The 72,089-nt window shown below is 38.0% G+C and overlaps 5 protein-coding genes and 1 long non-coding RNA gene across 6 annotated transcripts; 3 read left to right on the top strand and 3 right to left on the bottom strand.

Moving 5' to 3' along the window:
* Positions 1–28,991: 28,991 nt before the first annotated feature.
* On the bottom strand, positions 28,992–32,979 carry LOC122534307 (trypsin-1-like). Its single transcript, XM_043664815.1, has 7 exons — positions 32,862–32,979; positions 31,962–32,068; positions 31,781–31,890; positions 31,033–31,171; positions 30,012–30,125; positions 29,763–29,946; positions 28,992–29,286 (listed from the first exon to the last, which is right to left on the bottom strand). The coding sequence occupies exons 1-7, from the start codon at positions 32,953–32,955 to the stop codon at positions 29,183–29,185; spliced, it is 852 nt and encodes a 283-aa protein (XP_043520750.1). The 5' UTR covers positions 32,956–32,979; the 3' UTR covers positions 28,992–29,182.
* Positions 32,980–41,356: 8,377 nt separating this feature from the next.
* Positions 41,357–45,681, top strand: LOC122534304 (trypsin-7-like). Its single transcript, XM_043664813.1, has 6 exons — positions 41,357–41,865; positions 42,014–42,102; positions 42,395–42,536; positions 43,223–43,336; positions 43,677–43,820; positions 45,168–45,681. Exons 1-6 carry the CDS (start codon positions 41,761–41,763, stop codon positions 45,318–45,320), a joined length of 747 nt encoding a protein of 248 aa, XP_043520748.1. The 5' UTR covers positions 41,357–41,760; the 3' UTR covers positions 45,321–45,681.
* Positions 45,682–49,042: 3,361 nt separating this feature from the next.
* LOC122534305 (trypsin 3A1-like) lies at positions 49,043–57,262 on the top strand (the record flags this gene model as incomplete). The annotated part of the gene is made up of 6 exons (XM_043664814.1): positions 49,043–49,100; positions 52,729–52,787; positions 53,691–53,779; positions 53,930–54,071; positions 54,765–55,028; positions 56,823–57,262. Coding segments are annotated over 6 exons (759 nt in total), but the record flags the coding sequence as incomplete, so codon positions are not given.
* Positions 57,263–57,979: 717 nt separating this feature from the next.
* On the bottom strand, positions 57,980–66,044 carry LOC122534303 (trypsin-4-like). Its single transcript, XM_043664812.1, has 7 exons — positions 65,927–66,044; positions 65,179–65,231; positions 64,425–64,513; positions 64,192–64,330; positions 63,351–63,467; positions 61,617–61,763; positions 57,980–58,306 (listed from the first exon to the last, which is right to left on the bottom strand). Exons 1-7 carry the CDS (start codon positions 65,970–65,972, stop codon positions 58,145–58,147), a joined length of 753 nt encoding a protein of 250 aa, XP_043520747.1. The 5' UTR covers positions 65,973–66,044; the 3' UTR covers positions 57,980–58,144.
* On the top strand, positions 63,988–64,331 carry LOC122534306. The gene is made up of 2 exons (XR_006307860.1): positions 63,988–64,075; positions 64,112–64,331. It is a non-coding gene; the product is annotated as an uncharacterized LOC122534306 (long non-coding RNA).
* A 1,962-nt stretch (positions 66,045–68,006) lies between the features above and the next one.
* On the bottom strand, positions 68,007–71,635 carry LOC122534302 (trypsin-1-like). The gene is made up of 5 exons (XM_043664811.1): positions 71,496–71,635; positions 70,610–70,778; positions 69,317–69,452; positions 68,637–68,744; positions 68,007–68,402 (listed from the first exon to the last, which is right to left on the bottom strand). Exons 1-5 carry the CDS (start codon positions 71,539–71,541, stop codon positions 68,106–68,108), a joined length of 756 nt encoding a protein of 251 aa, XP_043520746.1. The 5' UTR covers positions 71,542–71,635; the 3' UTR covers positions 68,007–68,105.
* Positions 71,636–72,089: the final 454 nt, after the last annotated feature.

Raw genomic sequence — 72,089 nt, 5'->3', positions numbered from 1 at the left:
TGCGTCGAACTTGCTACGCCATGCGTGAAATTGCGACCGCTGGCTATCGGACAACAGGGCGCAACCCTCAAAATTTTAATTTGGCATTTCCAGTCTGCGTGCCACCGGTGGAATTTAGTTGCGCGTAAAGATCCGATGTTCGTTTGATCGTCTGACATCCGCCGCCTCTAGCCGAGGCAACAGAGGAATTTAATTTGGGGATCTGTTTTCGCGTGAACGCATCGCGACCCCCGACTTTGTTCCGTCCTCCTTTCGTTAATATTTTCCAACAGACTCGCGTGAGCCGCGCACGCTTCGTTACCGACATTAACAACTACTGTAATATTAGTTTCTGTGTTAACTGAGGAACATCTCAGCGTCTTTGTTTTCTTCATTAAGGGCCAATTTGAAGTCCATTTCGGCCGATTTATGTCATAAAATTTGATCCCTTAGCATTAAGGTCAGGAACATTTCAAGAATTTGCTTGACATTCTCTATCCTAGATTCTATAATTTAAAGAAATTAAAGTATACGTGACATTATGATAAATTATAGATCAAGTCAAAAATATTTAACCCTTATTTCAAGCAACACATGTATACTTTTTCGAAATCTAAATAGAAGAACGAATTTCAGATAGAATAGAATTTTAAATAGAAAAGAATTCCAGAGAGAATATATTTTAACTGAGGAAGTCTACTCAGAAATTTCTTTCGCTTTTCGCTCGCAAAAATCCCAACTAGAGGAAATGACTCGATCGAGTACTCGAGACGTGATCAAACACGCGGTAGCTTAATCCACGCGTTGAACACGGCGGCAGCCGTTCGATTTTTCTCGGTGAACAAACTCCATGTAAATGTATTTACACGGCCGGCCGGTGGCGACGAAAAAAAAAAAAAAAAGAAGAAGGAGGTTCGTTTTGCAACTCGAATGTTGCGGCGAACGATGACAAACGTTTTTATGGTGCATACGTACGAACGGTTAGAAAGATTTGATTGGAACACCGTGCGAAGGGTACGATCGAACGAATAAACGAACGAGCGAAATCATTGAATATTCAGGCGGACAGATGAACCGAACAGATCTATCGGTGAATATTCAAAACGTCCGCGACGGCGATAAAAGTTATTCCAGGCCGGAGGAAGGCGTTCTGTCTCGGGGATCACCGTCACCAAGATACTGATTCGACACAGTGCTGATTGCGCGATGAATTCCAGATGACTCGGTGGCGCGAAGCTTTTTCAAACCGGGACGATTGATAAATAGCACGGTTGACTGATGAGAGGGGAAAAGAAATGCATCGTTCGACGGTTTGCGCTCTTGTTCCATATTCCACTCCCAATGGAGAGGCAAGTATTTAATCCTCTTATACGGAGGAATAACGTGCCGATTAAACGGTTAATTGGACGTCGTGGGATTTCGCGTGATGGAATCGTGTATCGGGGAACAGATGTATCGCGCATTCACGTGGAAATATTGTTTTCGAATTATTAAAAATTATTTACATGCCGTTGGGGAAGAATTTTTGAGAAACGGATTTATTCCGCGATATGGTATTTTGTAATTTGTTGTGAATCACGTAAATTTATGCGTAACAGAGGCTTATTGTTCAATCGCGAATAATCAGAATGTTTGCGCGACTTTCTTCTTCGAACTTTTGGAAATAATTTCATAAAACTAGGAAAATTGATGTCGTTCTTTGTATTAAAGTTCTATTTTAATGTTCGCTCAGTTTGATTTTAAATTTGGAATAACGAATTATACACTTATCAACTGTACAATATATTAAAGACCAATTTATTCGCTAATAATTTAATTATCGAGGTAAACGAGATTTCCATCCACACGAAAATCCGCCAAACAAAAAGAGAAAGAAAACAATCGAAAATTTCTCGTACAAACGGAAACGACGAGAACAAGGGGGGGAATGGAGCGGGAACGTCAGGGGCAATCGCGGCGAGGATATTTTTTCTGTTAACAGAGCGTGATCGACGCCGAGGAAACTTAGTGGTTCAGAGTGTAGCGCGAGCCGCGTTCAACGTTCGTACAAACACCTTAAGGCCATTTCGCCATTGGCAACGGCGGGATTAGGGTGTTCGAGCCGTAAGGGAAGCCATACTCGTGGGTCGACGTAATCAACTGAATGAGCAAGTGACTCTAGAGAACCGCGTAAGCCCCGTAGCTAGCTACGAGGTCGGTCCTCTCCAGTGTGGTCATCTGAATAAACCATGAGTGCTGCCTTAATGACGGAATCGAAGCTACAAACGGTCGTGCCGTGCTTGAATCGCCTGTGCTGGACGACATAGGTGGCAGAGATAAATTGCGGTACGTTCTACGACGTGTTAGTCCCGAGAAAGCTGAGCTTACATCCAGCCTTGACTTGATGCAACGCTTAAGCGTGACTGCTCCGACTCGCGTGACACCGTGAGAATTATCGTACGTGGTGGCTCGTTTCGTACGCGGTGGCGTACGAGATCGCGATTTTCGTTGCGTATTCGGTGCGTGTTAAAGAACCGATCATTAGGGATCGTTAGAAATTTACCCTGCCGGTTGATTGGGGTTACGTGAACTTGATGCTTAAGCCGACGCCATTTTATGGTCGGCAGGGAAATAATAGCGTAATTGAGCAGCCAGTGTAACTACGGAAGATTGAAGATTGGGTTACTCCTTACCCAAGAATGAAACGAATAATGGCAGGAAATTGAAATTTAATTGCAATTAATATCGTTACAAATGCGTTATAGATGCTTATTACACGTGTCCGTTGTCAATTAGGAAAATTTTGTTGAATCGAATATTATTTAATATCTTCTATGATGAGAGGAACAATGTGATGCAAACGAAATAAGTAAAAAATGAAATTATCAGTAATCACAATTTCATAAAGTTGTGCTATTTAATTACGGAATTTTATTACAATAGAAAATTGTATTAAAACAATAAGAAACGTTAAAATACATAGCTCGAGTATCTTCGGACCTCAGCATGCTGCATATCTCATTTTTATTATCAAAATATCGAAATAATTGGCTTTCCGTTCGAAACAACGCGCGAAGAGATAAAATTTGAAGAACGAAAGAACTCGTACACCGAATTATTTAGATTCGATTTCTCACCGGGTCGTTTCTCTTTCGACGGGGAAACACGCGATTCTAAATTACATCGCGTCGAGGAAGCTGGCAAACAAAGCAACAACAACGGGACAAAAAACCCTCATTTAAATAGATTCTTTCGCGATGCACACACGCCAGTCCGTTCAGCCGGTTGTAATTAATTGCTGGCCGTGCGATCCTCATTAACTGCGAAAGTTCATATTGCTTAAATTACCGGCTTAATTGTCTTACACTGGTCCGCTTTGAAACATCAACGCCCGGAGTTCACTAAAGCGACGACTTGTTCGGAAACTTCCGCCCCCTCTTCACTATTCGCCCCTTATCCCCTCGCTACGAAATAATTAAAATACTTCAATTAGTCGGTTGCTTACTTTCCTGGCTGAAGTTCGTGTCCTTCGAACCTAAAGGGGCCGCGTTCCATGGCACCGAGAAAAACTTCGCGAATCGATTTCTACGTCCCTATTCCCGCCAGATCCGGTCATAATTCGTTTATACGAACGAGCTTCGTTGTGTTCGGCGATTGTTCAAATATAAGCAACGGTGATTCGATTCTCTGTCTCGCTAGGGAACACAAATCAGATCGAAATACGGTGTCTGAACAACTAGTACAGCGAACTTTTGTAAATTCGTATTATCGTAAACGAGCTGTTGTGTGTCACTGTTATTGCTTGTCGTTTCTTAAATATTATATTAATGGTATATTCATTGTGCACGCCACGTATATAAACATCAATTTGTCGGAGAACAAACGTTTTAATTTCTTATTTAACTTTCAACGATCCCGCAAGATTCTTCCATGGAGTGATGCAGGAATGAAAATTTGTAAAATTGAACGAAACGAATTTGTATCGAGCGAATTAAAAACACGTGAATAAACAGTTAACGAATTATTGATGCGAACCATTAACAAGTTGAATGGCAAATGAATTGCGCTCGTACCTTATTCAACGAACGTTACTATAATATGTTTATTCTGAATAATTCGATTAATTTTAATAAAGATTCGATATGTGCTTCAGTTACCTATATTATATCAGTTTAAATCTCGTTTATTTTCCAATATATGTATCTATGTGGTTCATAATTTTCAATGCTTGTTGTTTAAAATGTTATTCAAAAAATCACCTTCAAAAATTTATACCATTCCCCTTATCATAGTGAAAGAACGTTTAATCTTCACTACTACAACGAAATATTTTATTATACAAAAATTCAACTGAGAAAACGCAGCTACTGCAATAACTGTAATTACACATTTCCTCCTCCATTTTAGTGCACAGAATTTTCTAATTGTTCCAAACACTATATCAGCTCCATGGAAATTCGAATGCGAACCATCGTCATCTTCAAATTCATGCACCCTTATATAACACCGTTGCTACCTCGCGAGCAATACCTACCGACTGTAACCCCCGCGTCTTTTTGCTCTCCGCGGCACGATACAATTAACTATTGTCGGTGCTCGGATTTTGCGATGGGGTTACGTTTCCCGTGGCCGTACGTTAGACTTACGGGCGCGAGCGTATATTACGGGCCAAACTCAAACATAATATCCCGGGAAGCACTCGTAACTCCATTTCACCGTGGGCCACCGTGGAACTCGTACATCGGCCGCCCTGACTCGACTCGACTCGACTCGACCTACCATCGCCTCCTCCATCCCCGCCAGAACCTGCCACCCTTTCGTTCATCCCTCTTCGTCCCTCTTGGCTGCAGCAGTTTGACAGGTGTTTAATATTACCTGAAAGTTTTGAATTGCGCGGCCGTGCAACGGCCATACTCGTACTTGTCCGTGACGAATATGCCCCGCCGTGCGGTATGTAACGCATGGACCAGGACTCGGTGAAAACGGGAGGAAAAACGAAGCTGGGGAGACGGTGTGTTTGATCGCGCGACCAGCGAACCCCTCTGGAGGGTGAATATTTTCGAGACATGCGTCACCGGTGACCCGGGATTTTCGCGCGGCCGATTTAAGCCCGCCACCTTCTTCCCTCCCCTCTGGGAATTCTCGGTGTCGCGGTTTTTGTCGCTCGTTCGCCCGCCACCTGACTGGATCGCCGCTTAATCCGTGAATTATGTTGCGCAACGAACGAAATTTTTCATTAATGCCACTATTTCGGCTTTGCCGCGTGTGGATGGGTTAAGTAGTGAAATGCATCGATTTGAAGTGAATTACGAGGGAAATAAATTTAGAAATTCTTTGAGAGAAAGAGAGAGAGAGAGAGAGAAAAGTAGTTGTCGAAAGCAGAAAAGGTTAGCTAGAAAATTTGTAATTAAATCTACAAGTGAAGTTTTTGTGAGTATATTGGGAAGTAGTTGAGGTTGTATTGGTTGAAGAGCCGTGTAATTAGCGAAATGGATTAGACAGCCATTATGTTTACTGTACAATTGAGAAATGTTGATAAGATAGATAAATTATATTGCAATAGTTCAGTTAATTTCATAGTTTATTTACGAGCATCAGTCGATTTGAAATTCAAAGTTTGTATCAAATATCGAAATTATATTAAAAGTATAAGGATTGTTATATTATTATTGCCACTGCATAATCGTGACAGTCGTGTTTCATTATAATATGAAATACGAATAATATGTTCGTAAAATGAATAAATATTCAAACACGTTCGTGAGAGTGATTCGTATTCGCGTGATGACCTTCGTTTCGAAGAAGAAAAACCAATTTACGTTTTGATTTCCCAATGCTACAAAATTATCGATCCTTTCGATTGTCACATGCACAGTTTTCATCGTATTCTTTCGGCATACAAGCGTGCTAAACGCCTGCTGGCGTGAAAATTTCCGTCGGTCACCATGATGAGTTCGCAGTTGTATAACGTGTTTACAAATTTACATATTTCACCGATGTAACGGAACGAATGTAACGCAGTGGCAAATAATTTTAAAGCAAATAGAGTTGTTCTGAACCGTGTTTTCGCACAGAAAATCTACCACTGGAGAGCGAACTTTTCTCCTCACGATGAGACAGCATTCCGTGTTCCGTTTTAATTCAAAAAGTAATTGCCGTGTTTGCGATTCTCTGCATTTGCAAATCTCCTGTAATTCGAAAAATAGGAAAATAGTTGCGTTGGAACGAGTCATTTTTTACTGTATATTTTTAAAAAACTCAAAGAGATTGAAATTAATTAAAAAAAAAGACGTAGATAAATACGAGAACAAAATTTCAGTATAGACATATTTATCGAGAAAATATAAATATTTTTCGTAATATAAACATAAATATCATATTTAATATCGTTTAAGGATTCGAGCGATTCCAGTCGATAGGAGAATTTTCTACAGTCTCTTCAATTATTTTTTAAAAACCGCCGTTTATAGATAGTTGTAAACAAGTATTTTTGTACTTATTATATGTTTGTATTTATGATATGATTATAATATATTTCCATCGTTTGGTTTAAATATATCACTCTTAAAACTTGATCACTCTTATTGCTAATGAAAACAATGGTATTTTATTAATTTTATCATTATAATAATTGTAATATAACAGATGTGTGTTTTATTAAAATATCTACATATTATCTTATTATTTATGCGTGAAACGTAAAAAAACAGAAATCAAATTAATTTCATTGACAAAAGACGTAATTCTACAAAATCTTTTAATTCTACAATTTTTATAGACGTGATATTTACGAGCTTTTTTTTCTTTCCTTTGTATGTATTTTCTTTTTCGCGGCTAAAAAACGCCAGAATTTTTTCTATTGAGTCTAGTTATCTATTTAAACGAACGAACTGTATTAACACACGTGCAAGTTCAGAAACAAAGTTCAGAAAGAATTGTTTGTTACATCATATCGTGGAATAAACGTATAACATTCAGACAAGATCATGAAACTTGCATCCAAAATCTGCGAGAATGTACATCTTACGAGGTTATTTACGTTGCAATTGATAATAGAAGATAATTAAGCCTCTTAGTAATTGTTTAACAATTAAAATCTCGATTTTGCTTCGAGTCCGTGTGTATTCCGTGTCTTTGCAGAAGCTGATAACTTAAGAGAGTTTCCGTTGCCAGGTGCACGTGCATAGCTTGTTTTATTTATGAATGCAGAACACTTTGTGCTCAAGAGTTTACTTGCTAACATAATATTAAATATAAAATTAATTACGGCAAGCTTTCGAGGAAACACTCTAAACAAATATTTCAAGTTGAATTATTGCGAAAATTGTTTCTTGTCCGTACGAGATGAAATTCTAAGAGAACGTGTTCGTAAACGAAATATAATTTCATTAAATATACGCTCCTTGTTTAAGAAATTTGTTACACGGGAGATATCATAAGTAATATTAATTTGCTGTTGTATTACAAAAAAAAATTAGTTAAACAGGCGTTTGAAATTTCTTGTTAGATTGAGTATTTGTTGGTTAATATTTTTCTATCGTTGCTTGTTAATATCAGTTGATAATTTTTTAATAGAAAATGTTCTATAATCGTTTTACGTTTGGTAGGGAGAAAATCTAATAGAAAATAATGAAATTGATGCAGCGGAGTCGTAGAATTTTTAAGAAACCTTTTATGAAATTTTACATAAACCTGCTGGATCTCTTTTTAGATAACCTGGTTCTTCTCTCAACAAGAATACGAAAGTAGAAACATCATCTCCATCGTGGAATTAAAAATTTTCAGGCATTATTACATTACACATTCGAGTATAAATCTCTTTTTCTCTCTGACATCTGACATCTGACAATTCATAATTTACATAATGTCGAATTACATACGTTTATTCCACAAATAACGATTCAGTTCAACGTACTTAGAGTATCGCATAATTAGACATTTGAAAAATTATAAATGTATTTAACTGAATCAGTGCGAAAGCGATTGCACTTTGAAATATATTTCGAAAACTTGTTCAGCGAATATTGTCACATTCTCCTATGACTGGAAGATGATTATTTTGAGTTAGATAATTGGATGACAGTCTATTAGTTTTATTAATTTATTTGACACTTTCTCGATAGAAAAATCGTACGTCGCAGAGTGTACATCTTCAAAGTCGCAAACACACATCGTTTCTGGGCGATATTTCGAAAGCTCAGATTCATCACAGCCGTGGTAACACCTTAGCTTATCCAATACAATCGACTTAACCCGAGCTCGATAGAACTTTCACGAAGTAGATTACCTTAGCTGGTGCTTGACGAGCCTCGCGCACCCTGTTCTAGACAGCACGATCTTCAAAGCGAGGAATGGAAATTCGAAATTAACATGCTATGGTCCGTCTACGAAGTTTTGTGTTCCACAACGGCGCAACAGTTTTGATTCGATTCGGCTAACAATCCTCTCACTCACCGGTCCTTGTGTTCGAAATAATAGCAGAGAATAGAACAGCCCTTGGTTTGTTGCACTCCCTTCTCCTTTCGTTATCACCAGGTCTTTATTACTTGGGTTAAATAGCTATTAAAATTTTTAAATATCGATCGTTGAATTAAAGCAGGAAAAGAATTTTTCTTATATTACTTGCTTCTTGCATTGGCTAGACAAAGTATCTAAGTAAATTTCGTAGTAATAGAGTCATCTGTTATAGCAATGTAAGTTTTAATGCAAGTGAACTGAGTGAAATACTTTTCTTTGATGGATCCAAATTCTGTTACGAATGTTGCAAGTCAAATTTGTACTGAGCGAGTGGAAACAATTGTGCATGCATATTGAGTTCGAAGCGAGAAGTATTCCAAATTTTAGACAGTCGGAACTTCTTTGTACGATGATATCAAAAGACTGTGTAACGTTGAAGGCAGAATGAAAATTAAAAATTAAAATATCCCATCAATTTTGTTTCTTCTCTGGTGACTATCTATTATTTTATTATTATTTAACTTGATTGCCAGTGAAATATATTTTTACTACAATAAACAGAGGATTCCGCAATGTTACGTGGATGTTTTAGAGATTATCGATGGAAAACAATGTTTCTCTGATAAATTTTAGTAAACGCTGTCGTAGCGGAAATGGCCGCTCGACGTCGAAGCATTAAAACAACGACAATATTATTATTACGGGGATATCTGCAGTGTCGAAAATATTATGAATTCAAATAAAAATATATATGGACTTTGTAAACAGTATACTGAAAGAGACAACCTTTCTTGCCATTCGGTATAATACGTTATATTATTCATCTAAATAAAAACGACTCTTCTTTCATTTTAATTCCATTTACTTTAATTTCAAGTATGCTCGATGGATTAAAATTTAAATTAAAATTTAAGAATTCTCGGAAACTTTTCTCTTCATAGAAAGGCTCTTATATAAGCTCATTTGTGATTCAAATGGATGTAAAATACTTTCCAGTAAAAAAAAAAAAACAGAAATACAAAATTTAAATAAACTCTGTCACAACATATTAACCTTATTGATCAATTGAAATTTATTTATAAATCGAATTTACTTACGGAACAAGACAAAGAATACGGTGCAACGTATTAATAACATTATATCAAGCGCGTGCGACAACTAAACACACTTAAATACAACTCGCAATACATTTCACAGCTCGACAATTCACAAACTGCTAAATCAACGTACACAAGCAGAGCGTACTGTGTAAAGCGCGACTGATTAATTACAGGCAGCGACGTCGCGTTCTCTTAATCTTAGAGCAACTATAATTCCTAATCACCGTCTGAAACGGTTAAAACCGTCTCTGGCTACGTTTTGCTCGCACATCCGGGCGAGTCGAGTCGGAGGAAACAAATAATTCGAGAATTGCCGCACGAAAGCGTCGGGACGAGAAGGGGTTGAAGAAGGGAGGATGGGGTGGAGACAAGTGGCGACAAGGGGAGACGTGTGTGTGCTTTTGGCGTTGCACGTCAGGCAAGTTTCGTCTTTGCCTTTAACGGCGTTCCACGATGCATTATGCAGGGTGGCAAGACCCCCCCAAGAAAACGAGAGAGACGGAGATTCCTTCGGCAGTTCTCTGTCCTCGTTTCGACGATCGTCGGACCGATTCGCATCGCCTTCGACGTTGGAGAAAGTTGTTTCGGCCCTCCGTGCTCGGAATCGGCTCGGAGGTATGCATAATGATTCAAAGTGTCGGGGACTCGGGAGATCAAACAGGAATCCTTAATTTTCGAGTTGCCGAATCTTCGGATACGAGCCAAGAGACGCTCGAAAGACTCTTCGCTACTTTCGTGGAATTTTTTCCTGCCGTATTGATTATCTCTGCGCCTCTTGGACGTTGTTTCACGTTACGTCGAAGGAGTCGATATAAAGTTTATGTCGATCCTTGCTGGGTTCTACGATAAATTTCGTACGATTGTTCGAAGATCGAATCAAACTGCATAAAGAAAACTGAACATTTATTACATTCTGCTGCCGCGCGTGTCTTCGGCGTCGAGATAATTTATAAATGAGTGCCCTTTACTTTTAAAATGAAATAAACCTCGCCGTACGTTCTTCCATGGAACATTATAGTGATCTCTAAATATTAGCTAATTAATTGAAATGTCAGTACCGTGAAAAGATAAAATTGCGAAGTAAGTATCTATGTAGTTGAATGTCTGATTCAATTTCCTTCGAAATCTTAACGTGATCTGAGTTTTTGAGCGATAGCGTAGCCAGCAAGTGTAACGTAACAATCACCGGAATCGTCGGAATCGAGGTTATCGCCGCCTTGGCACGCGCTAAATTCTCCGGCGGAATAACTTCGATCCAACTACGTTCGCGTACATACAGATGTTTATACATAAATCGAGTTGCGTGGCCGATTGGGGGAGTGTGACACGTGTCGCGTGTCACGCGTGTCACGCGTACTGCACAGCTCGAAGGCATTCGATGCAGCGCTGGTGCATTGTGTGCAACGCGATCGGCGCGACAAGCTACGTGCTAGTATGCATTTTTGATCAGACGCCCGCCAAGCATGCCTGTCTTGCGGCTTGATTTGTCGCACGCGCGCGTTCAGTGACGATAGATTCTCACCTAATATCAGCCTTTTATAACTTCGATCCTACTAGCCACATTTGAATTTCGCCAAAAGTGTTTCGTAATTGAGTTGTAGCCCAAGTCGAAGTCTTGAGTGTGAAGATACGAGGAGTTTCTAAAAGATGGAATTCTTTTAAACTTCATTTAATTCGCCTTGCAACTGAAATTTTCCATCTTCTTTCATTTTTGGAGTCGACTATGGCACGAGAGGAAGAATTACAAAGTGATTATATTACCTTTATTATTGAGAAATTATCAATAAGTAAATTGTGGATGTTTTAGGTACTTTGGTCCACATAATTACAAAAATATATAAAATATTTGAAGTAGAATATTTGTTGCAATATTTACGATTCACTGTTAGTAAGAGTTACGACGCTGGTTACATACGCGCTATGCTTCCTTTCCATTAATTATAATTTTGTGCCTAAAAGTTGATGGTCAGAAACAAGTACATCTTTCCAAAAAATTAAAAAGAAGAAATAATTTGAATATTATTTGAATGAAATATAACATTCAAATGTAATTTGAACATTAACCGAATAAAATAATACACAAATATGTTTGCAAACAAAAGATCCAGTATAACCACCATAAATTATAATCCGAGCTACATGTTAAAATTGCTTAGGGAAATTTTCGCGTTCTGATGAATGATTAACAGAGCTAATATTAACGCGATGTGTATTATACTTCCGACAAACACGACTCTCGCTATCCGCTGAGCGTATTTCCAACAAATTGGATCGCTGCGTTTGTTTATGAAGAAGCAAATGTTTCGCTATAGCCTCGGTAAATTGTTTATTCGTCGAAATAACCGCAGTATGCGCTTTTAATTTACATAAGGCATCGCTTCCGGGGGATGTGCTCGCGCGGTTGTTGATGAACATTCAAAGAGCAGCTAATTAAATGAAATCTCGTAGACACGTATCATCTTTCGATTACCATGTAAATTAGACGTAAAACAAAAGCATAAAATATTCGTTTCATGAACGCTTCGTAGATTTGAGCATTTCATTGCAGGTGTTTTAAGCTGTACCGCCGTAATTAAATGAGGTTCGTCGATCGTTGATTAAATGGAATATTAATGCACTTTCGGGATGTCCATTATATAATTGATTATTCTTCTTAATAAATACGAGTGCAAATTCTCTTCAATTTTTTCCGAAAGCCATCGCTTTATTCTGTTTAACAGAAATAAATATTTATTAACCCCTTGATGCTCGATTAATTTGAAAGAAGCTTCCCATATGAATAGTATTTAATTCCAATTGATCGTATTTTGATATAAATTGAATGCCATTAAATATGGTATGTAAAGTGAGTTAATGAAATATACGGTTTTATAAAATGGAATGGAATTGTCGTGACATTTGTCATGACGTCTGATGTGTCATTTTATACACGTCATTGACGTGAGAAACACATGTCGCAGCGTGTCATTTTACTGTGTAAAAGTACAAGAGTTTAGTTGGTCGTAACTATATCATTCTTAGAAACGGAGCGATCGATCTTATTTAAGCAAACTGAATATTCCAATCTGTCAAAGTCTTCGACAAATACAAGCCGACTGTAGTATATATATATCTAAATTCTGAGTCTGAAATCCGAGGATCTGTTTCAGACACTCGTCAAAAGTTAACTACCCTTCAGACGCATTTCCAAGTGAACAATTGCCCCAAGTAAACATTCCCCATATCAAAATATATTTGCCGTGAAAACAACGGCTTCAACACGCATTTAACGACCATATAATTACGCAGCTAACAGGTTTCAGCTTTTCGGTAATAAAACACCGCCCCGGAACGTGTCTTATCGCGAGATCCGTCGGCGAAACGCTTCTGCAAACTTTGCAGCAGGGATAGTAGCATCGTAGAACGAAACGCGAGAATTCACGAAGCCAATAAAAACGCGGCGGTGAGTTTAAAAGCGCGCAAAATTGACGAGCAAACGATAAGCAGAAAGATTTTAAAAGCAGCGACTGGCGATGATTCCGATGAATCTAGAAACTATCAAATGCAGGCTGTTTCCGAAATCGTGCTGCAACCGGCTATAAAAATAAGTCAAAAAAAAAAAAAAAGAAAAAGAAAAAGAACAAAATAAATTTTCGAGAAAATCGTGTTTGAAAATTTACCAATTCCAGATTGAATAATTGAATTTAAATAATTCTACTGCGTGATGATAAAGAATAATCAAGAAAGGAATATCCTATATTCAAACATAAGTAAAGTATGTAGAATACATTTTTAAGAAAACAGGCTGAACTCGTTTTGTTAGAAGTTAACTTGGTACACATGTACTTGACAAAATTTTCAAACTCGATTTCCTCGAAAACGAAAAATTTTATTCTTTTCGAACTGTGACTTATTTTTAAACGTAAAATCATACCCCGATCGATTGTACCATGATTTCGAAAACACCCTATATGTGTATACGTTATGTACATAGATTCTTTGAAAATGTTTTACATCCGTATTTTTCTCGAAATATTTGAAACATGCAGATGTACATACATTAACGTGCACATTCCTGATAATTATTCGTAACAAAACGATCGCCACGTGGAAAAAAGAAACAGAGATAGGAAACACGATGTCCGTCACTTAAGTCATGCAAGTTTCACACAATGGACAAACGCGTAGCTTTCAACGTGTTCTAGCCACACGTTGAAAAACATATGCTGACCGCGAACGCGCCACAAAGATATAAAACCACACGAAATTGTTGCTCCCCCGGCGGAAATAGTGTACGCCCCGTTTCCGGAATTTGGGACGTTTTGCGACGTTCATTATTCAGTAGCGGTCGCACTTAAACGAGACCACGTAGCCGCTGTGATGTATACGTCGCAAAGGAAATACTCGTTTTTTCACCGCCCCTATCTCGTTCCCTCTGTTCCTCTCGCTTTCGCGTGGTTGTAATCACCTGTAACGGCTCTAATAACCCGTGTTCACGTAATGTATTATTCACAGTTGATTGCGGCAAATGTGGAAACGTTGACACGAATATTTGTAGACGTGTTTTCTTCTGTTGGAGCTTTAACGCGTGAGATCTGTGGGGTTAGTGAAAAGCTTTCTTTTTTTCAGCGAATTCAGTACAGTAAATTCGAGTACAGTAAATTTGCCGCAACGGAAACTAGGGACAATTTGTTTTGCTATTTAAATGGAGAGGTATTACGGAAAACATACCTTTCTTTCGCAAAATGTAGGGGATTGTTTTACGTGTCACTTCAATCTTTATATTCTTCTCAATCTCAATCTTCTTGTGTGTGTGAACACATTTTGAGATCATTATCTTCGAGTTGAAATCATTACTTTATACGAATAATGTCAACGTGTCAGATTTCATTCGATTGTTGCAGTAAAGTCATTCTTTAGACAAAACTACACTAAGTAGAAAAATATGTATAAAAAATGTTCAACTCAAACTTCACATGTTCGTGAAGTCGTGCGACGTTGTGAGATTGTTTCAATAATAAATTTTTTAAATGTGTCTAAAGTATTCAAAAGTTAGAGTCAGATACATGGACGAGTACGACTTGATTAAAGAAGAAATTATTATATGGATTGAGAAAGAAATGATTCACGATTGAAATTTCTTGTTCGATAGTTTCGATTAAAAAATTTCAATTCGCGTAGTGAAATTTGTACGAGGCGATGGTTGCAAAGATGAAAATACCCTGCAGTCGCGGTGAATAGCCTGTGAAGTATCGCGAGATCGATAAAATTAATTCCCGAAAGTTTCGACCGCAAATAAATTAAGTACCCATCAAACAGCCTGTTTCGTTAAAAGCCTTTTAAATATTTTCATAAAATCACTGACCCGTTTCAATTGCCGCCAATCATCCTTGATACGCGTTTTAGAGCAGAGCGCGCGTATTGTTTCGTCGAATCTGTTAATTAAATAGCGGCACGAGAGACAACTTCCGAACGAAACGTGCCGCTGAAATATTACAGAGGCGATATTCTATTGTGTCACAGAGCATCCTTTGTTCGATTTGGTCGGGCAAATCGAAATAAATTACCGCTCGAACACGCCCCGGCTCGTCCCGCGGCGCGGAATCTTCGCCGATTCCAATTAACCTTGACCTACCGCGCCGGACCGAACGAAATGTCACGAACGAAGAGCTTCATTCGGTATTCTCTCCCCTTCGATGCACTGTTTTGAAAATCGTCGATTGACGAATTGTATTTGCGAATGAAGGGAAAATGATGGAAGTTGTTCATTAATATAATTCATATTTTTATTAATGTAATTTAGAAAAAGAGATGCAGCCGGATAGTGTTTTTACTTCTTAAATATCTTGCCAGAGAGTTTTAATATTTCATGAACGTGTGAAAATTCAATGTAGGAACAAAGCCGTTTGCTTTGATCAACGGTCTTGGTTCTTCTAAATTTTGAATAAATTCCTTCTCAAGAATCGCATGCTCTTCACTTTGGAATTTATAGCAGATTATTCCCGGAATTGTTGAGACGTTCTTTTTGTAAAATGAAATTAAAAGTTCATGCCCCGAGTAAATGTAATTCAAGTTGTACGCTGTAGGAAAAGGTGAAAAATTTAAAACGAAGTCGTAGCAGCTCACCTCGGTTGTCACTGAAGAGCGGAGAATTCTCAAAAGTCCTCGTCTAACTATTTCATCCATACAAATACATCCTCTGACTTCTGCTGGCCCTGCGTCTGCTGATGAGTCCGCTAGCTGACCCCAGGGGAAACGTAGTTTTCCCTTTTTTTTCAAGAATTCATACCTTTCGTTCCTTCGTTTCTCTTATTACAACGCCGCAAGTTCAGTCGAAAATTTCTTGCCCGTTTAAATAAAAATTTATAATTCAAGAACAAATCCATTGGGAAAAATGAAATTTGTTGGAAAAACAGAGAAATTAAAATTTCTCTCTTCTAAATTTTAATATACTGAACGATTCATTTTCGGTTCTATAAACTATAGATAGAGTTAGTTACTTCATAGTTGATTTCAAAAATATATCAATCCTTTAATATCTCAATATTTGAATTATAATTAGAAAAACATATCCACGGTAAATTTATTTACTTATTTATTTTCTTTCGTCAGTGACATTTATTATAAATGAAATGAGAAACGGAATGCATTACTGTTTTAGAAAAAAATTCATTATCTAGTACAACTTGACGAAAATCTTAGATTTATATGAAATAATGCTCGGAATCATTGTCAAAAAATGGACAAGAGTTTGCAAAAAATAGTAGGTATATGACTTTTAAAGTGGCTTACACATTCCGCGGATTTCAATACTATTCAGAATTTATAGAAAATTTTGGCACATTTTTTTCGGAAAATCGTCAATTTCAAAACATAGAGGAATTAAAAGTTGCAATAATCCAAGCATGGAACAATATGATACCTAGAATAATAGAAAAAACTTCATAAAGTATGGAATATAGAAATTTTTACATCAATCGAAATAGTAGAAATCCCGAAAGTATTAAACTTTATTTAACAAATATAATAATCCAAATACTTTGAAATACTTCATTTGAAATTGGTACACAATAGCTTGTAAAAGTAACTAAACGGAAAGCTTTTACGTCTCGTATACGTGTATTGTATATGTTGCATAGAACCATCCGAAATTTTATTCAGCACTCGATTATATCGTCAAAATTCGAAGTCAGTTTGATAATAAAAATTTAATTTGGAAAAAATTTATTAATCGAATTGGAGCTTTTATATACATTTCAAATTTTACCAATATAATCACAATAGTCGGGGTAGTGAATATCATTACAATATTAATAATATTTCAGATTTATTTTGTACAACACACATCAACAATTTCATTATATTCGAGTACTTTGAGCTACCGTATTTATTAGCCACGCTGTGTCAATTAAAAAGAAAAATACTCTCCTGGCATCCAAATTATGTCAACAGGCAGAACCTACCAAACTGCCAACCTTCACACCTGTTGGCGAAGTGGAGTGAAATTAGATTGTTAGCAAACGGGCAGGTAGCCGATATTTCCCACAGTCGGACTCATGTTTTCAATCTACACTTTACAAGTTACACGCTAACGGCAGCACGAATGTCTGTGGCAGCGGTCGAGAACCGATTGAGAACCGACGTACGAAGCGTGAACCTTGATTATTCCGCTGGTTACTTCGTGAAGTTATTCAATCACTTACGAAGCGAGATTATTCGTTCCAGTTCCATGTCTGAACAAATCTCACTCTCTCTCTCTCTCTCTCCTTCGTATTGTAACACTTCATACGACGTTTCATGTGCCTTTTACAGAGAGGTAGGATTACGGTTGAATGAAGATTACGGTCGAATCGATCGGTTTTTCGCGAAAATTGACGGAGGGAAAATGAACGGGATTGTAACTTTCGATGGTACTTGAAATATTCATCACATTTCGTATCCCATTTCATTTATTATGGATATTAACATTAGAACGATGAAGAGGATTAAGAGAGTGTTGAACTCGTTAAACAGATAATAGGAATTTAGTATTTCGTAATATATTATAACTCGGTACGGACAATTTTACGAATTTAATATTTTGTAATAGATGTGAAATATCTCTAAAATATCTGTATGAAAATTTCGATTAAAAATAGCCCACGTTTTACAAAAAAGGGTATCGTCTATGAAATTAGCTGTGCGATATTTTCTAATCGAAAACCTTCCTTCGCCATTACACGATCTGGAAGATGTGTAGAGGTATAATATAAATAATGTTTATTTAATAGTAATGATAATAGAACAACTAATAATTAATCAAGACAAATAACATTTAATCAACACGAATTAACTCTTTTAACAAACACAATTGTCACTTTTAACAGCTCTTTCTGAATGCTCTTTCACAACTCGCTCGACTCTGCTCTTTTCAAAAAGAAAAGTGCTCCATGCCTACGTTGTGCTTCTCGCACCGCATTCATATTTTATCGTATTTCTATGATCAACAAACAGGCCCATCTGTTATATTTAAACGTAACTCAAATTATAACTATAGATTAATTATAATAACCGATACTACGGATGTAATTCTGTAACAAGCTGCAACAGTACAGCAATTTTTTTCACGATACGTCACTACCTCGCAGCCACTTTCATTTGTCACGAAGCGAAATCGACGTGTGAAGAAGATATCGAATCGACATGTGCCTACAATATCCGGTCGTGTATCCTTTTTAATTCCATTCGTCGACATTTGCGGAACCTGACAGTTTTAATGAATTAATTTAACCGGACAATGACAGCCATGGGAAATAACGGTCCGCGATGCGACGCCGATATACGCGCGCACGAACGATTTGAATACAAGGGGAAGCAAATCGATTCGAACAGCGGCTAGTTGATCGCGTGTCTCCTGGCTGGGAATTGAAGTTAGAGTCGGGAGGAGGGGGCGAAAGTTTTATAAAAATATAGGCAGACAGGGCCGGTGGATTTAACGTGAGAGACGCGAGAGCTAATCGTCAATGGTGCCGGTGTGACAATTCGTGGATAGCAAAGGGTGTAAGTCTGACTTTCACTAAACAACTAACAATCAACTTATTGAATAATCTAAATATGCCACCACTATATCGCACTTCCTAAGAGGCCGTGATTGTAGTAATTCGAATTCAACGCAATTATATCCATTTTTATTAACTAGCCACGCACAGCTTGACTATACTGTGAAGAAGAAAAAATAGTTTACAGATTAATTCGTACGAGGTTTCGTAGCCGGAAATTGGATACAGACTTGATGAAGCGAAATGCACTGATTGACGACCGACAGTTTGAGAAGTCTTTATTTAATTCATTAGAGTTTCTTTTATATCATTTCAACGTTCCAGTTGAAGACGGAATGTTGTTAACAATTGTTTACTGATTAAAGGCGGCATTCGTTGGTTTTGAACGGTTTAAAGGTCCCGGTCACACCAGCATACTCAATTCTGCGACACTACTGGTAGGCAGAAGTGCGCGTCGCATGGTGGTACATCAAATATAATTTACCGTCGTATATTATCGTAGAGGGGCCGTGACGTTAATGGTTGTCGCAGTGGTGGAGTTAATTAAATTTTATTACGAATAATATTGCGCAATATCGCGTTGATGTATATGCCGGATGTTTTAGGGATGACGCGTGGCAAAGGGTGGCAAGAATTTGGTTGCGGACAGGTGAAATATAAAATCAGTCGCGGGGAATTATCTTGCGGTTCCATCTAGCAGGCCGAACGACTGTCCGCCCCTGTAATTAATCCGCTTCGCGTTTTACATCGTCGTTTTACCTCTTTGGACGCGCGTCAGTATAAATAGAGCGAACTTTAAATAGAGCGTTCGTTCACGGGCCGAAATGAACGGTCACAACGAAATCACGAATTTCGCGAATGAATACACCATCGTTGGATTCCGTTAGCACCGCGTGAATGGGCTAGACTGTCCGTGGATGAAATGGGGCGGTATTATCTGTAGTTCAGAATCTACGAAATGCTTTACGCACGTGTACGAAACGTAAATCGAAATTTGTGTCAGAGGTGGTGATTAATGATCAGATTATTAGATACTATTTTGCATCTCGAAGCTGTGGTATTTAAACTCTGAGACTTTGGAATCCATGTACTAGAATGTGGGGATCATTGGAATTTATGTACAGTATTTCGATATCCTGAGAATCTACGTAGAGTTGCCAAAATCTAATGAAACACGGCCGCGAGATTATAGAAGTCTGTAGGGTAGAATCATGAAATCATTAAAGTTTAATTCACGCAATAGAGTCAGGGCTTTGAGATCGTTCTAGTAACAGAATCCCAAAAGCTAATTAACAATGCAGAATTTCTATATTGAATAAAAGAACTGAAATACCTGAAAAATTTTGTGCAAAAGCCAAGCTTTGTATAAAATACGAGCTTCTGCCGAAATTTATTATTTTGCTGATATAATTTCCGAGATTTTTGTCAAGACTACGCGTACACGTCTCTCGCATACATCTCTCTATATTTATTTTAGGCATTCTGAATTTTTCTTTTTTTCTTTTGCCCGCCGCAGTGGTATAACTCAAGCTTTGAACCGGTCACTAAACCCTTGCTACAACCATTGCCTTGAGTGCTTGGTTTTTACGCCGCAGCGTTGAAGCTCTTTCGGGCAATGGACGAACTGTGTTAGTCGATAGTTCATATTCCCACTGTCGAGTCCAAAATGTTGTATCCCCGTCAGATAAGCGGAGGAGTAAGCGGCAGGGAACAGCCCTGCGAAATGGAATCTCGTCTGTGGGCGCGTCACGCACGACAGGAGCCGCCAAACTGCTTGGTTTTGCGAGGGTCGTCCAAGCGGAACAGAAGAAAGCAAACGACCAAAGACGAAACGTCGAGGGGTAGAAGGAAAGAGGCTGCTGAAATTATTTGCACATCATGTCGCTGGAAAGCTTTGCCAAAATCTTCCCGATCGTATACACCAATCGTTGAATCGTAAATCTTCGAGTGAACCTTCGTGAAGTTTTGCTGTTTAACCGCATATTCTCTATACTGCTTCAAGGGCGAGTATCTCGAAACGACGAAGAGCGGTTGAATTGAGTTTCGGTGTATCATTTTTGTACGTAGATACCGACAACAATGGGAAAACGTGGCCAATACATTGAGAGAAACCATGTACTTTGGCTGATGTTTGCTTTAAACGAAAATCGAATAACCTTGTCTTTGTTAAGTATGAGAGTATGACAAACGCGAGCTTTTTTAAATAGATAAAGATGAAATGGGAACTTGATCGTACATGTTCTGTCATACTTTATCTGTACGTCACGATTGAAATGCACTTGCATCGATTATATACATTATGAGAGTGTTTCTATATGAAAATTTTATTTTAATTGAGAAAAAGAAGAGTTGTCCCTTGAAGGAGAATCTCCAATATTTAAATTCACAGAGAGAAATAGTACTATTTGAATGAGGAAATTCTCGCACGCTTATTTCTCTTTGCAGAATTTATTCTTCAGGAAAAGTAGGAAGAAATAAGATACAATGTAAATTCTCTCGAATCTTAAATTGTATCGGAAATAACTTAAAAGTCCTTTTCCTCGGCGCAGACATATTGATTTCAGGCACGTTTTCTCTTTCATGCCGTTACACACAAACGTGCTGACCGACGCGATGTCGATTTTACATCGAAACAACGAACTGTTTAAGTAATAGAGCAAATGATAGAATGTTCGATCGTTAGAACATTTGAACAGCGAGAATTCCAATAACGGAGATTCCCCTGTAACTTGATATCTGCATACGTGCGGTGGAACGATAAATTTTATATATAAATATTTTCACGGACCTTTGAGTCTCTGTTTAAACAAACTATCCAGCAAGAGAACCACGTTTTTATATCGGACCGAGAGTTCTCTTAACTCGCCCCCGTTGAAACGCTGCCTTCGATCTAAATACGCCGGATTTGTCAAACTGTCGTCCCAAACTAAAAAACTGCATCCTACATTGAAAATTGCGCGTATTACGTTTCCCCGGTTCGTTCTACTTTTTCACGTGCCTGTGTGTATCGATACAGAGCGTGCGGCGCAGTATTTCAACTAATTATCCATCGTTCGTGCGTGCATACAGAAGGGAATATTTGGACGTTCGACGTCGGCGAATTCTTTCAGAAACGGACTCGCGATTTCACGAAATTTCCATCCACGGAGCCCGATATTGTGTTTCCTCGCTTCTCCGGATAAAAAGCCAACAAGGCACGCGGATATTAAGAATCGATGGACGGAACGTTCTGCGTCGAAGGTCACCGGATTGAAAATAACGTTTGGTCGGCTAGCTGCATTTTATACTACATTAGGATTCAACCTTCCCTCGATGGACCTGAAACGTGCGCCGATATTGGAGTAAATTCGTCCGCGTACGCGTCCCCCTTGTTCCAGTTTTAATATCTTGCTTATGACTTATGCATTAAAATACGCATTGCACATGTATTGCTGCATGTGTCGCATTAATATCGACATCTGGGTCTCGATTAGGGGGACCTTTCTCATTTTTTTCTGACGACGGAAAATTAATTGGGAATATCGTCGAATTGTGAGAGACAAATGTAAACGATAGATGGGTATTCCGATGCTTCGAGAATTCTTTGAAAGTCGAACGTTTTCATTCGTTATCGGTTGGATAGAGATTCTCAGGAGATTTCACTGTTTTTATGTGCAATATTCGGAGTTAATCGAGCAGTGTAATATTACCAGTGACAAGTTTAATTGGAAGGAATACAATTGAAAATATAATTTATAATTTATAATTTTCAATCTTCGTATGAATCGAGATTTTCTTAAGTGATAAAAAGTATCTTGAAATAAATCACACAACTGTTTATCAAAAGTCAATTGATGTAATTATAATATACGTAATGTAATTAATATGATTGTAACAAATCTAATTAATATAGTTATTTTTGTGCAACAAGTTACAGTATCCACAGATAGATATACGCATATAAAGCCATATAAAATATATTAATTAACACAATTAAATGTCATCGTTAAATTAAACACGGCACGTTATCGTCGACTTCCACGAGCATAAATACGACCAGCTTTAATTCTTCATCGTTCAAATGCATCTATTTATTATTTTGAAGAACGGTCCAACAGCGTGCGGCGACCATAACCGCCGGGGGAACGACAGCGGGGGACGGGCAAAGAAGCGTGAAAGTGCTTAGGAAGAAGCGGACGAGACGTAATCTTAAGTAATGCGTTGCCATTCGTCAGTTGTTGAATTTTACAGTGGCGTGGCCGACAAACGACCGACGGGATAGAGTTGCAAATCAGGAATTTGTCAGCGTAGAACCGCTTTTAAACGAGTGTCCTCCGTTTTCAGTAGTCGCGGGCATTTCGTTTGATAACGCTTTTAAATTTTCGTTAGCGCGCGCCACGCCGCCACACCTACTCCTCCCTCACCCCCGTAGACGACGTAAAGTAAGAAAAACGATCACACAGCGGAGAAACATACATACACTAGACAATCTCCGTTCTATTCAGCAACTCCGTATATTTATATTGCTCGCAGCGACCAAGGTATTCTCGGATCTCGAACAGAGCCGGGTATCCGCATCTATGAGCCATCGTACGAGTGGATTTTCACGAACGGTACGAATGTCTTTTGAATTATCCAGCGGAACTCTATTGTAGCCGTGTGATGCTTGAAATGAAAGTTATAAGCGAAACCTCTCGCTGCGAGGACAGTAATCGCAAACGATGGGGATAAAAGGAATGAAAATTGAGAACTGCTTTGCTCGAGTCGAAAGTCCGAGTCCTTTTGCTTGTCGAATCATCCGAAACAATTGATACAAAATGATTTCTGTTCGCGTGAATGATACTTGCGTCTAGTGTCTCTTTGTACAAATTAACACTCACACGTTAGGATTGAAATCCCTTCTATTAGGATTTGTTTAGATGTAATTTTGAATGTAATTGCACGTATGTCTAAATCATTAACATCGGACGTCGTTCCTGAAGGATTAATATCTATAATTGTAAATTTTATCGAAGTTTGACGAATGAGTTCGAAGCTGTTTGTTAAAATAAATATTCAGAAAAGTCGAGACATCTCCAAACGTACGCAATATTTTTACACGCACAAATATTACCCACATGTTCTGGCGCAGGAGCCATGCTTAAAAATAAATGCCATTATCAATCCAGTTTCTCGTTATCAGTTTCACGCAACGTTCATACGACCAATCGTTTCTTTCATCCCGTAATGCAGTTTGTATTTGAGCAGTAGCAAATATGCAAATACGCCAGCAAACTGTCCCACGCCGTGTGTAACCGTGGCCAATATTAACAGATACGTATCACGATCGTTGGGTGGAACCGAAAACGATAAAGCACGACACAAGCGGAACGTATCCATCCGGTACGCTCTCACCAGGGGGCAAACAATAATTACGAAGCTCGCCCGTAGTCTTGGACAACTCCAAGGAAATTCCGATACAATCTCCAGACCTAGAGCACACCTAGAGCTGTTCGCTCTTTTATTTCTTCAGCGGGAGACCAGCACCCCAAACGCGAGATAACCGGGTTTCTTCGTTGCGCGCTCGTTGCTTCGTTTTCTATTATTAAGTTCCAAACGTAGCGAAAAGAGCCGGGTGAATGTGTTTCGGCGGCGTGGGATAACTCGAGGCAACGCTAATATTGCCGAGGTTCTTGCCAAATTGTCGCAATAAGTGTTGCCAACGTGCCTGTGTGCCACTTCCTTGCTACACCGCGTTCTGATACATTCTGCGCGGTGGGGCGAATGGTGTCGCGCAACCTGCTTCCCCCTACCGAGTGATTATCAACCCTTGCTCGACTCTGGAGGTTAATCGAGCCACCGCGGGAAGAAATTTCGGCTTCATTGCCCTAGGAGGAACCTCCTTTTCTTCTATCGCGCGCTCGCGATAAACCCGGCGCTCCGCCGGACTATTTTCTCTCCTCCACTTCCTCCTTTTGCTTTTCTCGGGTATACAGTGTCTCTGGTAGCGAAACGGCGAAAGGAAAGAAAAAAAACAACTTTCTTTGGTAGAAAAAAATTTTAACTGTAGACATGCATATATATATGTATATGAAAAATCTGAAGGTTTGAATGGACTTTGTTCGTCGCTCGATTAAAGTACAATTTCTTTGCACACTGCCTCGAAGTTTCTTTCTGCAAGTAAAATAAAGATTTGTTTAATAGTTTGCCAGTGTGACGTAACGAGAGTGAGGAAAAGTTTCTATGAATATTATAATACCATGAATTGTTAAATTCCTTGCGCCCTTAGTGTTTGATAATAACTTTTAGAATTTGATAATAACTTTTAGAGTTTGATAAAAAGAGTTTGATAACTTTTAGTGTTTGATAATAACAAACTGTAAAGTTTATCACGACCCCAGTAAATTATTACGCATTTGTTTATCTTCGGAACGCTCGCGGATATTCACTTATCAGCCTTCGAATTATAAAATTGCAAAGTTAAATATTAGTCGTAAATTATTCGGCAAAGCCACTTGTATTAGCACAGTTGATCAAACAGAATATTGGACTACAAAAATATTTATAATTCAGAAACTTCGACCTGTTGTAAATACTAAATACGTTAATACACTGGCTTTCGGAAATAATCAAGCGCACTGCAAAGTGTTTAATAATTATTCACGCATACATAAAATAATAAATATATTTGCATATTTAACAAACGTTAAAGACATATTGAAATACATTTAAATAAATTATTCTCTTCGGTATTGATATTAATACGTAAATAATTCTCCCACAAAATTATACACTTTCCTATACATACTTACGTATATATTATACTTTCTTTTCCGATTAAAAGTGCGTTAATCAATATATTTGTTAATATACACCTTATAAAATGTGGTATCGCAAAAATTTGCGCAAAAGGAACTGAAATGGAACATTACTCTAGCCAAACCGCCTTGGCAGCCACTACTTGCTTGTTTGGCCATTATCTCACTCGTCTTTCGTTCCAAGAAAAGTTTGATCATTTATCAGGGAACCAGAAGAAGATAAACAAAAAAATTATATGCAATTGAATCAAAGGAGATGACAAACTCTGCGCAAATCACGACCAATTTATTATTCTTTAAACACACATTGTATATGTATTATGTATATAATTCCACTATATGACAAATGTCTCGCATAAAGCAATTCTCAAAGCACTTCGCAAACTGAATAATTGCATCTGAAGCGTCAACAGCGACCATTATCGTGAGTTTCCCTCATTCTTGTCAGCGGCAGTCAACTTTCAGATAGACAGAGCAACATTTTCCAGCTTAATGTGCCCCTTGGCTAGAATTCTTACCAAAACGAACCAAAGGGAACCGAGGGAACGCTCGCACGCCATTCTGCAACGTGCACGTAATACACGTTGCGTCATTAGGACATAATAACTTCGTAGTCGCAGTAGTCGCGACGAAATTACCGGTGCATTAAGGTTAATTCAATATCAGCCGTTTCTCATCTTTAGCATCTTCAGTGTAGCCGCCTCTGCTCGTTTCGCTAGCACTAGGTATCGAGCCTCGTGGTACAGTAGTAGCCGTCTCTCCCCTTTGTCCTCCGACGCTGCGAGAAATAATCGAACGAGTGGAACGAGCATTCGCGAGCGTAGCAAATGGATAGGGTGTCGGAAAGTTTATTGAATCGGAGCCATGGTTTCCAGATTAATCCTGCGGTTTGCTGAGACGCGCCGTGCCGCGTCGCGGCAACCTGGCGTCGACGAGAATTAAAACGATTTTCAACGATTTAATCCGACGCAACCATCGAAAAGGTTTTAAATTCTTTATGGAATGATTTACTTTGTACTTTCCGACGCAACGCAGAAAATATCGATATACAGTGGAGTGCAAAATTGAGTCATATAACAAAAATATTTTTCATTGTTAAATAAAGTATAAAAACACGAAGATAAACTTGACTATCTGATTCTTTATAGTTTTAGGAAACTGCAGCTATTGTTTAACTTTTAAGATTAAGATTCTTCCTGGCTGAAAAAATTAAAAAACGTAGAATCAATTTTGCACCAGAGTTTTTCATAGTCAGATTTACAAGCTTTATCATACCTTAATATTTTGTCCATAAGCTTAGATAATAGCTCTAATAAGTCTTGGCACACTTTCAAACAGTCTTGAGCAGAATTCAGATTGCATTTGATTCCACTGTTCTATAACACGAGCATGTAGTTCAACTACTGAGCTGGGAGGAGATTTGTATGCGTCTAGAATTTTTTTTTTCGATATACCCCATAGATTTTCGATGGGGTTTAGATCGGAGCTTCGTGCAGGCCAATTTAAGATCGAAAATGCCTGAGTAGGCAGCTAATTAGTTACGCTTTTCGCTGTATGTTTCGGGTCCGGATCATGTTGAAAAACGATTTCTTCTACAGCGAAGGACATATTTTGCATACAATTTGGCAAATGTTTTTTTTAAAATGTGTTTGAAAGTGTGCCAAGACTTATTAAAGGTATTATCTAAGCAAATGGCTTATGGACAAAATATTAAGGTGTGATAAAGCTTGTAAATCTAACTATGAAAAAACTCTGGTGCAAAATTGATTGTACGTTTTTTTAATTCTTTCAGCCAGGAAGAAACCTAATCTTAAAAATTAAAAAATAGTTTCAGTTTCCTAAGACTATAAAGAATCAGATAGTCAAGTTTATTTTCATGTTTTTATACTTTATTTGACAATGAAAAATTTTTATTATTGACTCACTTTCTTCACCCCACTGTAGATGCCGCGTTGTTGGCAATTTGCGCCCGTGAATTTGTTTCACGACAGAAAGCTGATTATTCCGTTTAATTTTGTATCCTTTGCACTGCATTCCTGATTCGTTAGAGAAATTACAACGTTTGAAATTTGGATTGAAGATTTATAGAATCGCTAAAATTCTTGGTGTTGCGAGTGAATGTTTGATAGACAAGATTGGAAGCGCGAGTCCGTTTCATTCTTACAGCGACGTAACTGTAACGATGAAACGTGCCGTGAAAAATGTATCCTCGAACGAAGAGTGATATCGCGTTGTCGTTGTTTAAAAAAATAATACAAAAAAAAACGTCACTGTCAGGCGTGAACAATGTTTGAACATCCGATATTTTCAAGTTGAATTTAATTATTCACTTTATAAATCCCAAGTTTACTGCCATTTCTCGATAACAGGATCAACTAACAATGACGTTGGCGATATCTCTCTTGTGTATCTCTCTCATAGTTTCTTATACTCTTGCATTTCTCCCGATGTTTCTCCTTTTACCGAAAACTCGATTACTCACTGTTCATCATTTTTTTTTTTTTTTTTTTTTTTTTCTCACTAATCATTGCGTCACTTGAGCCGTCGAGGCAATTGATAATCACGCGTTGATCAATTTTAGCTGTTCGCTGGCGAGTATGACCACTGACGCGAGTCGCGGGATAAAAATAACAAGCGAACGGAGGACGGTGCGAGCAGCGTCAGTGACAGAAAAGTTATTGGATCGTGTCTGCGGTTTAATAGGATTGTTGCAATGGCCAGTCGAAAGCTATCAGCTCACGGCGCGACGTCTCGAGGAGGCACAAAATTAAACATCCCTCTCGTTTCCTCCCTTTCTCCGTGTCTTTCCAATGTCGCGCTGGCGAACGTTTCTCCCCTCGGCCCCTATACGGATTTCTATCAGTTTTCCACCGCAGAGGAGCATCGATATTTTGTCTCGTACGTTCTACTTTATCGTGTCTTCTCCGATGAATCCCTCGAAACACAGAATGTTTAAAACATTCTACTTCTCGGCTGGTCTTTTCTCTTTTACGTCTTTATGACTCTTGTCGACGCCTCGTTCGCTTTCTACTGAAGGGAAATGTTCATTCGACAGAGATTGGAAAAGCACGCTGTTACTCTCGAGTTTCGGAGACACGATCTTATTATAGAATCGACGAAACTATCAGTGACCAAAGTGTAAAATCTGTGTCAGAGAGGAGTTCGTAGTCAAATCTGTGGTTCACTTTACATTGAATTCATTTCATCTGCATTCACATAAAGTTCCGTGTCTTCGGTATAGTTAACAATGATTTCCTAAGATGCTTAATTTCTTATAAGAACGACATATTTGCTAAACACAGATGTAACACTAAATTTGCCATGCTACGAGTTTCTTGACAAATTCCATCGATATCACCAATTATTTGAATTGTTAATCAATCTCATAAGTAAATACTACCTGTCGTGTTCTATAATGGAGAATCTTACTGTTGCTACGATGTAATAGCTATTTCATACAGCGTTCGATATTTGCTTATAGCTGCGTAATAAAGCGTTTATATCCAAGCTTCTCTCGCTTTTACGTGAAAGGAATGGAAAACAAAGAAAACAGCCGCGTGTGTCACACGATCGTATTATATACGATATGTATTGTTTACATATAGATACATACATACATACATATTTTATCTTACAATTCCTATTTTATACAGTGATATCGAGTATCAGAGACAGAGTACATTTGTTTCTGCTGAAAAATTCACGTTTCCCTCGTTATTTTTCCCTCTCAATTTCAAAATTCACGGCTACAAGATCTGCAGTTTACTTGAAGTTATTCGAAAACATTATGAAGAAAGTTGCGCTATAATGCAGGGAATGTTCGAGGTGGATTGTGATACATCATGGATCTCCTTGCAATCTCGTAGGCGAGGAATCAAGATATACAGGTTACGTTGCTGATCCAATCTTTTAGTTCAGCTATGGCTGTGAAGGTAGTTGGATACCGGCCGTCGCATGATCGGCTCCACGATGCTACTCCTATAAATGTCGATAACATTGTTCACAAGTGACGAACGTGTACAAGCATCGACATAAAGCACGACTTACATAACATCAATACATTTACATACTTGAAATCTTTCTGCTATTAAAGTGGAAGTGAATATAAGAAATTAGGTGATGTAACATCGCGTTCCTAAATTTCAAATTTGATAACAAGATTAAACGCAAGTTGAGAAAATTGAAATGAAATTATTGAACGTTTCTTTTTAATTTCTCAATTGGAAGTGATTATTTTTTTTTTGTTTTTTGAAAAATTACTGGCATTAGTGGAGCTGCTTAAGCGCATAATAATTCTACGTACCGTCCAACAATAACTTGAAAACGCAAAATTCCATTAGCTGCAATTATACGTTAACAGCCAGAAACGTGTTAAAATAAATTGAAATGTATTTGCTCGGTATTTCATTCGATTTTGTTATCGATGAGAATTCTTAACGAACGTTGAAACTCACCGAATAACCTGTTCTGAAAAATGAGAGGCGAGCCAGAATCCCCGACGCAGAGTCTAGCGGTGTCCGATAAGGCGCAAAACATCCTGTTGGTTAATAAGTCACCGCCATTCGCTTCTTCGCAGTTCTGGTTATTAATTTTCCGCATCGTGCCGAATAGAAGTTCGTTCGAGACGGGGCCGAATAACTGTAATAAACGACCGCGTTACTATATTCCGCTTCGAGGCACGTTGATCCGAAAGTTTTTCATACCTGGTACGCACCCCAACCGAGAACACTAACTAACGAGTCGTCGTCGATCATCGAATGTATTTTGGGCAGTTGAATTGGTTGCTTCGTGTCATCGTATTTTATTTTGTCCGAAAGCTGTGTCAAAAGATATATGTTATTGGGAATAATAAATGATGAATCCGATATATATGTGAACGTGAAATATCTGCTATAATTTATATATATATATATATATAACCTGGAGTAATACCTTTTTACTTGGAATTTAATAATCCTCCAATTTACGATGAAACAAATAATATAGTCCAATTAAAAGAAATAAAGATAAACTTGGAAATTTCAGAAAATTGATATTTTTCCTTAAAACCATACAACATTTGTATTAAACATTATACATTTCATTAGACGTATAATTTAAAAGTTATTCCAAGTGTGCAAGCTACGCGAATCACCCCGTATATTAGACAACGTTCGAAATTAGAATTTGCTCAACAGAGATTTAACTTGAAGCTCATTATCACAATTATATATGCTGAAAAATAGATGAATTATACATTTCATGAGACGTATAATTTAAAAGTTATTCCAAGTGTGCAAGCTACGCGAATCACCCCGTATATTAGACAACGTTCGAAATTAGAATTTGCTCAACAGAGATTTAACTTGAAGCTCATTATCACAATTATATATGGTGAAAAATAGATGGATGAAATGTCTTTTGGTAGCCACGATTAATCAACAGCCCAACTTTTTACAGATTTTAACGTTTAAACTGTCTGCGCTCGTTCGATACCGTCACCATTACGTAATGTTAAATACGAGTTAAATACGAACGTATTCGAACGTTCAGCCGGAGGAGATGAATTGCGTATTTAAAGCACGTGAAAAATGAATTCTCTCGGCAACGAACCAATTATTAATTGCACCTTTTCATACCCGTTGCCCGCTTTCAGCATTCGTTTCGATACGATCTTGACAATTGCAACAGCCACTAAATAGCGGCGACACGCACAGCAACAAGCGACAAGCGAGAACGTATTACCTCAACGAGACCAACGTCGTAGTCGTAATTAATTGCGTTAAAGGCAGGATGTATCACGACACTTTGGACACTATAAATGTCACCACCCTCGTAATAACGCGACGTGCCTGCTCTCACGTGAAATGCTTTCACTCGTATCCTGCGAAACAACAAAACCGAGTAAGAAGAGAAAGAAAAAAAAGAATGAAATGAATACTTGCACGAATCGTATGCATGTGGAAATCGTTCGTAAAGAACGCGATAATTGATAGTAATTGTCGCTCGAAAATCTTAGGACACTTTATTTATCGTATATAATGGAATTTTTCCACTGCAAACGTGTTTTATAACGCAATTGTTGATATATTAACATTTTGCAAATTCTTTATGGTGTAAAATAGATTCGTGCAAATGAAGTGACCGAATTCTTTACAAAGCTTTTGATTCTCAGTCAGTTTGTGAAATTACAGTTCAAAGCAATCGAAATAATCAAAATATTCTGTCAGTAATACGTTTAAGACAAAGTTGTAATTATTATTAAATCTTATTGAATTATTAGAAATGAAAGATTGTTTCTTCTCTTAAAGTATTTCTTTCAAAGATAAAACCAATTACGTTATATATTGATTAGTTTCAAACTGACAAAGATCGTGAAATCGGGCATTCCACATGCAACAACCCGATGTCGTTTCATTTTTTTTCAATTTTGCAACAAACACGGTACTCGTTCTAAGGCTCCCGAGCAACGATATATGGATATTAATCTTGCCTGAGGGCGCACTGCGCCGACGTTAGTATCCACTTCTCGCCGATGATACCGCCGCCGCAGAAATGCTCGACTTGGTGACCGAAAAATGTACCATTGTTCTGCAATGAGACCTGCGACGAGAAAGACAACGATTCCCTAAATGCCAAATCGACCGTGAAGATCGATCGCACGTTATACTAACCGCAAATGGATATTCCTCTATGCCGATCCTCTTCCCTCCAATAATCCTGGATTCAGCCGGCCCCGGGAATCCCGCTGACTCCGAGACGATTCTTTCTCGATAATCGGCTGTACAACATTCAAATCAGATGAATCGTTTAATGCGTTTCGCGCGATATAAATGCGCTGCGCTGCGCTGCTACGTCCGCTCGGTTAATTCCTTTGGGAGACACTCGCGCTATTTTCTCCTACGTCTTTCGGTTAATTATCAGGTTAATTATGTGGAAAATAGTGTTGAAGCAGCGTTTGTAACGGAGAGTTGAAGAAACTACGATTTTACTACGCCTTATATTGGAATTGATAAAATGGAGTTAATGTAAAATTTTTTGTTAATATAAGATTTCTTTATTTTTGTCTTAGTATTAGTAGAAAAACAGTGTTGGAATATTCATAGTTGACAGATTAATTTTTGCCTCGAATTAATAAAATACGGAAGACGCAAGCTTTTCAGACACACACAAAGTAGTATTGAAATTAACAAACTGAATGTTGGTAATATATATAATAATTAAATGATTAAATATATTAATATATAATAATATAATTAAATATATTAAATATATAATAATATATAATAATTAAATAATTAAATATATTATAATAAGTATAATAATTAAATATATTAATTATCTGCGCGTCATTATTATTACTCTATATGAAAGCAATTTTTCAAGTTAAGAGAGCTAAGATCATCACAAACATGTCCATGATAATTTATTAATTTACCAACCAATAATTTGACCAACACTTTACACAATCGACAAACGAATTTAATTCGAAACTCTAATTGCACAACACCAAGTGTACACCAACAATAAGAATTCTAAAATACGAATGTGTTTAATCAGAAAATAAATTTTACACAAGACATATCCAGAAATCGCGGAGAATATCGTCGAATCGAAGATAACCAGGAACAGCAGTGCGTGCATCGTGGCCACGTTTGAGATCATCATGGGGACCGGGTGTTCCTTATAAAGCCGCAAATAATTTCTGCATAAACAATGCATTCCAGGAATTACTGTCTCGTTTTCTCATTTATCTAGAAGGTGTTAATGCTTCGACATTAAAGCTAAGGCTACGACATTAAGGGCTAAATTGTCACCCGTAATAAACGTGTTTTCCGCACACGGTTAGAAAATGGCTCAAGTTATTAAGATAACTCTCAACGCTGAAAAACGCGTTGATCGCCTCTGTCGCAACATGTCATAAATTGGACGCTTTGGCAAAGTTCACTCTTGCAAAATTCCAGCGCTTGTTTAATCTAATTGAATAAATATTGATACTGCGTCAATGTTGCAATTGCAGCGTTCTTTCTCTTCTTCCTTTTTTTTTTTTTTTTTTTTTATAAATTGTAGATTTAATTGCAAAAAAGTAAACAGATAACAAACAGAAAGAAGACAAAGTTTCGCTTAACCAACATTTTTAAATCGATAGACGTGTCTTCAAAATGTAATGTTTACCTAACTTTTGTATTCAACTGTCTTTGAACTCTGTCATTAGATTATTAAATCTTCGTATATTCAGTATAAAAGTATAAGCAGCAATTATTCCAAAGACGTACGTAACACGTAAAAGTTTAAAAACTCTGCTCGACGGCAAATTCTCTCGCGTTTTCGACAGAGATCACAACGAGTCACGAGAGAAACGTACTAACACGATCGTGCTAATAACATCGCTACAGATACGAATCGCTGTTTATTTTAAATCTTCATTTATTCCGATGTCTGTGAGGATTCATCGGGGACATTCGTTTAAGCGAAGCTACGAAGAATCGCTTTTCGATATCAACATCGTGTTGAGAGGATCGTTTTACGTACACCCTTGACGATTATTCATCGCGGGGGCTAATTGACCTGTGCAAATGTCGGGTTAATATACGGCCCGCCGTCCTGTCTCCATAAATACGTAACGCCCTTGCAATTTTATCGTTCTCACTTGTAACCCTGTTTTCCTTTTTTTCTTTCTTTTTTTTCTCTCTCTCTCTCTTTCGTCACGAAGCATCGAGTTAATTAACACCGGTGATACGAGCGCCGGAAGCTATTATGTCCCCCAAAAATAATTTTCAATTACACGTGACGGTGCGCGCGTTGTCGTAAAACGAATCGTTAACACGGGATAAACATTCAGTCTGCCAACGACAGACGGAACAGGTACTCGCGTATCTCTTGCTTGTGTGCCCCTCGCGTCAACGGGCACCGAGTAACGCGATATTTATTATTAAATTAACATACGCACTTCAGGCTCGGCTGGAAATTTTGTCGCGCTTAATCCTCGAACATGCTCCGATATAACACGATACACAACGATCAACTCGGATACATTCGTTACTTCTGCTCGTCTGATGTTTTTATTACCCATTTTCGGGAGTTTATTCCGATTAATGAGTCATATATAACGAGAATTTGCCACTGAATTTTATTTAACTGTTTTGAAAACACCGTTTCGATTATCTTGTCCGTGCTCCTCTCGGATCATTCGATTTCAACTTCCAGTTCGTTCGGGAAGGCATTAATGCGAATTTCCAACAGAGTTTCCATTATCATTTACGAGAAAGCTTCCATATTGTTTTATTAAAATTTGTATTAAAATTTCGATCATCGCTGCGTGCAATACCGGAAGATTACGTTTCAAGAAAACGTTCGCACTCGGTTGGTTGTTTCAAGCTGATTCACCGCCGTGTGTATCCTATTTATTGTTTACCATTAGTTTGTTAAAGTTTCGTTTGTTCCGGGGTGACTGATCTCTCGTACACGGGTGTAAATTTGCCGCGAGTACATTTCGCGGTTAGAACGCGGGATGTTTCTAATTAATTGCTATTGAAATATTAATTCCAGACTTTAACACAGCCAAAATGGCCAGAGCGACCAGTCTATATAATTTCTCTTGGAAATTTTATAGCTGTAAAACATTTTTAGACATTTTTAGAAATTTCTCGTAGAAATGAAAGCTCGTGTACTTTATTATATTAGTTATAAAGTTATTAGTATATTAGTTATAAAGAATTTATTATTTGTTTTGCCCGGGTTGTACTTAAATATACTTAGAATTGAGAAAATATTGCAATTTTTGGGACAAAAATTTCTCAACGTGCGTGACACGCCATTCCAGCGCAAGAGGTTAACTACTTGCGCTGGCAACTGATTGCGGACCATAACGAGTGACCAAACCGCATACAATAATCCGTCGCTTTCTTTCTGAACTCGTCGGTGTAATATCACTGGAAATTATTGAGAAGTGATAAATTTAATATTTGTTTTGCCCGGAAATTATTGAGAAGTGATAAATTTATTATTTGTTTTGCCCGGGTTGTACTTAAATATACTTAGAACTGAGAAAATATTGCAATTTTTGGGACAAAAATTTCTCAACGTGCGTGACACGCCATTCCAGCGCAAGAGGCTAACTACTTGCGCTGGCAACTGATTGCGGACCATAACGAGTGACCAAACCGCATACAATAATTCGTCGCTTTCTTTCTGAACTCGTCGGTGTAATATCACTGGAAATTATTGAGAAGTGATAAATTTATTATTTGTTTTGCCCGGGTTGTACTTAAATATACTTAGAACTGAAAAAATATTGCAATTTTTGGGGCAAACAATTCTCCACGTGCGTGGCACATCATTTCAGCGCAAGAGGTTATTATCCCTGATGGAAATTCTAAATACACTCCTGCCTGTTAAATAACATTCCTTAGAAACTTTCTATCAGTGCGATAGAAAAATAGTCCAGTAGTCGATGCTTCGATGTTCGATACCAGTTGAATCTTGGATACTCTTCGAGACTCTCATAGCAAATTCCATCTTAACGAGTCAATGAAGAGCGGAGAATCGAACGCAGACATGATGTGAAATGACGTCGTTTCCGGTCATCAGGGAAAAATGGCGAATGAAACGCGACGTAATCGGCCTTTGTGCGCCGTTCCACCGATATCGTTGGCCCGCTTGCTGGCGATTGCACGATCGTACACGCGGCAGCAATTTAACCCCGCTTTATCGCTCCTCGCTCTCTCGATGAGCAAAAATTATCGCCAACGATTTTCGTAACAACGTGTTGGCGTATTTCATTCGGTTGTTTCCAACTGGGACCCTCTATTCATCCGGCCTTCGCCAACTGGATCGGCGGAAAATATTTCAGCGGGACGGGCGCGCGGCGTTCGAATTCCGCAGCGAAATGTGCATTCGTAATCCGAGGTAGACGCGAGTCCGCCATAAATTTGGATAAACGTCACCCTACCTCGTCCCCCGCCCTCCCCACGATCGTTGTCTGTCGTTCACCGTAATTTCAATAATCGTATCGCGACCGATACGATGTACACGTTCGACCAGCTCTTTTTACCTCTTCTTTCTCCTCTCTCTCCCTCTCTCTCTCTCTCTCTCTGCTTCTTTTGCCCTTTTATCAGCGATCGGACTGTCGCAGCTGAGTCACGAGTTGATTAAACGCTCGAACGATAAAGAGAGGTGCATCACTTCTCTTGCGCAATGGCATCATTGCGGCACGCATTAATTCGTTCGCATGCGTGAACGACGGCCGCTTCTCGTTTCAGTACGTGTCTGCGTATTTTGTCGGAAAGGGGGATTTATGTATCGAATGTGCCTTATTAAGAGGAATGGAAATTATTTATTAGCAAATGATGGAACAATTAAGTAAAAGTAGATAACGAAATAATTGGATAATTTATGTAATATAATAATATAGTAACGTTGTAATATAAGTAAAAATTAGTACTTTCAACGTAAAACATAATTTAACCGCGCTCGACAAGTAATGACAACACCGAGTGGAAAATGTACGTATTTGGAATATGGCACAAGGTAATTGGAAAATATACGCGTTAATCGTTCCGTAATTCGTATACATATATGAAAATGTTAAGTATAAAAACCAACAACAGGTTCTTGTGCGTTATGTGAAATTCTGCTCGGTATTTCTCGGTCGTATTGCCCACGCACAAAAATATATGTACACACATACGCATAGTTATCAGTGAATCCCGCGAATTATAACAAACCAGAATTTCGGAAACTCCGGAGTGTTTAAGGAACTCGCACGTGTTTCGCGTGCGTTCGTATATATGTTCGTGTTAAGCTTCCCGTGCAATGCATCGTGGTAGATTCCAAGTATCAGAAGTTGGAAATTTCAAAGAGATTACAACGAATTAACCTGGAAGAAAGTTCACGTACAAGAGAGATGCCGCGTTTGCTCGCAGCTCACATCGAACGAGTATCTTTCTGCAAACGCTGTTATTTCGGTTGGCAACAGCCAGTGAAATGACGTGAAATAAAGTTCGATTGGATTGCCAGCTCCCGCTTCGTCTAGAATATTTTGATATTTGAAAAGTTTGCAAAGTATTGAGCAATAATGGCTGTTCACTTGCAAAGAGGGACTTTGTTAAATTTACTTTTCACACGCGATGAAATTTTGCAGTATAACGTCGAATTTATAGTATATCTATTTTTATGATAAAAATTAAAATTGCAATTCCTTGTAGATTCTGTATTTTATATAGATGTTGAGTTTTAGTAAATTTTTGCTACTTTTATCATAATTCTTGACAGAGTCTGTATTAATACACATTACAGTTTTGTTTAATATGTACCTAATAAAATGTTATAGAATAATATATAAGTAATTTTATGACTAAAATTGTACCATAATTTTTGATTATTTTACGGTATAATATAGAATGTATTAAACTTCATTTCTAATTTATATTTTTTTGGGGGGCAATTTGGAATATTTATTTCTTTCATTTACGACGCAGAAATTTCTAAATTATGTAACGACTATCTCCAGTGCTTTCCCTTTGTACTAAAATTTTTCATTGAAACAAAGTTGCAAAACGTAGTTCACGGTGTATATTTACTTTTACATTTTTCATCCGTATTAAGTATCAACTATCGAATGCATTACTGGCTGTATAATATTCTGTATAATATACCTGGCTTAATAATACATCGACTTCACAATGCCGCGCTTGCGTACGTGTACAGAATAATGTAATTTAATGTGGAAGCTTCGATGAAAGCTCGAAGGTAAACAGAGATCTGGGGAGGGGAGAGGGGGGGGGTGATATTTTCGATCGAAACGTAAATATTTAAACGTAAACATCGTATTATCCAATAAAATATAAAAACACGAATGAATCGACGACTGCAACGAACGAAAAACACGTTATGAAAATATATCTTTGACTCGGCGAACGTTAAACGCAGACGAGATATGCAAGGTAGATAATTCCGGACGAGTTCCACTCGGTGGCGAATCCCGATCCACCGATCTGCGTAGATCGCAATTGGCACGTCGAATTTCGACATTACAACATTCGATAGATTCAGCTCGGTCGAAATTTCCTCTCTCGAGTCCTGTTTTCGCGTGACGTGTCAGAAGGATAATGGTAACTAAATTCCGGCTGAAACAAAACTGAAACAATACGAGGTGTCGTACGCGAAGCGGAGAGGGTTTTAGCGTAGTTAATCAAGAGCTCTCGTCCCATCAGTCGCGGGGAAACGCGCTGCGTGACCGCGGCCAGAGAGGGAGGAGGAGGAGGGGGCTGAAATTTAAATGGTAATTTTCAGCCGGATTACACGTTATGGAATTATTCGTGGCCCCTCACTCACTCTTTCGTATCGCCGTAGCCAGGATAATGCCGCCTTATTTTCATTGCGCTCAGTCGGCCGTACCATATATAATACGCGTTGCTTCCTTTGCGCGAGTGCCGCGTGCATCACATTTATAATACACTTGAGATACGTATGCATGTACACGCCGGCCGGCCGTATATTCGTCGCTCCGCGGCCATCATATAATTTTAACGCCACCGCCCTGGCCTTTTACGTTTACGAGAGTCGTTTGGCGTTGCATTAATTCCTGCCTCCGTTCCGCCAACCCTTCGAAACACGTGTCCGCGTTTCTGTAAACCAGCCGCGTTTCACCATTCGCGCCACTTAGGAATGTATTTAGAGACGAGCTCGAGCACCTCGGTTCGAGATTCGTAATTTTTTAATGATCCTAGGGCGCGTGCGTCTAACGCGTCTGACGCTAACGTGAGATCACGTATCGTGAGATCACTTTAAAAAGAAGATGATAATGGAAAACAATTGATAATCCTGAAAACTGAATATAACTGTTCTTTTTTTTTTTTTTTTTTTTTATTTATTTAATATCGCATCGACATCTCGGTCATTAGCGACGTACAATTCGGTTGTTTTGTAGAAGAGATTGGTGTTCTTCAGAAATAATAGATTGTGTTTTCCATATGGTCCTTACAAGTGAGGACTTCGAATGTAATATAACTGTTACATTCGATGACCTCCCGAGAATTGAATTAACGAAACGTGTTCTTTTTCTGTCGCTTGGATGAAACAAAGTATGTATTTTAACCACGTTGCGCTGGCAACTGATTGCGGACCATAACGAGTGACCGAACCGTACGCAATAATTGATCGCTTTCTTTTTCTTTTGAGCTCGTCGGTATGATATCACTGGATGGAAATTATTAAAAAGTAATAATATTATCATTTGTTTTACCTGTATTTTTCTGTATATGTGAATTTTGAATATATTGCGAGAGAAACTTCACGAAAAGTCTAGAAGCGAAATACGTATCTTACATCTTACAAAAAGAATTTGATACTTCTTAGAAGAACTTATAACTTTATTAACTTCTTTGTTACATAATGAGTGAAGTGTATTTTAATTCAACAGCTCTCTGAGATTTTTCTTGCGTAAAATTGTAATAGTGTACAACAGTACTATTTGTTAACATTATTCATTTAATATTTACATAATATTTGAAGCAAATACATAGTATTAAAACCAATATCATAAAACGACCAAAAATACTTGCTGAAAATCTTATTTCCCTGGTTTGTTGTAATAAATTTATTCGTAATCATAATAGTAAGCTAACTTAATAAAATAAAGTAAGAAAACAATTAAATATTTTACATACGTAAATCGAGTTACTTATCTTGAACATACCTTTATATAAGAGTAACAGTCGGTTGGTCAGCAATGACTTACAATTAGAAAACTTGTTGACGCGTTTGCGAGTGCAACATTCGAAAAATAAAAAATCTTCTCCATTGTATCGTATCGGTGTAAAGTGCGTTCAGCTTGAATAGATCGTTTCCGCGTATATCTTTTCTCTTTGGTTCCTCTCATTTTTTTTTTGTTTCTTTTTCATTCGCGCAAGCTTTATCACGCGTGACAAGATTTGCAAGTGTTCGCGTGTATGTGCGAGCAAGCTACGTTACAACGTGGAAAATAGAAAAAAAAAAAGAAGAGAAGGAAAAATGATACGCTTTGCCAGCCGCAAATGGAACGCCATTTGTCGTCGTTTTAATTGTTTTATTTCCGGGCCGAGTTTTATTTACTGCGGAGTAATCGAAATTGCGGTCGAGTCGTAGTAAAAATTATATAGAGACACCCCCTCCGCGTGTGGCGAGAGAGCGGACGCTGTCGCGTCTACGTTCCAGGGTGAAATGTTGCGTGGATAAATCGTAACCGGTACGTGGCTAGTGCAAATATTATTTTTGCGTTGCTCGTTCCACGATGGAATTCACACTAGAGATCCACCTGCCCGCGGACGAATTAAACGCAAGTGGAAATATTGGTGAAAACGAAGCAACGAGGCAATATTCATTGACCGATCGAAATAATCGGAACCGCGATGGAATGTGGAATGTGATAAACGCTTGCCCGATTATCGCGTGAATCTTTTGTCAATTTAAGAAGCCCATTTCACGTTTTATTCGTGTTGTTTTCCTTTACATAGGTATAGTTCTCAGTATTGCGTGATTATTTTAAGAGATAATATCAAACGTGCACTCGAGGCTATCATAGCGTTTCACGATAGATGTAGATTTAGTAGAACATAGTCTCTTCAACAGTAACGTGAAGCCAGCCAGAAAGACTTAAATGGAACAATTTTAGATTTCAGGTATCGTTGATTACTCTTCTTACACTAAGAAAATTATCATTGCAAGAGCAACAGTGATAAATATTTTCGATGCGCTTTCTTCAATAATTTATCGTTGATTGACAATGTTATGATATCGTCGCGTCTATCTAGCTTGAACAAAAATATCTCGAGTTGTTTATAATAAAAACATAATAAATATAATAATAAAATATAATAAAACATAATCCTAATCTTTCGTAGTCGTATCGAGCAATCATCGCAGAAACCGATATTTACTTCCGTTGATACTCAAGAAAACCAATTAATCATCTCCCTCTATACAATCGTTCGCTCTGCCACTTTGCTTCTCGCGAACTCTTGGTACCCTTTCTTTCTTGATTCACGGCGCTTGTCCCAACTGGAAACGGAGAATGCAAGTTTGCGTCTAGCCGCTTCTATTCACCAGCGGCGAAGGACAAAGAACGAAGGGAAGAGGAAAGTCCAAGAGAAAATTCCGTTAGGACCAATCAACGTAGACACGTCGCAGTCCCGGCGAACTATCAGAAAGTTGAGAGAGTTTCGCGCGAACTCCTGGCTCCGCGGAAGCAAAGGCGAAGAAAATGGAGAGTGGGGAAGGAAGCAGGGGAGGAAACGTGATTAAAGTTCGTCGCGATCGCGTGATGGCGCTCGCGTGACGATGCCCGCCTGTTGGACAACGCCAATCGATGTACATACTACTACATATTTTAATGTCGATATCGGATCTGTCGGTGCTTATCAGTCTCGCGATGGACTTGCTTGCTCTGATTTCATAGCCAGAGACAGTGAGTTGTTGGACTCTTGATCGGGAACCATGTTGCGGATGTTGGTGTTGCTCTTCGTGGCGCAGCAGGCGCTCTGTTTCGGACCTAGGATTATAGGCGGAGACAACGCGTCCATCAACGACTATCCGTATCAGGTGAATTAATCACGGTTTACGCGACTTTATCGCCTAAATACGGGGAGCAATACCGCGTCGAACTCCTCGGCGTAATCCGAACCGAGCGTCTAATCCGGCGCTATAATATCGAAATAACGATCCAATGCCAAACGTTTCTCTACAATAGGTGTCTATTCACGATCGGAGGCAGCTGTTATGCGGTGGCTCTTTAATCAGCCAAAACTGGGTGTTAACCGCGGCACACTGTGTGTCAGGGTACGTGCAGATCGGGTTGTCGAACGATACGGCAGCTAAGTAAACAATTTATTAACAGACCGAGGCTTTTTGTGCATTTTCTGCGAAATTAAAGTACGTAAGATTGCAGGGTCTCGTGATACGGAGCAAAGCGTCGAGAGTATGATACTCTCTGGTAATATTTGCTACGTGAAACAATTTCAGAAACACGAATTTCCATAAAAATTCATAATTTATTTACTGCTTACTGCTATTATTTTTTAATCGATAGAGTGGTAATTCGTGAGTGGTTAATTGCGATTGTAATTTGTAGACTTCCTCCCTCGCAACTTAAAATTCGTCTGGGTAGCTCTTATAACAGCAAAGAAGGCATAATGATCACTGAGAAACTTCAGGTGATTCTGCATTCGAATTACAACGAGAATACCAAGGATTACGATGCCGCTTTGATAAAAGTATGTTTCTGTGTTTCTTCTTCAATACGATTCAGAATTCTCTCGTAATATTGTGTAACTCAATGTAATGTTATTATATAACATTATTTAGCTGGAAGCTTGACACTGTAGATATAGAAAAATTCTAATGAATCATCTCGACAACTTAATCGAATAGAAACATAATTCCAAAAAGATTAACTCAGATAAGATAAATCATGTGTACATCCAATTTCGTTCGTATTAATTAGATGAATTGCCGACAGATGTTTCCTTTTGCTGTTTGAAAGGTACAAGATAACGTCTTTGGTAAAAGTTTCGCTAATCCGTTCTGAATTGTAATCGAACAAGTTCCTCGAGCATTTCCTCAAATTATCGTCATATAAAATTTTTATCTTGTATCTTTAGTTAGTATTTTATAGACATATTCAGTCTCTGTGAAACGAAACCAGATCATAAAACACTCTAAATTCAAAATTATCTTCTTTCCCGCAACACACAAATCGAACAGCCACATAATTTAGAGTATATACAACAAGAACGTATTTCTCGACAAGATAATAAAAAACTAGCAAAATCCGAAATCACGTTCCTCGCGTGAAATCACACGTACGTGACTAATAAAATCCCATGAAAGTACAGACATTGAAGACAATATCCGTATTACCGCATAATATTAATTAATATTACGAATATTAATATCATAGTTACCGCAGAGCGTGACGACGAACGCGAACGTAAAACCGATCGCCTTGGCATCTTCCGCGAACACGATACAAGGCGGAACAAAAGCAGTGGTGACAGGATGGGGCTACGTGGCGGTAAGTTCTCGGCCATCCATTTCAGCCTGTATCGTTCCGACAGCTAATGCACAGGATAAACCCGTGTTTGACACGATGGCCTGATACTTCGGTCAACGGTGACGTACGCCGAGACTGATTGCCTACCTGTGCGAACTCGCGCAAACATTAAGGTTTGTTTGTCGATCGGCCGACAGTGTTCGCTCGTCATGGCAAATATTCGGTTGCGGTTCGCGCAGGTTTGCATCGCCTCGAACTGCATTGCGCTTTATATAGATGCTTTGCATATATATAGTAGAAATATAGTTCTCACATGTGCTGGTGTGATAATATTTCGATTCATGTGTTCGTGTACTTGCAGCCAGGCGGTCCGATATCCGACAGGCTGAAGTCTTTAACGTTGCCGGTCGTCGATCAGGCGACGTGCAAGAAAATTTATGGCAATCTGCTGACCGACAACATGTTATGCGCGGGCATTATGAGTGGAGGCAAAGACGCTTGTAGCGTAAGTTTATGAGAGTGTTTTTTCTATTGCTCGTTTTGTAGATTGACAGTAGATTCATAATAGATTTTGATGGTAGATTCGTAGAATTTTATAGAATAGATTGAGAATGTTTATGCATTTATACGTATGGCTATTGTTTTCATTTTTTCACGTCTGTATTCCATCAGGTATCTCTTATTACAGATCATATAGGGATATGTTTTCATAAAAATATGAAAAATTTACATATTGGAAATGAGTTTTATGTAGAAAAGTTTCTGAGCGATTGGTGATGTTAATTATTAGATATCATAAAGAAAAATTGTACGAACTGTACGTACGAATAGGATTAAATAACTACATGAATGAATCATATTGGATCAAATGTATATGAATGGATACTGGATTAAATAGTTTCGGAGTATCGATTTTAATTTCTATTATATAACATTCGATTCGATTAATTTTATCATCATAAGAAATCTGAGATAAGAATTTTTCCCAAGAAGTTCGATAGATAACGATTTGACAAATATAAACTCATCGCTCTTTTAAATAAATGGAAAATAAGATACGATTATGATCCAAGTGATACCAACGATTAATTACCAAAAGATGATATCGAGAAGTAAGATTTTGTCAAAGTTCTCAAAAACTTTTTCTTATCGTGATCTCATATGATTATATCATAGCATCTGTCAGAGACACCACAATTAATTACATAAGTTGGAAACCAAAGATTGGACAATTCATTCTTCTCTCTCGCAATGAAGTGAACACTATTGATAAAATTTTTGTCTTTGCTATACGATGCCTAACAAAAAGATTTTGTGTTACATTAATTTATTGTTAGTAAAATTTACTTTATTTTACAACAGATTATGTCATCGCAGGTTCAGAAAAAGAACCTATTCGAATCTTAGGAAGTTTCTTAAAAATAAAGTCCTTTCCTTTCAAAGTAAAAACATTGCTCGTAATTTTTCTAAAATTAACAATAGGGTACGTAACTTCAGAGAGATTCGAAGTTATACAGCACCAAAAATTACTCTGTATAAAAATGCTTCGTTTAGTAATTACAGATATCTTTTATCTGTAACATAGTTTATTAAATTCGGCTGATACATTACAACATAGTGTATCAAACTCAACTTCAATATTACACAATTGCACAATTTCAACTGTACGCTTTCGAATTTGTGTCCAACTCCAAAGTTTCATCCATAATCAAACTAATACTCCAATTTACTCGTAGTCAGTTTCGTTTTGACAAACGAAAAACCTGAGGAACGAAATTTCTTTTTTCATACATTCATACAACTGTTGCGGTACGTGCGGACAAATTTTGAAAGCTTTAATCACGTGTCGCAGATCGACTCTGGAGGACCATTAGTATACAACAAGGTTCAAATTGGCATCGTGTCTTGGGGCTGGTATGGCAGTTGCGCGAAACCTCAATATCCCGGAGTATACACGCGAGTGTCTGCTATACGACAATGGATAAAGGATAAAGCGCAAGTGTGAAATTAATGTCCCTCGGCGTCCACTATATTAGGAAGAGATTTATATTCCTTTGCAATCGCGGGGAGAGCGTGTTATATTGCCTGAAACGGGGAAACTAGCGCGAAACTTTCTCTCACATCTTTCCACTGGACACGAATGTACGAATAATCTTTCTTTTCGTGTAACAATCTTGTAAATCTTAAATCTACAAATATGGCATTAGCAAATTGTAGCTTCAGAAGAAGAGCAGTGATTCTCGTCGATCGCTCTGAAACTGGACGTATCAGTTGTAATATTCCATCATTTGCATCGTCAATTCACTTTGCGATTCAATGAAATGGAATATCTATTTTATAATTATTACATCAAATTTGTAATTTAATCTTAATGTACACGGGAAAAATTCTCCCTCGTTTACCGATTAATATATGCGTATTTTTCGTTTCGTTCCGTCAAAAGAATAAATCTTGTTTGATGAAAAATTAAAGTATCTGAATTCTTCAAAATATCCGTAATTTAAAAAGTTCATAGAAGGAAAAAGATTGGATATTAAAATGCCTGTTACTGATTAAATTTCTTAATTGTCAATCTAATAACTTGTATGCATACTTGCTTGCCTGTCGAACCGTTCGATGTGATTTTAATCATACTTGAACCAACCAGAGAAAGGAAAATGAAAATAGTTAGACGGGCTAGACGGGCTCATCAGCGAGGCTTATCTAGCAGACTTTGCCATAGATGCGGGAACATTCAATATTGAAAGGACTTCCTTTGCGAGCGTTCGCGTAATTTTGCTGCTGGTTTGTAAACACTCGAAATTTCGGCCAAATTGAAAGTAAATTCGGCGAGTTCGAAAATTTTTGCAGAGAATTGCAAGCAGCCCGTGGACCGTGCGATCCACTAAAATCTAAATTCATCAGTTCGAGAAATGTAACGTTGCTTGTTTGTCTTGTTTCCTCGGAGAAACTCAAGAGAATGTTCTCGTGGTTTTGTTTCTTGTTACGTTACGTTTCTTCGTTCTGATGGAACCGAGTGCGATGTTTCTCCGCGTTGCGAGAAGAGGATTACGAAGGATCGAAAGTAACTTGGTTATTAATAAAGTTCGAATTCCTAGTGATTGGAAGATCCATTTAAGATCCAATACAATATATCGACGAACACGAAGTGAGGAAGCAGTGTTATTAAAGAGGTCCGGTCTCGTCGGATAACTAATTCTTCAAATACTTCAACGGTCTTTGCAAAAATATAATGTAGTTGCAATGAATGCCTTGTGATTTCTACGTATATTCCCAAACTGTTTTTAAACTTTACCAATACAATTATAAGTTAATAATATTTTGTATCATGCGTGAACATGAAAACTGTTGAAATATATAGCTTATATTTCCTTGAGTTTGAATCATATTTTCTAAGAAATAAGTGCCTTTTTTATTTATAACATTAATTATTAATATCTTAGAGTTTATATATTCAGTAACTCACGGAAGTATCTGGACATTTACTTTTTTGAATAGGTTATGTTCTTACATTGTGTGTTATATTACGCGTTGAGATTTCATTAACATAGTATTGAGACACGACTACCGTGATTATTTTCATAAAATTTGGAATAAATCTGAGATACATAGAAATTACAAGCTATTTAGCAAGCACTTATATATTTCACAGAGACTGTCGATATAATTCCTCATTTCTAAGAAACGAAGATATAATTCCGAATATAATAAAGTAATGTTAACAAGTGTAACTCTGAATAGAACACAATTCTAAGAAAAATATAATTCTGAATACAATCCGAGCTTCTCCAAGGATCGAAACTCCCATTTTCCCAAGAGTGAAATGTTGTTACATTGTGTGTTATATTACGCGTTGAGATTTCATTAAGACACAACTACCGTGATTATTTTCGTAAAATTTGGAACAAATCTGAGATACATAGAAATTACAAGCTATTTAGCAAGCACTTACATATTTCACAGAGACTGTCGATATAATTCCTCATTTCTAAGAAACGAAGATATAATTCCGAATATAATAAAGTAATGTTAACAACTGTAACTCTGAATAGAACACAATTCTAAGAAAAATATTATAAATATAATTCTGAATACAGTCCGAGCTTCTCCAAGGAGCGAAACTCCCATTTTCCCAAGAGTGAAATGCAACTTCTCGATATCCGTTAGCCGATCGGCGCAATATCGAGAGATGAAATTTCTCGCTCACGCGTTTCATTGCTCTCGCAGTGGCGCGTGGATTCCGTGGATAGTCAGGAATTGTTCTTTGCTTTTCAACAACAATCGACCGCGCGCCGCAATTCAGCTAATTTGCTCGGGCAAGTTGGAAAACTTTCGAGAAGCAGCGGCCAACTGGCGTTTAAATTTCAGTTAACGCGTTTTAAAATCCCAAACGATCCCCACGCTCGCGGGAGTTAACGCGAGAATTAAGCTTAATGGCGGAGAATGGACGAACGGTTTTTCGGATGGTTACGCTTCCGAATGAAAAGTGTGCCTCGAACGAGATTACTTGATCGCAACGATGGTGAACGTTGATTGTTGGAACGGGGAAACAATCGTGTCAGCGTTTGCTGCCGGCGCTAATTGTTTAAAATTTTTTTTCGTTGGAACGTTTGTTCGCGTTGAAGGAGGAAACGTTCGAGGACGAATGTTTGCATCTATCTATCGAGCAGATTCAATTTCAACGTTCGACGTTTCTTCTTCCACGTCGGGACGAACGATAAAATTATCAAATTGGCATCGTGTTGAGAACTGAAATTGTTATTTCTTCAAAAAGAGAAAGCGTACTTCGAAGTTTTTGTTCTTGTGACTAACAGAAACGTACATACTGTTGCTAAATTTTCATTCAACTAGGAACACAAGTACATTTATTCACATTTATTTATGTTTTTCTGAGGATGCAAGCTAGAAGTACAAGAAAATATTTTAATATACAGTACCGGGCAAAAGTTTTACTGTATTCAGATTTCTTGCATTGATTGCTGCATACTTTTTAACTGCATGTTCATTTTCTATATTATAACTGTACAGAGCATACGAGACACTTTAAACAAGAAAATCATATTGATGTTAGAAAATCTACGTATATGTATACACATATTATTTCACGTACCAAAGAACGTGTACCAAAAACTTTCGACCATATATGACAATAAATACGATTCACCAAACTTATTGCCTTACGAATTATCTTACAATATTATACACAATATTACGACCACAATATAATCTTCATTATACCACATTAAAGATAACAATTTACATACAATTCGTTCAAGAACGAATACACGTCATCAAATGTTCCGAGCTGTTAATTATCGAATTATCGTTGGTAACGAACGTGTGTTCATATTTATGGTAATTATTTTCGTTCTTTTTTCGCCTGGCAAGTGAGAATTATCTTATATTCGTTTCTTAATATATACGATGCCAATTAAGCGACGGGATGCAGTAGCGTCTGCAGCGCCGATCAATTATATCGAAGGAGGTGTTTCGCGGTCGTTCTGGAGACAATTAATGCTTCTTGCGTCACGAGATACGATGATCAAGCAATTTACTTTCTATCGGATCGGCGCAACCGCGCCCGACGTCGCGATACCGTTCATTTTCTTGGAAGGGCTGCGCAATTTCAAGTGCCGTCGAATGAGCCGTATCGATGAGCGCTTACGACATTATCTCAACGACGGTGGAACCGGAAACAGCAATAAAAGCCATTCGCCGTGATAATTAATTCGCCACGGTTGCCTTTGCGAAACGGTGCTGCTTAGCACGAAAAACCTTCAACTGTGTGAGAGTGTCCGTTAACTTTCCAAGAGGAATTTACAGTCTGCGACAACGTGATCGATTAGGAATTTGAAGCGAAGGAAAGGAATTGTTGTGTATAAAGGAAGAAACGATTTCATCGTTACGTTGACGAATTATTCAGAGAACAACGAGATGATTGAAATATTTGAAAAATAATAAAATGAAAGTGGAAAAATTCGATTGTCTTAAAGGAAATAGAAAGATTAATTTGCGATTTAATTTTAGTTTGGATTTGTTGATTCTTGCATCACTTCCTTCGCGTGTTGCAGTATAGATAATTCTGATCCTTGGTTGACAAAATATTTTATACCCGTTCGTAATAGTAAAGTTTCTAAATAACGTTATGATATTTTTATAGATATTATGGTAAATTACTTTAACTGTTTCATATTTAATTTTTTCGTTATTATTGAACTGCTTTCCATTGATGACAGAGAGAGGTATCACGAACTAAAAGGGAGCATTAATTTTTCACAACAATTGTTTCAAAGACTCAATTATTCATAGAGGTCTGATTTGCAATCAGCAAAGAGCTTTCAGTTTTTGAAACGGCACAAGCGCCCGTATTAAAATATGCCAACGATTACCGAATTTCAACCACATTTTTCGAAAAGAAAAACCCGTTTTAAATATAAAGATACATTTACAAATTTCGCTCATTACGCGAGAATTTATCTTTCCCGCATTCACGAAACGCATTTTATAATGGCAATTATAAATAAAGGATCGTTTGTTACCGAGCAACATTAATCCTCTTTAACAGGCGTTTTGCAGGTTCAAAACGAATCACCTGCGAATTAAAAGCGAAAACGTGTTTTCCGCGTTAAACACGTGCGGCGCGCAACGACGTCCAATTTATGCAGAAATGTTCTCAAGTTCAATTCACGCTACGATGAATAAAATTTGTGTTCGAGTAGCTGTCACAATACAATGCACACTGCGACATGTTCGAGTAAATTATACGCATGAATATCATTTATTCAAACACGCACTCTAAGTTTCTCTGAGCTGACGATTGTTTCAATCCAGAAGTTCGAATACGTATGCCTCGTTCCTATTCTATATTCAAATGCAAATGATGTTATGATATTCCCCCGTAATTTAATTTTACAAAGCACGTTCACCTAGACTTTGCGTGAATATCTATGTAAATGTTGCAAATTCGAGAAATACGAGAGAAGAAAATTTAAAATTCATACTCGCGACTCATAGTAGTCAAGCGACAGTTTCTTTAAAGCTAAGTTTAATAACTTTAAAAATCAATATTAATCGTAAAATTAATATCGTAATTAACAAACGTAAAAATTAACCCTCATATTTTTCTTAATTATTCCGAGAGGAATTTTTTCCCACTTACTTCCCAATAACGATAATAATTCACTCCAGTTCGAGAAAGATGGATCGAGCACAGTTTTTAAAATAATATACACAGTTCTATTTATCATACCCAAGTATCTCAACAGCTCTGAACGAGAAAGTCAGAAAAATTATCCCATCAGATTCAGAATCAAAGGACGAATAAATCTCAAGTTATAAAACAAGTATACAAATAAATTGGACAGTTTCCTTGTCAGAATTGCGAACAAACACGCCACGCGCGGGCAACGTTCAGCGACCTGCAAGTTCTCTCCAGTCGTTCTCACGTTTTCTCGCCCGTAGATAGGAGATCGTTCGTTATCGGGAATTATTAATTTTACGAGTGACTGGGACGTGCTTGAGACGTTCGGTCGGCGAGCCGTTGTATAAACGGTTTTGCAGCTTTGCACAGGTGGCTGACTCGTAAAGGGTGCGCGAAAACGAGCGTCGCCATTGTACGTGCCGGCGTTGATCGGCGTCTTCGTTCTCGTAAAGAGAGCCCCCGGATTCCAAAGGAGAGTTTATCCCGGGCCGGTTTGCGCCGGTTCGTAAGAATCATGCCAGGCTCACGGCATACTAATGCAACCGGAGGGGCATTTACGTTCCCTCCTCCACGAGCAATCGATATCCTCTCGACAACAGTCTGTCGTTCGCCTGCCGGTTCGCCGATTTCTGCATCGCGTGCACCGAACTTGCCTAATGACTATTCGATACGTTGCTTGTATTTCGAATTTTCCTTCGGATCCCAGCGGACTGGGTACGCTGCCGGGTAGAGATCCTTAAACGAGAGTCGAATTGCTGTTGTTGCTCGCGACGTTCCAAGTCACTTGGCTCACGGGGCGTATAGTATGTATAGTCGGGCGTGCAACTGTATCTCGAACGTCAACGTCGTACATTTGTACAACGTGAAACTTTCGGTCTTTGAATTATGCACGTGTGTCTTTACTATTTCACTCGAATCGGTTTAATTCGTCGGTTGAGATTTTAGAAACATTTCTCAAGCAAAACACGAGTTTTCTCGAGCAGAACGCGTTGCATCGAGATTAATTTAATTTATAATCGAGATTTTAGATCGTACATTAATTTAATTTATGATTGATATTTGAAAAACGTGTCTCGGAGAAAAAAAACAGGTTTAGTAAATTATTAAAAATAAGCCTTTCAAGTTTCACTTTGCAAAATAACGAAATATATATGCACTGAAATTTCCAGAACACTATATATCACAACGTCTGGCCCGTTTATCCTAATTTACACACCCTTGCGAAAACTTTTATTAAAAACAAACACGTGAAATACTTACCGGCAAAAATTATCGATTTCCTGCTACGTCGTAAATAAATCGATCCACTCCAAGTTTAATCGTGAAACTGTTCGCCTGCATACGAACGGCATTTTTCGAAGGAAACGATAAAAAAGAAATTCGTTTAATTAGTCCGTACCAGAAGGAATGATGTTATCGCGGCGGTCACGGCGTTGAAATTTTATTTTAGTCTCGCCGCTTTTACGCAATCGGCGCGGAATCTAGGTCGACAGTTCTGAAGACTTTCGTGGATCGGAAATTTTTCTCGTGTTGGGGCAAATTGATACGAACGACAATTAACCCGAATATCGAAATAAAAGAAGGGCGAGCCTGATGGTGGTCAGGTAGTTCTTTAGTCAAGTTCCCGCCATGTATACGTCGCTGTTGTTATTGCAGCTCGTTCCAATCGTGCTCTCGCAGACCGTTCCCATGGATCGTACGTACGCCACCGTAAAAAATCACTTTGAACTCTCGAAATATTTTATTATGACAGGAAACATCGTTAAATATCATTTTTTTTTTTTTTTTTTTTTTTAGTCTGCATTTAATAGAACAAGTTAGCGCAGAATTTCGAGATTTTTAATTTAGAACAATTGATTTGAAACCGACTAGAAACTCAGAGTTTAGAATTTAGAAACTTCTACGAATTTCAATTGTAGATACTGTACAAGTATTATAACTTTTTGTTATAAAACAAATTCTCCTGTCGCCGAGTTATATCGTCATTCTTGTTTCTCCGTATCGCTCGACTTCTGATCTCTTATTAAATCGATTTAAGCACTCGGTGTTTTCAGCGAAGTGCAATTGTCTCAGTGCCGGTTGTTCGATAGTTCTCGATTTAAGGGAGGTCATTAAATCCCGTGGAAACCTGCCGAGCAACGTCGCGTTTTAATTAGTAGTTTTTCAACGAGCATACACGTGGAAATGCGAGTTCAACTATTGATTCTTCCAGTTGACGAGAGTCGTATTGTTGGAGGCCAGCCAGCGAGTATCGACGAACATCCGTATCAGGTAAGTATTCTAAACGATCGTCCCCGCAACCGGGCAGCAGGGGAAGATTAATTGGTGAAAATCCGTCGAGTGGAAACGTTTCGTTTCGCGTTTTGCGCCAAAACAACCCATTTAAAACCGATGTATCCTCGTGTGCACAACGAATGGTGGATCGACGAAGCTTACCGTTCGTTTACCTCTTCCAAGCAAAAAAAAAAAAGCTCCTCTGTTGAGTCCATCTTTCTTCTTCGTCGTAGCATCTTGAGTTCCTTTCTTTGACGCTAGTAAAATTAACGATACTCATCTTTCTTATGTAGTTAGTCGTCCAAGGAAAAATTGAAACTTTGACTGTTTCACGAATTTTATATTTTATATTTTTTCTAAAGACTCGCGGTAAGTTGAAATATCTTGTGCCGTGTATCTACGTCTACTTTTGATCTGACAATGTCATCGGTTTAGTTGATGAAATGTACAATATCTTGTTGTTGTGATTGCAGAACTACCAACTCGATATTATAAACTTATCGATAAAACAGGAGAGTCTTAGAGATTCGAATAATTTTTCGTCAAACGTTTAAACAAAACCTTTGCTCTCTAATGTTTCTGAAATTAAATTAAATAAGAAGATGAATATCGCAAACGTCTCTCATTTGCAACTTAATTCTCAAATCTTATAAATTCTCGCGGAGACAGGGGAATAATCGAGCGTGAACGCGGATATAATTCGTCGTCGCGGCACGAAATCACGGTAACGAGTTTGCCAATTCGAAAACAATTGCCGCTCGTTCGGCCCCTCTCGATATTAAGAAAAATATTAATCGACGTTTAACGAGCCGGCTTGATGTTTCGCCGGTCGTGAATTTCACAGCCGTTCTCTGGACGCTCGATCGTCCGCAAAATTGATATTGTCCGTAAAATTCGCAGGTGTCTCTTCAATATAACAATCGTCACGTATGCGGTGGCTCTATCATTAGTGAGAGATGGATCGTCACGGCCGCGCACTGCGTCCAGAGGTGCGTACTTCTTTCTCCCAGTTTCGTTAACAAGCACCATCGATCTCGATAACGCAACACATCAACGCGTGTCATCAAACAGAAGTTCCACTCGCGTACATTAACCTTGCGTTAATGAGCGTTCTTTTATAACGTTCCCCTCCGTTTCAGCCTCTTCGTTCGTTTCTTCTCGATCAAGGCGGGCACTTCCGATCTCACTAACGACGCAGCCGTAGTGATCGACGCGGAGGAAATTATTGTTCATGAGAAGTATAACAGAAAAACCGCGGATTACGACATCGCCTTGATTCGGGTGAGTAGCAAGTATGTAAGCTTTTGATCGATGAATTTAGCGAGTAACGTAAAGGTTGTAAAATCGTTTACTGTGATGAATGTTTAGCGAATCGCTAAAGTTCTGATTTCTAGTCTCGGTTCTAGTCCATTGTTTGAAACGATTCTACGTCGATTCAGTATAGAATATATGTAGATTTGAATATTACACATAGATTCGAAGATACACAAAATTTGAAGGATAAAATTGAAGAAAAGCATCTTTCAACATCTTTCAAAATTTCCAATATCTAATCAATGCTCAAATTAGTCAAAGGAATGTTCCGACTAATGTCTTATTGATATCAAACGTTGGCAAATCCCTCGCGGCTTAAATCGTCGCTTCTCTGAAAATTTAAACGTCGTCGCGATTAGACTGTTCCTAACTAAACCTTAAAGAAAGAACAAAAATCTACGGAAAGTTCGACGCGACGAGCAAAGTAAAGACGCGACAGATTCGGGTAGGAGGGAGGAGGAGAGCGATAACGGAAATCCGGGAGGACGGGCAGTGAGGTTAGGTCCAGGGCAAACCGAATCGCCGATCGACCAAATTTATTTATTAACGGGTCCCCGTGGAATAAAGCCCCGAAGAATTCAATTACCGTTTCACAATCAATTCCGCAATGGGCTGTCCTCTCAAACCGGTTGGCACCGTTCAAACCAATTACAATTTCAGCTGGAAAAGCCGTTGGTGTACGGCACGCGGGTGAGGCCGATCCTGCTGGCACCGATAGCCGATCATTATGCGGCTGGTAGCAAGGCGATGGTCACCGGTTGGGGAGTTATGAGAAACAACGGCCCGCTGGCCACACAGTTACGCAAGGTCCAAGTACCACTCATTTCTAGCGCGCAGTGCTCCCGATTGTACGTAACCAGGCCAATCACGCGGCGAATGATCTGCGCCGGTTACGTGGACATCGGTGGCAAGGATTCGTGTCAGGTAATTAATTGTTTCCATCGACGGGAGTTAATTTAACGTGGTTTTTAACCATTTGACCAGTTAATGAATTGTTCGAAATCTTTCATCTATTTTAAGTTCTATTCCCGTAGGTACGTGTCAATACAGTTTACACGCGTAATTTTTAGTACAGTCTCATCTCTCTCAGCAATTGCCAGAGAAAGAAACATTCACGTGATTTCGATTGAAACCACGTGACGCGATATAAACTAGCAAATGTCTCGGTCTCGATCGAGAGTATAAATCTTTAATTAAACAACTCACGTGTTATGTACATATATATTAAAAATATGGATTTTCAGCTCTTCGATAACTATGTTTAACGCGGAACATTTTAATTTACGTCCAGATTACAAAATAGTTTCCTTCAACGCGCCGTTAATCTTGTTTTAATGTAGCCATTTGATAGCGTTTTGTCTCTTAAATTACATATAATTACAGCGGACACGTGTTGTAATAAATTAACGGATTATTAATTGCATTCTATTTCGAAATTTCTATTTATTTCCAGCTGTTTCTTTTTCTTTTTTTTTTTTTTTTTTTTGTAAAGCTACTTTTTTTAATTTTGTGAATTTAGGAAGATACAGAAATATGTAAAATATATGAGTTAATTTACTGTGTGTTAAAGATTATCTAATGAAGGCAAGGCACCGAAAGTTGATCTTTGTATTTACAAATTGCTTACATTTATGACTTCGTAAAGAAGCTTTTACGCAAATTAAAAATAAATGATCGAAGAAATTGCATCGAAGTACTGCAGTATTTTAATCTTCGAAAGAATAGGTTCTCCTAAATGCAATTAAGCTACTAGACTTCTTCGTTTCAACACCGTCACGGTCTTTCAAGCCCTTTTGACCTACATCTGCTCGTACTTCCTTTCTGTTTTCTTTTTTTTTTTTTTTTTCACAAATCTAATTTTTAAAGGAACGAACCATTGTTCTTTGAAACGAGAACGCGATTTATATTTTAGTGAAACATTTCTTTAATTCAGACTTCAACATGCGTAATCCCTATGGAAGTTCTAGTTCAATTGACCTTGATTAGGAAGAAAGCAGAGTTGAAAAGTTGAACCGGAAAAAGTATTGGAATAATGAAGAGATCACTGTGTCTTGAAGAGTAATTAAACGTGTCAAGGACATTTTTCTTCACATACACGACTGTGACATCTAACGACGTCGAAATTCATATTCTAGCTTATTTTGAATGAAAGGGGAATGAAATCTAAATGCAGATTACTGTAATTTACCTAGTAAACATTCTAAAAATATAACATGAACACTTTGTGCATCTCTGTACTTGAAACTGCTTATGAATGCATAAACAGCCACAAACGTTGATTCTCGTTAAATAAATTTGGTGTTAGAAAGAACATTTTTTTCTTTCGAACATATTTCTTCGGTATCATGAGCAATTTCATATTTAAAAAAATAACATACGTAGCTATAGTAGACGAGGTATAATTTTCTGTATTAAATGGTATTTAATATCAGTACTGTGTGTGCTCAAACAAAAATTTTTCAGAATTTGGGACTTCAAAAATTCACAAACTACTTGAAACACACGCAAATATACAAAATGTTCAAAATATTCATATAACGACACTGTATACGATTACAATGTTTAGAGAACGAAACAAATCTTTATTCAGAATTCATTTCTTTGGTTGCACGCGTAGAGTTACGCAAAAAGTTGCGTAAACATCCACAATCTGTCCGCGAAACAAACTGGTCCAGAGATTTTCTAATTTTTCACCGCAGAAATGTGTCGTTTTGACAGGGTGACAGCGGCGGACCAATGGTGCAGCACGACAAACTGATTGGTATAGTATCGTGGGGCTACGGATGCGCGAGGCCATCTTATCCCGGCGTTTACACGCGCGTGACAGTTCTCCGACGCTGGATCACCGAGAAAACCGGTCTGTGAGCGTTTTTCTGTTTATCCTAGTCGCGAGCACGAAACGTTATTGAACCAGCTACGAACTCGAAAATTCCTCCTGCAAACAATTCGCGTCGCCGCCATGCCTGCCTGCCACCCTCTTTGTTTGCAAAGAGCGTCGAACGCGTTTCACGAGCGCGAGAACCAGCCGCGCTTACTTTCTCGCGGCGTAATCTGATCTCGACACACTGAAATATCACCATTGATTTTCTTTTCTCTATTTTTAATCACGCCACGAGTTGGGATTGTAGTATCGGATAATAAATAAATTGTGTTTCGTAGTTCATCGTGGCTCGTCGTCCCCCCTTTTCCACAGACCAATCATCCGTCTCTATCCAATTGTTAATATTTCCAAAGGAAACAAACGCGAATCGCGATAAGTTGCTTTTCAGCGTTGCTCGTTTATAATAACTAGATCAATGGACATACATATTCGTAAGTCCTAATGTAGAAAAGCAAGTAGTTGATTTGGTTATTTATCGAAAATTAAACAACATTGTGAATTGTCAGTATAAAATTTTTCGGATTTTATGAGAAATTTTAAAATGCAAAGTTACATAGGAAAGGCATGTGAAATATCTTTGAGTGCTTTCTGTGACTGATTTAGTGCGTAAAATAATTTTCTATCAAGGCTCTGTTTTCTTAATTACATCCCCAAAAAAATACGAATTTATACAAAAGTCCGCAGTCTGTTAAGTCACATACGGTTTAAAATTGTTGATCAGTTCCTTCAGCGATCAGTAATTCTTCGCAGCTTTAATTCGCGTCTCGCAAATTTTTCGGGCACTGTTTCAAATTCCTTGAAAATCCGAAACGATGCTTGTTACCGTAACTTAGAAATTTCTCGAAACAAAAATTGCATCTTCGCTGCTGTTTTATTCGACAAAATGAAGAGAACGTACAATTGTACATACAAGAAAATCGCTCGCAAGGAAACAGAAGTCGAAACGCAGTTACTGGCTACGTTGAATTTCTATAAGGCTAAAATCCTCCCTACGATGAATTTATAAAGTTTGACTACGCTTTGTGACATTGCCGCCAAATACAAACGAGCGGAAAACCTCGGCCAGTCCTCCCATTTCCTTTAAAACGCGGGCAGGCTTTAGCTCGCCGCTCGTCCCTGACAAACGTTCGCAACATTGACGTTTGTAGTTTGGCGGGTATCAATCTCGTACATCGTAGACGCCGGAATTTGCAGAGATCCACGGTAGGTAACTGCTGACACGAGTGTACACTCCCGGATGTATCATAGTTTTACACCCTAATCCATAGGATAGAACGCCAATCAGTGTCTGCCCTTCCATCAGCGGAGCACCTGGATCATCCTGCAAGCAGACGAGGGTTGACAGTTTCAGTGATTACTTGCAACTCTTCGCTCTATCGTTATCGCACGTTATCATTTCTCTCGATTTCTCCGTTCCTCTGTGTATGTATGTATGTGTGTGTGTGTGTGTGCGTGTGTTTATATGTTTCTTCATTTGTGGGATAAACAGGCCCTCTGATTGCTGGTACAGCACAATAATATAATCAGACGATTAGAATATCCGTTCCTGCGCGATTCAAATAAAACGAGATCTATCGAATCTGAATTATTTGTCTAGTTTCCAATTCCATTGATGCTGCGCGAAAGCAAATGAAGCTAATAAAGGGTGGATACAAACTTCGATTTGATCTGTAAATTGAAAAGTGTGACGAGTTTGAGTGTTTGAAATATACCTACTGTTGTACCAATCACATTAAAATATTCTGCTATAACAATTTAAAATAAATGTTACATAAATATTTAAAATATGCGTCGAGTAATGTATCTCGAATCGAGATGACATCGTTGCAAGAAGAGAGGGAAAATGAAACAGCTGCTACTTAATTCTTGGACAGCGACGCAACACAAGTTTCAATCCATTTAGATGCTACTGGTAAAATTAGTAGTCAATTACGAAATGCAGAACCACTGTATTTCAAAGAATAAATGAATAATAATCGTCGAATAAACAGTATCCGAACGAACGGAAGATGATGGTCATTTTCGAACATAGCGACTAACAGTCTATCTTGCACGTTCATCTCGGATGAAAAATCACTAAAATTAGAACAAAGAAATAGCTAAAAAATACCGATTAATCTTTCTCCATTCTGACGCGTACGTGTTCGAGCATCGACTCGCTCGAAATCGACTCGTTTATCCGTTTTCAAAAGACGCGCAGCGTTGCACAATCTCTCCGCGGCATTGTATTCTCAACAGAGAAATATTCACGCGGAAGAGGGGCGGGGGAGGGGGAGGGGGAGGGGAGAAATATTCAAGGGAGGGAGGAATAGAAAAAAGAAAAAAAAAGAAAAGAATGGAAGGGGGAAAAAGATCGGAATCTATCATCGAGTGGAAAAACCGATCGAAAGGTATCGCTCTTTCTGTCGCGTCCTTGGCGAGTTTTATTGTTATTGTTATAACGACGTGGCGTGTAGGAATCCTCGCGCTTTATGACAATTTTCCATTATGCATGGTGAATAATGTTCAGTTTCTATTCAGCCGACCGTATTCAAACGTTGCTTATAAACGCGACGCGTCTTTTGTGCGTCGTATCGGCGAACCGTTAGCAAGACGATTCGCTGAGAAACAGCGATATCAAATATTGACTTTTAACGATACTATTGATCGCGTTCGTGATTAATTGGGCCTCTTTGAGAAACGGCGGATATTCTTTCGTCGAACGAGGAACAAACGACGACGACGACTCGTTTGTTCTTATTTTATTGAAAATCTCCCAAAATCTTGGAAATAGGACGCTTCAGTGAATTGGCAATTTTGTGTTTCCAAGATTCAGAAGATCTTGAAACACGAACAGGCGAAAATAAAAGAAACTTTAATGAAGTATCATTAATGATTTTAAAGATAATGAATAATTATTCCGCCAAGTGTTTTTAATCATAATTTTAGTTAAAGATTGAAGAACAGTGGGAAATGATTTATTATTATCGAGATCGCTAAAATTATCAGCTTTCATTATTAATTTATTTCATTACTACCAATTTGCTAAATACTGTTAAATTTGGTATACATCAAATAGAATCACACACCTAATTAAAAATAAACCGGAATGCTACAGCATGGATCATATGAGACACAACTTGCACTATGTAAATTACACAATATCTAAAACCACGGCGATGAAGTTCAGAAAAATTGAGGAATCGATCCACGAAAGATCCACGAGAATTAATTTCTGTTGTCGAGTCTTTCGCAACAGTGTGTCAAAAAGAGAAATAGAGCTTGCAGACGAGGGGTAATTTGCATTTCAATGACCTTCCTAAACTCTCTCCTGTACTCTCCGGCACTATGAAACTACTCGAACTTTTTAACTCATTGTCAGAACTTCAAAACCTTCAAATATGCAATTCTCAACTACCGCGTGGAATTCGCCGCTTCTTCATCGTCATCGTTCACACCGAACCATGGTAAAAAGTGGCTCGAAACGACTTTTCTTCGTCGAAACTTCGCCGAGCAATTAGCCCAAACTTCTCTCCAAATATCCACTCGATCATCCATGCCGAACAATCAACTATTCCATTTGATCCTCTAATCGCACGGTAAACAATAACCGGCCAAAACAAAGTCATCCGTCTTCCTTACCTGCCAAAGCAACCTCCAGCTTGCGGAACTTCTCGTTTATGTTCCACATGCATGGCGAACAGCTTGGTGGTATGGTTTTTGATGACTCGTGACCGCGTGTATATTGTGTGCTGTACAAGCAACACGTAGTATTGGTGTATGGGTGTCTCGCATAACTAGATCGATAAATATGAAGTGGCAGAGACTCGAAGAAATTTTTCTTTGACAAAATTGAATGATTTCGAACGGTGATTTGAAAAATGTTGAGCTCGTCGCTAACAATCTTTCTACGGAGAAAAAGAAAAACGCATCGATTGACTTGTAAAAAGAAATTTTGAGATTTTATAGAGAGAAACTCCAACTAGAAAACGTCAATAAAAATTAGTTAGCATGGTCAGAACTCTCACAGTTTGCGATTTTTATTTTGCAAAACTTGCCAATCTACGAAGTGACTCTGTATAATTGTTAAAATTATCGAAATTACTGAGTAGTAACAAGCGAAACAGAGGCAAGAGATAAAATATATACCCAGATAAAAAATGAAGCTACTTTTTTTTTTAATTAAGACCCTCATACTGTTCTGCATTAATTTGATGCTTGTCCCCAATTCGGAAGACAGAGGTATCCTTAAAATCGTTCAAATTCCACGCATGTCCATCTGTACCAAATTTAACTTTGTCTAATGAAATTGTCCTCCATCTTCCACCACTTCGAAACCATAGTTGTGTAGGATATCCTGGTGCACGTATACGAACGAAGTCAAGAAGCGTATCACTAGCGCACACAGACGCAAGCGTCGAGTGGCGTCGTCACACACGAGCCAGGTCGAGGGATCTCCTTGGCAGACCCTTCAGGATGCTTAAGTGTGGCAAGGTTGTCGCGACTCGCGAATGCACACAATTCTCCCTCTCTCTCTCTCTCTCTTTCTCCCTCTCTGTCTGTGCCTCTGTCTCTGTCTCTGATCTCCGTTTGAAACCGCATTCTGCCTCTTGGACCTGGTTTCAGGCCACGTTCTCTCATCTTCATCTTACCTGACACGTCTCCACTCCGTGGGTCATGTTGCCAGCGCAAAGCATCTTCTGGAACACCGGTTCGTAACAGGGCATCGTCGCGCTGCAAACACTCTGATTCACGAGCGGCACAGCTGTCACCGTGAGCTGAGAATCCATCGGACCCGCCTGCAAAATCGTTGATCGATCAATTAGTCGCATCGTGATTTGGGGCAGCTAAGACACTGACTGGCCGCTGGCCAGCCAGCGTGATGCGCACGATGGTTAATGTGCGTGGATCGGGATATCGATCGTTGCGTCTGATTGATACCGCTATACTCTTGTTCACATTAGTCGAGCGACTTGGAGCAAGCGATTTGGCTAATGAAAAAGAAAACGGGAAAGCTTGCAAGAAATGATTATCCGAGTCGAATGAAGAGTTACTAGGTAGTACACTTTCTCCTGATCAAGATGTTTTGATTTCCTTTCGGTTACAAACTTGAAATTGATCGATTTGATTAAGCTGATTAAATTGACAATTCGCTTGAGGAAACTTCCTCCCAAATGTGAAGTGAATATTGAGAAGAGGGGATGGAAGAATTGTCTCTCGAGAGAGAACAATATCACAATGCTCGGAAATTATTTTTGTCAAGTAGGAAATAAAATTCCTGAGGCTGTTACATGTTGGTGAAAAAGAATGTCATTTAATAATTCTTCGCTTCAACTTTGTCGATCAATTACAACGACTTGAAAGTGCAAATATTGTGATATTTATCTACGAAATTCATTCGTTACCTTTGTATATATTTAAACGTTTTAAAACGATGGAATTTTGGACAAAATAAATATCGTTTTTCTTTCATAACAGAATAAATATCGTTTGATCTATTGCTTTCGAAAATATCGCGAAATATCGTTGGCGCGATGTTGCCCGAGCGTTAACGAAATTGAAACGCGCATTGTTACCTGTTCCTTTATTCGGCAATTGAAAATTGGCCGTTATAAAAAGTGTGTATACATTTGTTTTCCAACGTGTCCGGTAGATATCGTAACCAGGGCCGAAATGGAATCAGATATTGAGATGAAAGTGAATATTTAGTGAACGGGGCTCGCGTTTTAATGATCGCACGATGTCACAGAAAGATAATCAGTATCGGCCATAAAACGAACGTTTTAAATCGTTTGCTACGCGTTTCCCATCGCGATATAATGTTGAAAATGCAGCACATTTTCGGTCGTATTTTATTCAGTTATCTGTAGAAATGTTTGTTATCAATTGATCAAATGAAATTAAAAATATTGCCAGATAATTAATAAATAATTTTGTCAGATTTGTCGGATTTTTGCCAACAGGATTAAGGATTTACTTTACCGGCAACATCGTGAAATTAGGCACTTATTGAACTCTCTTTATTCGTTAATCGATACGTTTCGTTATGTAAGAAATATTTAAGCAAATATTCGGAGTGGCTAGTTTAAAAAATCTTCACTTTTATTTTGTTTTGTTTGTCTTAATTTTAGTCAACTCCATAAAATTTTAAATCAATCGATCTTCGACCTAAATGTCTTTTTAATAGACAACAAGAAAATGCATCGATTACTGTGTAAAAGATTACAAAATAAATGGTGACTTCAAAATGGCGTGTATAACATATCAAAGTTCATAGAATTGAAAATACAACTGAATAGTTAACGAACAACGGCGGTCAGATTTCTGTTAACGCGAGAAAAGTATTATTTTATTATAAGTGTTATAACATGGCAAACAGCACTTACCAAAGTGTATTTCCAGCCTGTCACGAAACACATCGTTCCATCATCGGGCATGTAGTCTTCCTTCTCCGGAAGTCCTATCGGCAACAATTTTTCACCGAATTGTACGGGAAGTTTCAGCTGCGCTCCAGAAAAATATTTCGATAAATTAAAATCATTTCACTCGGTATATATAACGATGAATTTCGCAATTATTTTCTTTTTTGGAAAACTTATTCTTCACAATTTCAACATTTCATCTCGAGAATTGACATCGTGACCGTCATTGACGTATGACATCATGTTCAACTTCCCACTAATACATCATCGCGAGACGTTTATTGAATTTTTCACGCGTTCATCGAAACGTGTTCGTGTTTTCGAGTTTCTCTTACAACAGGTTCATGTTTCTGAACCTGTGTCTATTCGTACATGTGACAACATGTGCTATTGCACTTTCAAATTGTCGAAATTATGTATGAAGGAACGAAGCACCAAATTCTTGGTGGTAGATCTACATTCTGATATTCTGATATATTCTGGTATCTGATAACGAAAATAAATTGATTTTAAATTACATTTAATGACGTTAGAGCTGAACTTGAAAAAAAAAAACACGAAGCGCTTAAAATTTAAACAGTTCGTTCACAAGCGAGATTATTCACTTAGCCATATTTAATTCTGCTAAATTCCTACTTTTTAACAACAACGAGATCAAATCGTATTTTTCTGAAACTCATTACAGAGAGGTTCAATTAAAAATGAAATGAAATAGGTCAAAGGAGAACACGATTCGAAATTCTGCCAAAATATTTGTCTTCCTTTCGACGAAAATCGAGATAACGAGTCGAGAGTTGTTTCGTACCTTAATAAGCGCGATGTCATTCAGTAGTATGAATTTATCAAAATCTTCGTGCACGACAATGCTGGCCACTTCCAATTCATCTCCTCCGACAGAAAGCGTGGACGTGCGTGCCCGCACAGTCACCGTGGACGGTTCCGAGCTGCGAGCAATTACCTTCCGTTATTCGCTGGCTTGTGCGCGCAGGTATGCGATTTGTATAGAACAACGAGAAATTCCTCGTGAACGATACTCACCGAAAAACGCAGGACGCCGCGGTTATTACCCATGATTCGTGCACCAATGCTCCGCTACACACGTGTACCCCGTATTTCTCAATAGAGACCTGTGTTACGCGACCAAAACCATATTCACCATATTTTTTGTTTCGAAACTGTTCGAAATTGCGAAATGGATTTAACTAGGTCTTCGTTTACTTATCGACTTACCGCGGATTGTCGATCGATCGTGATCATCCGCTTCAATGTGACATCAAAATTATTTGAATTGAAGTTGAAATGTTTTTAAAATCTTCCGGCAAGTCATCAATTTGAAATTTGATAATCGTGAGATTTGAAATGTTTTCGCGAAGTGATTTCAGCGAGACTTAACCCTTTATGACCGATTCGAAGTCTTGCAACAAATAATAATTGTTACAAAATAAATCATTTTACAATGGTGGACAATTGGCAAAATACAATAACGAGTAAAACAAAATTTTCAAAAATATGTATAACATTCAAATTACGCGATGTTGTGTAATGTTAAATTTCTGTTCTATTTGGTCTGAATACTTACGACCATACTACTGGAAAGATTAGTATTGTGTACTGTCAAGAGACGTGGGAAAATAGGAGACTGTAGTGTACAATAACGATATTGTGACGTACAAATATTTGTTAGAACATGTTCAGTGCACGTTAGTATATATTAAAGACGCAAATTCTAATTTTATCAAATTAAGCTTGTACGAGTGTAGTCGTCAAAGCACAATTAATTATTTTAACTTACGTGATAAGGGTATTCCGTAATAGTCGCACAGTTGATGTTATCGGACGCAATAACTGCACAGAAAACAAAAAATTCTGTTTATGAAATTATCTATAGAATGAGTAAATATTGTTGAATAAATTGTTTAATTCTAAAACATTTCCCTTTAATTCATATTTGTAATATGACGTTTTAAAATCACGTTCTAAAATCATCATTAGTTTCTAATTGTGAAAAATATAAGAAACGAATCTAAATTAAACTGATAAAACTTAATTAAACTAAATCTGATGAAACTTAATTTTTTGTAATTTAATTTTGTAATAAAATTTTGTACAATAGTAGTAATTCAGATAGTAAATTTGTAATTATAAATAAGCGATGAATTCTATATTTTTGCGAAAGCAATTTTGAAAATGACACCGAGGTGTTTGAATTTTAATTAAATATTAATTTTAATTAATATTTCATTAAAATATTAAATTTTAATTAAATAACACCAGGGTACTGTATTTTGTGCATTCGGTACAATTTTGAGCTTTTACACTTCTACGAGTGCATAAAAATTCAAAATCTAGCTATTCACAGACGCTAAAACACTCGTTCAAGATTAAAACTTTCAAATTGTAAAAATTTGACAATCTTCCAATTACATTTACAGCCATCCTCAGTTCATACACAGCCTAGCGACATGACTTTTTTAATAAAATTGCCCGAGATACCAAATGAAATATCGCCAATGTCACTTCTCGGAGTTAATAGAACTTACCGTTCCCAAAAAGCACACAGAATAAAGCCAGTGTTGTTACAACCATTTTAACGTCGATCGATGAGAAGCAACGAGTAACTGGTCGAATTATTGAGAGTGGAACCAGGTCAAAAGTTTGTCGATACTCACGTTGGAGGCCAAATATTTCGGCGATAAGCGGACGTTATCGATCATTATCCGCTGTCCAGGCATCGCGTCGTCGCTCGAACTTCAAAGGAACCCATTTCACGTATCTCGATAAATTCGGTGGACGAAACAAAAGAGGAGAATGAGAAAAAGAAGAAACAAGAAACGTTGTGCAGGTTCCCGGTAAAAAAAAAAGAAAGAGCTTCGTCGACGCGTTCGACCGTACAAGCGTACGAGATGGCGATTAGCGATATCGTATCGAGACTCGAGATAATGGAACAATCGTGTCAAGATTAGTCACATATCCAATTTGGAGCAATTTGCAACTAATCGATCAGACGCACTTGATAAAACGTATTTCTTGTATACATCACGTGTGTATTTTGTGCGCGCTGTCGAGTGTCCGATCGCACGCGTTTTATATCGTTTTATATCGGCGTCTAAACTTTCTGGCGGGAGTTTTCGACGCATATTCTTATCGGGTGATTCGTTTGAACGAAACGAAATATATCGAAGACCGTCAAGTACGAGAAACGTGTCGTTCGATAAAGCGTACACCGGTATTATTTTCCTTCATTCGGACGTTTATAATCAGATTTTTTTAATTTCAGTCTCTTTCCTTCTCTTTTCCTAATTTTCTGGGTAAATAGAAAAAATATTTTACTAGGTAAATATATAGCTGAAAGAATTATGTTAGTCTCTAACTTTGAACAACAGATTTTTAACGAATATCTGTAATAATGATTAGACTGGTGATTTTTGAACATTTATGAAAAATTTTGAACTACAAAAGAAATATATAGATAATATCTGCTTAAACTTGAAATTATTATCTACTTAATGTTGAAAATTAGTTACAATCTTCACTTTAATTTAATTTAATTTAATTTTGTAATAAAATCTTGTACAATAGTAGTAATTCAGATAGTAAATTTGTAATTATAAATAATAGCAAAATGAATTGAAAATTACTAAAAACGAATATTGAGTAACAGGGAAGAGAAGTTATTGTAGTAACAGAGAAGGTAGACTAAAAGACATCTCAAAGAATTTCAACGCGAGAGCGGATCACGATAACAGTGATCTTGATCGAACTGTCCAACTGGATAAACTATCGGAGAAAGTTTGTGGTGCTCTGGGGATCAAAGGTGGCCAAACGTAAAAAGCATTTCGCGGTTAAACAAACTGTTTCATCCGTCAATCTGTCGTCGAACGTCAATATTCTATTCGCTTTTTGCGAGATGATTGCTATCTTTCTATTCTACGATTACAACGACATACCCAAAGAAAAAGAACGTTCGTGTGATCTATCTATCGTCATTCTCTTTTTCACTTTGTTGCAATATGAACCTTACTGCAAGAAAAACAAATACACACACACAGAATAAAAGAAAATATACTGAATTTAAGTAAAATTTATATACCTTTTGAAGTACTTTAATTGTGTATTAAAATTTTTTACATTTTGCATTCGTACATGAGTTGTACATTTAAGAGCTAGCGAGCCAGTTACGGTATTTTTTTTTATTTTTTTTAATTATTGTCATTGTCACTTTCTCTTAATTCATTTTCAAACGAAAGATTACCAACCTTAAGCTGTTCCAACACTCGTAGAATTCTCTTCAAACAATTTAAGTCTATGTATCCATTGCATCTGGTGCCACTTTCACCAAATTTAAAATTGAAAATATGAAAGAATCATACTGGTAACGATACAAATGTCTATCTTGTTAAAAATCTATCTTGTTAAAATTCAGTGCACGTGTAATATTGTTTCGATTCTCCCTTAAAATCAATTTCTTAATTATTCGCAAATTATATTTATTCGAATAAAGCACCGATCACATTTCACACTGTACCACTTTTGTAGCATATCTCGTAACACTGGATTAAACTGATATTCTGAATACTCAAGTATGTTGAATTCTTTTATTTTTATATCATATTTATTCTCAAAAATATTAGAAGCGACTTTTACATAAGAATCAAAGATACAATGCTACTACACTACTAGTACTGTTTGAATTACAAGTTAAAATTAGATATTTCTTTCTTAAACTCCGCTGTTAGCCTTGATCCAGGATCGTAGATTAGCGACGTTCGTGTAAACGCCGGGGTATCTCGGTTGGGCGCAACCACGGCCCCAGGACACGATACCATAGAGGACTCCAGACGATGTCAAGGGTCCACCAGAGTCACCTTGGCAGGAATCCTTTCCACCAGCGGTGTAACCGGCGCATATCATTCTGTCGGTGATGGCGTTCATTGACTGATAAGCTTGTGCGCACGTTGATTTGCTCACGATTGGCACCGATACTCTCATCAAATTCCGGGACACCGATCCACCTTCCTGCGACGATTGATAAAAGAGATTCATAATTATAATGACTGTTAAACTATATATATATATATATATTCGCAAATGATTCCATAGTGGTTGAACTGTTTCACTATTTCTATTTACCACAGACGTACGAATTCTTTTTTCAAAGACCAGATTATTAAAAACGTTTTGCGCAATTTAGAACGACTGGAAACATTTGCTTTCGCCACGTTTGAAATATAAAATGGTGCGCTGATTTACCGTGAGCGCACCCCAACCAGTCACGTTCACCAACGTGTTAGCTGAAAGTTCCTTGCTTGCCAGGCTTATAGCTTGCACGTTCGGGCCTAAGCTGATTGTACCATCAATCTGAATCACAATTTTTGCAGCATTAAATCAGGCAATTCTGTCCCGTAAGCAGGACTGAACCAAACAACCGAAGCATCTGGTTCACAGCGCCAGTATCTGACTTTCGTAAGATTTTTACACTTTAAACTGAACTATGAATTACTCAAATAAATTGGGAAATTTAATCGCGAATAAGTATTTTCAATTAATATATAACAGCGATATTAATTGATCAACAAACGTAAAATCTCGTTCTCAATTACTTGCATCATTCTACGACTCCGACACAGCATCGTGCAAATTTTCAATTCCAAATTAACTCAACCTAACAAAATTTGCTACACATCATTAATATTAATTAATAACAGACTACAGACATTTTCTTATGAACGTAGATAAAGAAATTCTGAATAAAAATCTATTTCGTGCACTAAATGTCACAAGTGTTTCAACGGATAATTTTAAAATTTAAAGAAAATTTAAAAATCAATTAAATACGTATAATTTTGGTAATTAACAATGATCTATTATCTTACGCTCTCGATCTACAATTGTCCTATTACAATCTGTTTCTTAATTGTTCGTCTACGTACCTCCAGAAGGGCGACGTCGAAGTCGATGGTTCGCGAATTGTAACTAGGGTGACGAATGACCCGTTTCAAACGGTAAGAAGTGCCCTGGTCTTTGTTACTGCTGCCAACTAGTATTCTGTACGAGCTCGCGGACGATCTGCAATTGATAAAACGTCAAAATACCAACGATCCCGATGTTCCCTCTGGATGCAGCGGAATGCTTGCTGTTTGTTTTCCAAAATATGCGCACAGTGTTTAACGACCTTATTGTTATTGCACAACGGCCGACAATCGGGATGGAATGCGAGCCGCAAAGCCGATTTAATATCGCGATAGCTTTCATAATTATTGCCGGTGATGAGCCGGTGAACATTCCGCGATGCGCGCGAGAATACCCGGATCATCCGTGCGAGCGTGTCATGATACTTCATCTCTCCGGTGCTGGCCGGATTCAATTATTGGGAACGGTCAAGTAAAAGTAGCATTGAGCTCGTTCGCAGGATTAATACCGCGTAATTACAATATAATGAAATTGCGACGTTACCCCCCCGATTTTCGCCTCTCGTCCTTCCGTATTCTGCGTTCTATTTGAAATTGTGCGACCGTACATACGAAAATTGAGTTGAATTTACTTTTAATCCACAAATTGTGCGAAATGTGCGTTGATCCACATTTTGTCCGGTATCTGATTTTAATTTCAATTTCTACTGTGTTATTATTGCGGTAAATGTAGGATTCATCGTGTAAAACGAAGAACGCAAGTTAAAATCACAAGCGACAATAAAATCTATCACCGATTAAAAGTAGTTGAATTCAATTTTAATAGCTACGATCATTCCACGAAATTTCATTCCGTTTTTTCTTTTTCTTTTGAAAAAGAGAGCAGAGTTGAAAATTTGAAGTGACTAGTTCCTAGCGACTAATGAATTTTATCTCATGCGCCGGTAATTATTTCAAACATCTCGATTTTATTTCAAACGCAACTACTTTCTTTTCTCTTCGCGGACATTCCTGGCAGTGTCCCGTGCAGGGGACCCCTCAAACGAAATTCCTCCCGCAATAAACGGCCATCGTGTTAATTAATTTTATCATCTCGCGCGTGGAATATCGATTCTAACGGCATAAGCCGGCAGATTAACGCGCGTAGGTTAAATTCAATTAAAGTTCGTTGAGCGCAATTAAAGTCGAGATTACTACGCTTCGGCCCCCAAGGATCCATACCTGGGCCTCTGTACAGCCAAATGTAAAACAGACGTTTATTCACGGTTGCTTAGTGCACGCGTTACGGTTAACTTTGCGTATTCGTGTTATTACCCCACGCAATGTGCTGCAGTGACGGCCCATTTGCTGCTAATGATTGAACCACCGCAGATGTGCGAGCTTGTTTGCAAACTCAGTTGATGCGGATGCTCCCTTATGTCGACCTGGCTTCCTCCGACGATTTGGGAGTCCGGTAGCAGGGGATTCTCTCTCAGTGCAGAGCCTGCGACGTCGAATCGAAAGAATTAAAGTATCGTTTTGCGTTACAATGAAGTGTATCACGCGCGAGATTCACTGACAATGAAATGAAAAATACGACGAGTAAATTGGTTTTAATGTAACTGACAAGTTGATAAAATCTCGTAGAATTCTAAAATATTTATTGCTAAGATTTTTGAAATTTTGAAGAAGCACATATTTGGCACCAAAATTAATTGAAAAGGCAATTTTGATAACGTAGAATTTTTGAAACTACATGTCTGTGAAAAATAGGAAATTCGTTATTTTCCCCCTCATTAGAGTCTTCATATAGATCAATTAATTATTCGTGTATCGCAATAACGTCACAAATATTTCAAACTCGCAACGCGAACGCTTTTAAAATTTCAATCCCATTATCTCGTTTTATTCCACTCTTTAGACTTGTCAAAACCAATAACAAAATCACATCGAGAATTTCAATCCAACTTTCCAATTCATCCCCCTCTATTACACTCGCAATACATTGCGAGCACCTATCGTATCTAATTGCACCGTGATGAATCAAAAAAAAAAAAAAAGGAAAGGCTAAAAGAATTCAACGATTTTCATAAAATTAAACTTTCAAAATATCAATCCAATTCCCCGACGTACACCTTTCTATTTCACTCTCGACGTATTACTCTGAATTTAATTACGCAGTGAAAAAAAAGAAAATAGATCCCTTTGCTCTCGCACTCACCGAGGCTCTCGACCACGAGGACTGCAAGTAGAACGGTTCGGAACATCTTGCGTTGGTATGAAGATTGCGCGTGGAGAACGAGCTTTTATACAGGAAACTTGCTACTCTGATTCAGCAGAAAATCCTTATCTGACAACAATACAACGGAGCGTCGTCCAAGTGGCGTGTGGTACAGGCAATAAGTAATATCGTAAAAGGGAAAGGGAGGCGACAAGGGGAATAGCGTCGCATAAGAGAATCTATGCCTTTCTCGCAGACGCAAACGATATCGCGAGATAAAAGTTGTGTCACAGTATGGGAAGAGGAACGATAGAATTTTGAATGAACAGGCACTCGTTGCTCGATAAGGAATTTTCAATGATCTTCGCTCTTCCCCGTCCACGTTCTCCGACCACAATAGAGCTCGATCTCGCAACGAGCTCTCGCAACAGATTGCCCTCGCTGATCTTTTCCCGCTGTTAGGTTGAAATCTCTTTACGAATCGAGTCGAAAATATTTCGTGTTTCGCGTTGCAAATTTGTGAATGATCGGGACGTAGAATTGTGAATTTTTATACAAATTGTTGATTACTATTGTGTCGGGTAATTCGGGAAC

The sequence above is a fragment of the Frieseomelitta varia genome, unplaced genomic scaffold (assembly GCF_011392965.1).
Source record: "Frieseomelitta varia isolate USP_RPSP 00005682 unplaced genomic scaffold, Fvar_1.2 scaffold_586, whole genome shotgun sequence".
Lineage (NCBI taxonomy): Eukaryota > Metazoa > Arthropoda > Insecta > Hymenoptera > Apidae > Frieseomelitta > Frieseomelitta varia.
The sequence above is the reverse complement of the archived record's forward strand: the minus strand, read 5'-3'. Positions and strand labels throughout refer to the sequence as shown.

Coding starts and splice junctions, on each gene's coding strand:
- LOC122534307 (XM_043664815.1), bottom strand. CDS start 32,955: ATGATGATCTCAAACGTGGCCACGATGCACGCACTGCTGTTCCTGGTT. Junction 32,069..32,861: donor GATTTCTGGATATGTCTTGT/GTAAAATTTATT, acceptor AATGTTGTACAG/CCGATTATCGAGAAAGAATC. Junction 29,287..29,762: donor TTTTCAGAACAGGTTATTCG/GTGAGTTTCAAC, acceptor CGACATTTATAG/GAGTAGCATCGTGGAGCCGA.
- LOC122534304 (XM_043664813.1), top strand. CDS start 41,761: ATGTTGCGGATGTTGGTGTTGCTCTTCGTGGCGCAGCAGGCGCTCTGT. Junction 42,537..43,222: donor ACGATGCCGCTTTGATAAAA/GTATGTTTCTGT, acceptor TTAATATCATAG/TTACCGCAGAGCGTGACGAC. Junction 43,337..43,676: donor CAGGATGGGGCTACGTGGCG/GTAAGTTCTCGG, acceptor GTGTACTTGCAG/CCAGGCGGTCCGATATCCGA.
- LOC122534303 (XM_043664812.1), bottom strand. CDS start 65,972: ATGGTTGTAACAACACTGGCTTTATTCTGTGTGCTTTTTGGGAACG. Junction 64,514..65,178: donor TTACGGAATACCCTTATCAC/GTAAGTTAAAAT, acceptor CGCGTAACACAG/GTCTCTATTGAGAAATACGG. Junction 64,331..64,424: donor GCGGCGTCCTGCGTTTTTCG/GTGAGTATCGTT, acceptor AATTGCTCGCAG/CTCGGAACCGTCCACGGTGA.
- LOC122534302 (XM_043664811.1), bottom strand. CDS start 71,541: ATGTTCCGAACCGTTCTACTTGCAGTCCTCGTGGTCGAGAGCCTCG. Junction 70,779..71,495: donor CCTCGTGGTCGAGAGCCTCG/GTGAGTGCGAGA, acceptor TCGACGTCGCAG/GCTCTGCACTGAGAGAGAAT. Junction 68,403..68,636: donor CTGGTTGGGGTGCGCTCACG/GTAAATCAGCGC, acceptor CAATCGTCGCAG/GAAGGTGGATCGGTGTCCCG.